The 72089-nt window shown below is 34.9% G+C and overlaps 1 protein-coding gene across 1 annotated transcript; it reads right to left on the minus strand.

The window, feature by feature from the left end:
• Positions 1–34851: 34851 nt before the first annotated feature.
• On the minus strand, positions 34852–52104 carry LOC108456877 (protein CASP). Its single transcript, XM_017755607.2, has 19 exons — positions 51617–52104; positions 50776–50886; positions 50084–50262; positions 49138–49287; positions 47363–47451; positions 47048–47157; positions 46794–46888; positions 46307–46362; positions 45361–45523; positions 39880–39972; positions 38676–38804; positions 38314–38433; positions 37966–38046; positions 37105–37212; positions 36834–36977; positions 36640–36741; positions 35924–36003; positions 35156–35248; positions 34852–35070 (listed from the first exon to the last, which is right to left on the minus strand). The coding sequence occupies exons 1-19, from the start codon at positions 51699–51701 to the stop codon at positions 35010–35012; spliced, it is 2049 nt and encodes a 682-aa protein (XP_017611096.1). The 5' UTR covers positions 51702–52104; the 3' UTR covers positions 34852–35009.
• Between the last annotated feature and the right edge of the window lie 19985 nt (positions 52105–72089).

A 72089-nucleotide genomic window follows, 5' to 3' on the forward strand; every position in this document is an offset into this window, starting at 1 on the left:
GGGCAATCTTTAATGAAGTGGTCAACTGATCCGCACTTGTAACAGGAGCGGTCACGGAATCTACAACTTCCAGAATGCCATTTGCCACAATGCAGACACTCCGTTCTGTCTCGACGTTCATTCCCAACACTGGCGACCGAAGTGCCTCGTGTACCCACAGGGGGTCGATCATGATCTCATCTAAAAAGGCCCGGAGTGCCTCTAGACCGGCCCACATCATCACGAAATTTCTTCGATGCCTGTTGAAGAGACTTTCCCGAGGATCTTTTACGAAACTCTCCAGTTCCCACATCCACTTTTTGTTTTTCTTTTCTAAGCTCTTCGGCTTTACAAGCTCGCTCGACAAGTACTACGAACTCTCGTATTTCAAGAATGCCAACAAACATTTTTATATCTTCATTCAGCCCATCCTCGAAGCGTTTACACATGATAGCCTCGGACGAAATACATTCTGGCGTATCTACTAAGTCTAACAAATTTTCGCTCAGAATCGAATCGACATAGAACCTTGCTTAAGCTCAAGAAATTCCTTCCGCTTTTGATCAACAAATCTCGATCGATATACTTTTTCCGAAACTCAGTTTGGAAAAACTCCCAAGTTACTTACTCTCGGGGCATAACAGAAGTCAGAGTACTCCACCAATAGTAGGCAGAATCACGTAGCAAGGAGATAGTACACTTTAGGCATTCATCGGGTGTACAAGATAGCTCATCGAGTATCCGGATAGTGTTGTCCAACCAAAATTCAGCTTGCTCGGCATCGTCGCTATCCGTAGCTTTAAATTCAGTAGCCCCATGTTTTGGATTTCATCAACTGGGGCTTATTTGACCTTATTTGGTCATTACGGAGGTATTGTAGGTCTTGGGTGGTATTTGTCGGAATGGAGGTTGTGGAACAACAGATTGGTTCGAATGTATTGGTTGAACCAATCATTCATCACGCTATAAAAGCTTCCTAGCCTCATCATTCGGATTACTAGCATTAGGTTGAAAGTCCCGGCGCTATCCCTTTAAAGGGAGCAGGTGCCACACTCTCCACATCATCACTATCGCTCGGTTGGGATCGGGATCCATTACTATAAATAAACACAAATTCAAATGTCAGAAATCACCACACTATCAATTAATCACATAAAATGGCATGTATAGCTAGACCCAAACGCATTACGGTAGTCCTAGAATCGACTAAACCGTAGCTCTGATACCAATAAAATTGTAACACCCGTGCCGAGTCCGTTATCGAGTCGAACACAAGGTGCACACAGACTTAACTTAATTGTTTTCACAGTCCATTTAAAAAATTTTCCAGACTAGCTGGTTACTGCGTCACTGTCGACTTAAAACTCATATCTTGAGTTTTAAAGCTCGAAAATCAGTTTTGTAATTTTTCCCTGAAACTAGACTCATATGTCCATCAACATATTTTTTTCTAGAATTTTTGGTTAGGCCAATTAGTACAGTTTATTAGTTAAATTCTCCCCTAATCCAGGGTTCGACTACACTGACCTTCACGCATTACAAATTGGATATCTCCCTGAACAGGGCTTCAATACTGATGCCGTTTGTTTCTATAGAAACTAGACTCAAGGAGGAATCTATACATATATGGCATGACTCCTAATTATCTCTGGTTAATTTAAAATGAATTTCCAAAGTCGGAACAGGGAATCCAGAAACCGTTCTGGCCCTGTTTCACAAAAACCTAAATATCTCTTAACATACAACTCATATGACTGTTTCGTTTCTTCCATATGAAAGTAGATTCATCAAGGTTCATTTACATAATTTATTCACTATTTAATTCCATTTCTGCTATTTTTAGTGATTTTTCACATCCACACCACTGCTGCTGTCAGCATCTGTTTTCAGGTAAACTTTACCTATTTCGTGGTTTCCATGGACCAACTAGAGTTTTGTCATACATAGGTCCACCTATGATCATATTTAGCCATTCCAAGGGCTGATCATTGCCCAACACTTCCATTCCAGTCCATAGTCACATCATGAAACCATATATACATACATAAACACAAATGGTCTAATGCCATACTCCACTTCTACGAGCCATTTTCGCATGGCTGTACACACATACATCACAACAAATACTTGAAAAACAACAAAGGGTAGTCCTATACATGCCATTTCAAAGCTCAACCAAAATTGTACCAAAAGGGGGCTTTGATAGTGTGGGAGACTTCAACTTCCAAAAATCCCGAGTCCAATAGCTGACGAGCCAAAATCTATAAAACAGAGAACAAAGAAACGGAGTAAGCAATTTATGCTTAGTAAGTTTTGAGCAAGGGATTCCAGCACAACAAAAGCATAGCATTCATATAGCTAAACGGATAATTTCAGATGCACACATTCTCAATATCATACTTACTTCACATTACCAACCCTCGTGTTCATACACAAAAGATCAACTTAGCCAAAGGCCGGTAGCTCGTTTATCAACTAATTCAAAGCACATACGAACATACCTCATTGCTGGAATTTTTGCAAGCGTATTAACTGAAATTTTTACAGCAAGATTGCTCATTCTCGAATCACGTACCTTCGGAATTTAACCGGATATAGCGACTCGCTCGATTGTCTTCGGGATATTTCCCGGTTATAGTGATTCGCACAATTGCCTTCGGGAATTAGCCCGGATTTAGTAACTCGCACGAATGCCTTCGGGACTTAACCCGGTTTTGGTAACTCGCACAAATGCCTTCGGGAATTGACCCGGATTTAGTCACTTAGCACAAAAGCCTTCGGGACTTAGCCCGGACACCATTCGAATAAACATGCACATTTAACACAATCATGACACATTCGTATTTCATTTTCATTAGCAAAACTCAAATACAATACACTTATCACTCTTGCACATTTCGGTTCAATATCCACCCACAAAGAGCATGATTTCGATTTACTTGAGACATGATCTAATCAAATCATAATTTAAGCTCTATTACTCAAGAACTTACCTCGGATGTTGTCGAACGATTTCGATGGCTATTCGACCATTTTTTCCTTCCCTTTATCGGATTTGGATCCCCTTTGCTCTTGAGCTTAATTAAATAAATAAATCGATTTAATCATTTGAGCATCGAAAGAGGAACACAAGGCACTTAGCCCACACTTATACATTAGACATTAAAGTCACATACATGTGAAATCATGCATCAAACTCAACACATTAGTTAGTACTCTCCTTAGCCGAATTTTCTAGGTCGAGATAAAGCCTTCAACATGCTTACTTATGGCCGAACAACACATCAACCTATGTACTCATTCATGTGGCCGATTATGCATGTTGATGTTGAGGCCAATTACATGTTTAATACCACACATGAACGTCATACATTTTACTAACTAATGCATTACATATTGTAGTTCAATACACATCTATCATTTCCTTCATAACCGAAACATCATCATAAGTAAATATATACCTTGAGATAGTATATATGTCATACCAATACATCATGTGCAAACATATATACATGTAGGTGCAAGGGCCAAATCTCAAGTTGATTATAACCAAATATAAACATATATCCCAAGCTCAAATCTTACCTACCATGCAATATGCATAAATTATGCTTATGGATATACCATGGCTGAATACACCACAACACCATACCGTTTCAATTTTGGTCATGGTTAAACAAAGAACTTAATGTCTCACTCAAAAATGCTAAAAGAAAATCCAAGAGTCCTCAACCCACCATCACATATATCATCAACAAGCTTCATATTTAGCATGCAATGGCATTAACACAAAATCCACCTTGGCCGAATATCATCCCCATGACATAGCAAGGATTTGAACCATGGGCTAATAAGAACATCAAGCTAGCAACTAAAAACATGCATGAATTTCATGGCACAACCTCAAACATACCTTAATAGTGACCTAGAGTAGCCGAATGCTTCACTCCCTTCTTCCCTTTTCCCTTCAATTTTTCAGCCAAAGATGTTCAAAGATGAACACTTTTTTTTTTGTTTTCTTTCTTACATTCACGGCAATGGGGAGGGGGAGAAGCCTTCACACACATTTGTTTCATTTTTTTATTACCCATACACCTTATTTTATTTATTCCAACATAAAACACTTAAACAACATGTTTCATGACATGTTTTGCCCATAATTCCTTGTCATGGCCGGCCACTTGCTATTAGGGGGGGAAATTTGACATGCAAGTCCTCCCTTTTGATTACATGCACTATTAGGTCCTTATAGATTAGCCTATCACATTTCAAAAGTGTCACACAAGTCCTAATAACTGAATTCACATGCAATCGACTAAATCGAAGCTTGAAATTTTCACACATTCATAAATGCATATTCTAGACAATAAATATTACGTTCAAACATTTCGGTGACTCGGTTTAGCGGTCCCGAAACCACTTCCCGACTAGGGTCAATTTTGGGCTGTCACATAATGACCATCAACAATCGATGCTTATACCTCTTATACAACCAAGTGTCGTCAACTTGTACTAAAGGTTTGCAGTGCCAGAAAACTTCCCTGTATTGATCAAATGTCCAAAAGAATCTATGGAATACTATTTTTCCAGGGACCAAATGATCGCCAAAGCAAACTAGGTGCGTTTCTAGATCAGTTACAGAACTTGGTATGTATTGATCCGATACCTTACACCATTACCACAAAATGTTATACGACCTGTCCCAGCCACGATACAACTTATCCATAGCCTTTTGTTTTACGACCCATTCCTTGTAGAACGATGGCGTGTAATCGTACTAGCTACAGATGTTGACAATCAACACCGAGACGGGAACCTTAGGACTCGCTTTCAACATAGGTAGAATTATTTCAGATATCATGTCGGAGTTTAGCCTTGGATGATTCTAACTTACACCTGCAAAGTATGAGTTAAAGTTACGTTATTGGCAAAAACGAAGAACCTAGTTAGGTCACATTATGTTAGATATCAGGTGATCACATTGTGCACCATCTGTAACACAAGTATGTGGACCAGTATACTTCTTTATCATCGAAAAGCCCGTTTTCTTCTGAAAAGATACCATGATTTTCCATTTGCACATCTCAGTGTGTATTGTGAGTTTCCCTCAAATTTCTCCAAACAGGACTTTGAATGTAATAGTTCACACCATTCTTGAAGTTGTGCCGCTTCAGTGCAGCAAGAAAAACATTTTTGTTGGTATATTCCATGCCAACTTCCAATACCCGAACATTTGACAATGAACCTAAATGGCTAGGTGTTTTGTACGGGAACTGCCAGAATTCTAAACCACTTCCGACAGAGAGGTAGATCTTGGTAATGTGGGGCGAAGGTTCATCTAACCTGAATCAAGGATTTAGATCCGCAGCATATTTCAAATCGTCATTGTCAAAACCACAAGGTTCTAGTTCAGTTGGAATCCACTCTAGTTTAGAAAGAGTGTTACTTTCGAGCCATCTGGACCAGACTACCGAATTGGATTGGGCTTTGATTTTGATCTGTCAACAGCATCCACTGCCTCTTCTTCTTTGGTAGCATCTTCTTCCTTAGCTACTTCTTCATTTTCATCTTCAACCAAAAGGTTCGATGTGCCTTCGTTAAACCCTATCATACAGAGTAAGTCATTAGTTCTTCTATACCTCATGTTACGGTCCACATCTACATTGGATTACCAACTAGTGTAGGTTGATGTCCCCCTGTATAAGTTCTTCTACCCCAGGACATCAAACCACCAAAGTTGAAATCAAACACACTTGTAACACCCCTTATCCATACCCGAGATAGGAGAAGGTACGAGGTATTACAGAACATAAACAGGGTATTTTCAGAAAATACAGGTCATAAAATTTCATTCCAAATTAAAATCGACCAAACAAAATCATTTTGTCCTTATCATGGACCTATAAGGTCCAAAACATACATTAGAAGTAACCCGGAACTAAACCGAGAACTTAAGAAAATTCTAAGAAAGTTTCTAGGATAGAGCCTCACACGCCCGTGTGGAGGCAATGCACACGCCCGTGTGCTTTGGGACACGCCCGTGTCCCTTACCCGTGTGAAATTTTTAGAATTTATTTTTCATTTCAAACCTACAGGGATTTTCACACGACCAAGCACACGCCCTTGTCCCTGGCCCGTGTCCCGCACACGGCCTAGACACGCCCGTGCCATCGCCCATGTCCAAAAACCTAGACATTCTGTTTATGACATCATCATTCATTTAGGGCACACGGCCAAGGCACAAGCCCGTGCGCTAGGCCATGTCCTTTACACGGCTAAGACACACGGCCGTGTCTCTGCCCGTGTGTTTACTACCATGCATACTGACTTGGAAATTTTCAGTGCAGGGGACACGCGGCCATTCAACACGCCCATGGGGCAAACTGTGTGTCACACACGGCCTAGAAACATGGCCGTGTGTCTACCCGTGTGGACCTTTTTGGAGGTTATTTTCCAAGCCAATGGTCACCCTCAATCACTTATACATTCAAACGCACTATATAACAACATGACATATTTGTGCACTCAAACATTCTACACCATGGCATTCTCACATCTTCATAATGTTATTTTATTGCACACTCATTTGATACACCATGTAGAGGCATTCCACACCAATTTCATGCATTATTAAACTCGTTACCATAACTTCAATTTGTGTATTCATGCACATAGTCATTTTAAGATATTAGGTCATCCCTTATCCTTTAGCACCAGATTTATACTTTACCATACATTCATCGATCAACCACACATCACGTCATTATCATGCATTCACCAAGCAGTAACATGTCCTACCATCAAAACACTATCACATGCATGCATGGGTAATTAGATTACAACCCAATGATCAAGTATGAGCCATATCACATGGCCATTACAAAATGAATCATCATTATTATAGGCCTTCACAATTTGGCCAAGTAGCACGACACATATCACAAAATGACCAAGTTTTCTGTACATGCCATACTCAAAATAATAATTTCACTATACCCAATAGTCTTTTGATATAGTGATCGAGTACTCCGACAACTTCCGATCCCCGAGCTAGCTTGGTGGAACTACGAAAGATGGAAAAAGAGAGGGGAGTAAGAATTAAAGCTTAGTAAGTCCACATGCAAATAATATGCAATAGTGGTAAACAATTAACATGCAAAAACATGATAATATATACATAAAGATTATTCTTTCATTCAAACCTCTTTGCTTACTCATTATATGCACATATATATACTTGCTCATCGTAAACCGATCTTTATTAAAGCATTACTCATAGGTCTAACATACATCCCTGTACTCATCATAAGTATCCATAACCATACCTCTTTCATATGTCCTTCTCGGGACTCTTATTACATTTTTTTACAATACCCGTTGAACATTTGGAATACTATTGGATACACGAAAACCTTACACATAAGTACCTTATATACAAACGTAGCCGAAGCTACCACATAACATGTAACACATCCATAATGAACTCGGACCTCTCAATGAGCTTGGATGTTACATGAATCACATCAACCATGAACTCGGACCTCTCAACGAGCTCAGATGCTTGCATCCATAATGAACTCAGACCTCGTAACGAGCTCAGATGCCACATATCTCACGAACCGGGACCACTCAACGAGTTCGGACTTCTTAGTTCCTAGTGACATGTCACTTGTATCCTAAACTATTCCTAAGGTTCAAACGGGATTTTTTCTCACTTGCATATAGTATCTCCATTGTACTTGCTCTTAACATCGTAAATCACGACCATAATATCATTCATGCTTTCATAACAATCAATAGGCATATAACTCATAATTACAATAAAACATTTATCACATTATATTAAAGCATTTAAAATATACTACTATACCACATTATTTGCATATGTACTTACCTCGGTACAAAATGGTGGTAATCGAGCCTAGTCATCGTATACTTTATTCTTTCCTCGATCAAGTCCCGATTCACGTTTTTCTTGATCTATAATGCCAAATTTAACTTATTTATTATTCGTATTATTCAAACAGGTCCATAAGTCGTACTTTTTCAAATTTACATTTTGACCCTAGGCTCGTAAAATGAAATGCATGCATTTTCTTGATTACCCAAGCTTAGCCGATCATTTTCTATGCTCATATCAGCCCATATTTTTTTTATTTCACATTATTATTACTCACTTTTTCACTTTTACAAACAAGTCTTTCATTTAGGTGTTTTTACTAAAAATCACAATAAAAGATGTTCATCATGCATCAAACATTCATATTCCTCTATTAATCATCAAAATACAAGCATGTCATGCATAGGTAAATTTTCATACATGAAACCTAGCTCAAAATATAGCTAGAAATGGGTAGACCATGTGACTGGGACTTCAAAAATATAAAGAACATTAAAAACGGGGCTAGGGAGCACTTACTATTGAGCTTGGAAATGTTGAACAAAACCCTAGCTATGGTGTTTTGTGATTTTCGGTGGCCAAGGAGGAAGATGGACACATTTTTGGTTTGATTTTCCCTTTTTATTCTTTTAATTACCTAATGACCAAAATGCCCTTAGGGTTTCTCTTTCCAATTTTTCCTATGCATGTCCATTTTTGTCCAAAATTATAAAAATTGGTAAAATTCCTAATTAGGACCCCCTAATTCATAATCTAAAGCAATTTCATGCTAAAAGCTTCTAGAATGCAAGTTTTGCACTTTATTCAATTTGGTCCCTAAAATGCAATTGAACATTTTATGCTTAGAATTTCTTCATGAAACTTTCACACAAGCATGCATTCATAACATAAACCTCGTAAGAATCATATAAAATTATTTCTATCTCAAATTTTTGGTCTCAAACTACTGTTCTGACTAGGCCCTAATTCAGGATGTTACAGCATTGACTGAATATCGTGCCCAGGTGTCGAGGCTCGAGTTATGCTCAAACCCTAATTGATAATAACCATAAAAGTTGAAATTGATGCCTAAAATTGAAGAATGTCTACCCATTGATACTTTGGGGACATCATAATAGGAGCATTGTAACAAATCAGTGAACTCATCGCACAACCGTGTTGTAGGACTTTCTACTTTTACTTCAATTACCACATTAGCCGAAACAATGGTTGAATATGGACCAACTCCATCAACCTCGATAAACTTGACATATAATTCTATTATAACATTTCCATTTAAGCAGTGCAATGATATGGCTGCCTTTAGCTCAAGCTCGCTTTTCACATCAAATAGCTTATACTTAAAAGGGTAGACCAATGCCAGATATCTACATTGTAAGCTTGAAATTTTTCCTCAACTCAAACCCTTAAATTTCCTCCTGATTCTAGTTTGTAGCTCACGTAATTGAATGGTATGATTGAAAGCCAATTCCACGGACTGGGCTCCTACAAATACGACCCCGATGTCTGTATTACAAAATTGACCATTGTAATAAATTACAAATTTCACTCGTCAATTTATCTCAATTTAAAACGAATTAGATATTTAGAACAAAAAAAAATTATATGGTTACCCAAAGAAATGTAGACGACATTTGAAGTGCAAATCTTCAAAAAAGAATGAATTTGTTTCGTGTCTAAGTTCTGAAAACTTTTGTAGTTTAATACAAAAAAAGAACGAGGAGAACTGGAAGGCGTGCTTCAAAATATGTTTCAGAAGACGTGCTTCGTTGAATAATAATAATGAAAGGCTCTTCTTTGCTCAATAACGTGTTTTAGAGGTCAACTAATTTCATCAGATGCATGCTTCAAAGGGTCTTCAATGCTTCAAAACGTACCCAGGATTCCCGGGGGTAATGCACTTTTGGCATGCTTTTAGTGGAAATGGTAAGAAAGCCCATCCAGGTGGGCAAGCTTTCCTACTGAGATGGCAAGAAAGCGCACCTAGTTGTGCGTGCTTTCCTTGTATTTAATGGAAACTGCATCCAACTAGGCGTGTTTTCCTGCCATGTCAGCAAGAAAGGTCACCCAGCTAGACGAGCTTTCTTACCACCACCACTCAAAGCTTGCAAAAAGTGCCATAATCCCGGGAATCTTGGGTAAGAATTCAAGCTCATTCTTTAGATATTCAATGAAAACGCCTCTCTTGCGATGTATTTTCAACCACGAGGTTTTTATCTTTCCAATTTCACTATTCCCTTACGTCTATAAAAAAGGGGCTCTCCCACCATACTCCATCATCCTTAAACACATCATCTCTCCCAGCCTTCATCCCTCTACTTAATAATATTTCTCTCTCGGTTCTTTTTCCCCACTTCAATGTTAAAAAATTTTGTCGCTAATAAAATTTCCTATTTGAGGTATTCTTGAGTTGCCAATGATTCGGTATCACTCTGAGACACACATGTCATATATCCTGTCAAGATGGGACCATTATCTTGGAAACCTATCCTATAAAAGCTGGGTTCCGGGGTAATTTTTCTTTATACGGTCACAGGCGAAAGTCTACGTAGAGCTCTCGATTGACTACCATTATGAGGTCATGGATTGGAGTATAACAAGGGAGCCAGTTGACGGTTATTATACGGACACCAGCTCAAACTTTTCAAATACCCAGAGATATTGCCTTATAAATACCACACAGAAGTTTGAGGGCATAATCATAGGAAAAAACTATAGAGCTTTCTGTTATAATCAACGTAACTTTTTTCTCCATTTCAAAGTAGCTAGTATATTTAACCTTAGTTCTTATTCGAAGGTTGGCACTGCCGTGGACGTAAGAGGACTCTTAAGTAGGCAACAATGATTGCAGTATAGTAAAGGTGATGCCCTTTTCAGGGTGACAATGGTTGTTGTTATTAAACAACCCATTAATAACTACAACCGTTGTTGCACTGACTCTAGTTTAACCTCTACTGTGCCAGAACATCCGCTCTCTTCCTAAGAGTCCTCTTGTGTTCACCTCGTTGTCAGCCTTCGGATAAAAATGAAAGGTTAAAGATAATGGCTGCCTAGAAATAGAAAAAAAAATTATGTTGATTACACTAAAAATACATTTATTTTTCCCTATGATTATGGCTTCAATCTTATGCATGGTATTGTAAGGCATCATTTACGGGTATCCAAAAAGCTTGAACTTGTGACCGCATAATGACCGTCAATTGGCCCCTAGATATACTCAAACCCGTGATCGCATCACAGCCACCAACTGGGACCTCCACTTAGACTTCGACCCATGATCGTATCAAGCACTGTCACCCCAAAACCTGACTTCAATAGGATGAGTTTCTGAGGTAATGGTTCTATCCCAGCACGACATATGAAATGTATGTGTTATGAAACGCATTATCGCATCACTAGCCTCTCAAATTTATATATAAACTTTCACGGTTTCACCTTTAAAACCCTAAACCCTAATTCCTAACAAAAAACCCTACTCTAACCCTAAAAAAACTTAAAATTTTGAACAACTTAATTCAAATAACTCGAAATTTGAATTTCTTTCGATTTTTTTGACTTGATTCGAGTTTTGCACACCCCTAGTTTAAATCAATACCAAGTAGTTTATGTTCTTCTTCAATCAAAATTTTAATGTCTCAACTATTTCAATGTGTTTCGGTCCATTTTAGTCAATATTAGCTTGTATCGGTGCATACAGGCTCCTATTGATTTGTGCAAAATTTTAAATTTTTATTTTAACCACTTTAAATTTAATATAATTATATTTAAAATTAAAAGTTATTAAATTAAATTATTGAACTTAATCAATAATTTTAAACTTATATTCACATATAAATATATTTATATGAATGTACTTGAGATGTTTTTGTATCTATATGTAATATATAATTTTAACCAAAATAGTATATAATTTATTAAGAAACTAAAAATTATACTATAAATATATGTGAAAAGTATTTAAATGCATATATAATTTATCAAAAACTAAAAATGAGTATATATGTAAAAAATATAAAAAAAAACGATAAATCCAAAACGGTACATTAAAACATATCAATACGGGTACGTACTAGTGTCACGGGGCTAGACCTTTCGTCTCGCACTCCGTGCGGCCTTAGGCAATTTGTTCGTCCAAACTCAACGTCGAATTAAGAGACATCTTTACATAGTCTCTGGCCTGTTCCTTCCAGTTGTCTACGTGACCCTCGAACCCATCGAGTGCCTCATTTACGTCTTCCATGGATCCCTTGAGTTTACCTACACGATCCTCTACTGCCGACAGCATCTCCCTCAAACCTTTTCTTGCCCTCCTTTGTTCGTACTCTTCTTTCAACATCCCAACAGTGCCTTCGAACCAACAGCTCGGATACCACTTGTCACGGGGCTAGACCTTTCGTCTCGCACTCTGTGCGGCCTTAGCGATTTGCTCGTCCAAACTCGCCCAAGCCAGCATTTACTCGAATGAGGATGTAACGCCCCCACGCCCGAAACCGTCACCGGAGTCGAGCTTGAGGGGTTACCGAACATAATTTATCAAATTAAGAACTTCAAATCATTTGTTTCTACATTCATAGCTTTCTAGCTACCCGCGTCACAGTTACAAGAAAAATCATATCTAGAGTTACGAAACTCAAAATCAAGATCCATAAATTTTACCTAAATCTAGACTCATATATCTATTTAATAATTGTTTTCTAGAATTTTTGGTTGGGCCAATTAGTACAGTTTATTATTTAAAATCTCCCCTGTTTCAGGGTTCGATTGCTCTGACCTCTGTGTATTACGAATCAGATATCTCTCTATACAGAATTTCAATGACTATGAGGTTTCTTTCTATTAAAACTAGACTCAACAACTAATCTGTACATATAAATAATGACTTCTAATTATTTTTGTAAAATTTATTATGAATTTTTAAATCAGAATAGAGGATCCAGAAATCACTCTGGCCCTGTTTCACAAGGTTTCAAATATCTCATAAAGTATAATTTATATGCCTGTGTTTTTTATCCATATAAAAATAGACTCATTAAGCTTAAATTTCATAACTTGCTCATCATTTAGTTCCATTGATACTATTTTTAGTGATTTTTCAAATTCATGTCATTGCTGCAGCAATATTCTGTTTTAAGGCAAATTTCATCTTTTCATGAGTTGTTATGAACTAGATAACCTATTAAACTTCCATGATATCAAACATGATCTAAATTTAACCATCACCATGACTTATCAATATAAAACATTTTCTCAACCAATCATGGCCATATCATAAAATTATTTACACAAAATAAGTATATTGCTATACATGCCATACTTAAGTTTTACAAGCCATTTACCCAGATGAAAGTCCTTTGGATAGTGTGATTGAACCTTCGACCCGTCCCGATTCTCGAGCTGGCTTGTTCAAAACTACAGTAAATAAAGAGGGGGGAGTAAGCATAAATGCTTAGTAAGTTCATATGTAAATAACAAGTAACATAACAATACAAATATACCAAACAACTTTAGCATGGTATCACCAAAACATATATCACATTTCTAAACATCATTCATCATCTTACCACCTTATCGTTGTTGTATCTATTTTCAACCCGAGGGTTAAGAATATACCTGTCCAAAGTGTCCATTTCACAACACTTACCAAAACGTCGCTTGTATCTTAAGTGTTCTTCCATTTCACTAGAAATTTCACCCGTTGAACACATCGGAATACAACTCGGATACACGGATAATTTGCACATAAGTACCTCATATGTAATCAAGAAATCATGTAACCCGCCCCTAAGTGAACTCAGACTCAACTCAACAAGCTCGGGCGTTCGCATCCATAAGTGAACTCGGACTCAACTCAACGAGTTCGGATGCCTAGTTACATTTCACGAACTCGGGCTCAACTCAACGAGTTCGGACATTCGCATCCATAAGTGAACTCGGACTCAACTCAACGAGTTCGGATGCTCAACCATCCTAGTGACATGTCACTTGTATCCTAATCTATTCCTAAGGTTCAAACAGGCTTTTTCCCTCGATCTCACATTTGCCGTCTTCCATGGAATATCGGAACCGATACACGGTAGCAATTCAAATTTATCAAGTAGTAAACATAATTTGCATATTACTCAATATTAACCACAAAGCATAATATTTCACGATTAAAATCAGCATATCATATAATTAACATTAATAACTTAAAAATAACATTTATGCTACATTATTTACACATGAACTTACCTTGGTACCAAAATATAAAGATTTTGCAATTTAGTCCACAATCTTTTCTTTTCCTCGATCGCGACTTGAATCTCGTTTCTCTTGATCTATAATGCCAAATTAATCTTATTCAATACATACATTCATCAAAACAGCATTTAATACGAAATTTGGAAAAATTACACTTTTGCCCCTAAACTTTTGCATAATTACACTTTTGCCCCTAGGCTCGGGAATTAAACTTTATTCCTTATTCTTATGTTTTATAACATGCTGATCATTTTTCCTTCTATGGCAACATCAAATTCTTACTCTAACATATACTTGTTACTATTAGGTATTTTTGCCGATTAAGCCCTTTTACTTGTTTTCACTCAAAACCGAGTAGCACAAGTTGTCTAACATAATTTAAAACCCCATATTCTATCATAAAACATCAAAATACACAAATTTCACCTATGGGTATTTTTCCAAATATAAACCCTAGGTTGAATTATTGCTAACATAAGCTTAATCGAGCTACCGGGATTCCAAAAACGTAAAGAACATTAAAAGCGGGCTTGGAATCACTTACTATAGAGCTTGGAAGCTTGAAACAAACCCTAACTATGGAGAACCCTTGAAATTTCGGCCTAATGAAGAAGATGGACAAAATTGGTTTTAATTTTGTTTTAATTCATTTTAATAACTAAATGACCAAAATGCCCTTACTACTAAACTTTCTAAAAATTCCTTCCATGTCCTAATTTTTTCCATGAACTTAAAATTGGTCAAATTCCTATTTAAGATCTCCTAATTAATATTTCAATGCAACTTCATACTAAAAACTTCTAGAATGCAAATTTTGCAACTTATTCGATTTAGTCCCTACTTTCAATTTAAGCACTTTAGGCATAGAATTTCATCACGAAATTTTCACACAATCATGCAATCATATCATAATCATCAAAATAATTATAAAATAATTATTTCTATCTCAAATTTGTGGTCACGAAACCACTATTCCGATTAAGCCCTAATTCATGATATTACAACTCTCCCCCCCCCCTTTTAAGGATTTTCGTCCTCGAAAATCTTACCGGTAAACAGGTGTGGGTATTGGTTTTTCATAGTTTCTTCAGGTTCCTATGTAGTCTCTTCTACCCCATGCTTTTGCCACAACACTTTCACAAGTGCAACACTTTTATTTCTTAGTTGTTTGACTTCTCGAGCTAAAATCTTAATCGGTTCTTCTTCATAAGTCATATCTGGTCGTAGTTCAACTTCTATCGGTGAAATTATATGTGAAGGATCCGAACGATACTGACATAACATAGATACGTGAAACACATCATGAATCTTCTCTAATTCAGGTGGTAGCGCTAGCCGATATGCTACCGGTCCAACTTTTTTAATTATTTCATACGGTCCAATAAAACGCGGACTTAACTTGCCCTTTCGTCCAAATCTAAGGACTTTCTTCCATGGAGACACTTTCAAAAATACCTTATCACCAACTTGAAACTCCATTTCTTTTCGTTTCAAATCCGCATAAGATTTCTGTCTATCTGAAGCAGCTTTCAAACAATCTCGAATCACTTCACCTTTTCTTCAGTTTCTTTTATTAAATCAACTCCATAAATCTGATTTTCCTTGAGTTCAGTCCAATACAATGGCGTCCGACATTTACGACCATATAATGCTTCATAAGGTGCCATCTTCAAACTCGTCTGATAACTATTATTATAAGCAAATTCTACCAATGGTAAGTACCTTTCCCAACTATCTTGAAATTCCAATACGCAACATCCGAGCATGTCTTCAAGAATCAATTACTCTCTCGATTGTCCATCGGTTTGTGGATGAAAGGCGTCTTTGAAATTTAACTTTGTACCTAATGCCTCTTGCAACTTTTGCCAAAACCGTGAGGTAAACCTCGGATCTCTATCCGAAATGATTGACAAAGGTATCCCATGAAGTCTAACAATCTCTCGGATATACAATTCAGCCAACTTATTAAGAGAATAATTTGTATGCGTCTAGGAATAAAATGAGCCGATTTAGTCATTTCATCAACTATTGCCCGGATGGCATTTTTCTTCCCGAGTTAACGGCAACCCCGATATAAAATCCATAGTAATCCGATCCCATTTCCATTCAGAACCATAATAGGTGAAGTAATCCCAAGGTACTTGGTGTTCACTTTCACTTGTAGACAAACTAAGCACTTTGATACAAACTCGAAAATATCTCTTTTCATTCCACTCCACCAAGACATTTTCTTTAAGTCATTATACATTTTCAGATCGCCGGATGAACCGCCAAACAACCATTATGTGCTTCATGCAAAATCTTTTGAATCAACTCATCATTTTTGGTACACAAATCTGATTTTTAAACATCAAACAACCATCGAACCGATTCAAATCGATCCCGTGATCGACTTCACTGCTTTTCTCTTTGCTAGTAAATCTTGATCATTTTTTTGAGCTTCAAAAATCTCTTGTAAAAACATCGGTCTTGCTCTTAACTCTGCTAGAATCGAACCGTCATCTGACATTTTCAACTGAGTGTTCATAACTCTCAAAGCAAACAACAACTTTCTGCTTAAAGCATCGGCAACCACATTCACTTTTCCCGAATGATAATCAATAACAAGCTCGTAATCTTTCAATAACTCTAACCATCTTCGCTGTCTCAAATTCAAGTCTTTTTGTGACATCAAGTATTTAAGACTTTTGTGATCGGTATATACTAGGCACTTTTCACCATACAAATAATGTCGCCAAATCTTCATAGCAAACACCACTGCAGCCAATTCCAAATCGTGAGTAGGATAATTCCTCTCATGAGGTTTTAACTGCCTCGAAGCATAAGCCACCACTTTTCCTTCTTGCATGAGTACACACCCCAAACCATTTAGAGAAGTGTAACACCCCGTACCCGAGTCCGCTGCCGGAATCGGATGCGAGGGGTTAACGGCTTAAACCATTCACTTTCACAGTCCATTTTAAAAATTTTCCAGGCAGTTGGCTAACCGCGTCACTTTCACTTTAAAAATCATATCTTGAGTTCCAAAACTCGAAAACCAGTTTCGTAATTTTTCCCTAAAACTAGACTCATATATGCATCTACAAATTTTTTTCTAGAATTATTGGTCAGGCCAATTAGTACAGTTTATTGGTTAAAGTCTAACCTATTACAGGGATTGACTACACTGACCTTCGTGCGTTACGAATTGGATATCTCCCTGTGCAGCGATTCAATACTGATTCGTTTGTTTCCATATAAACTAGACTCAAAGAGGAATCTATACATATATGGCATGACTCCTAATTATCTCTGGTTAATTTACAATGAATTTCCAAATTCGGAACAGGGAATCCAGAAACCGTTCTGGCCCTGTCTCACGAAAACTTAAATATCTCTTAACATACTGTTCATATGATCGTTTCGTTACTCTCCTATGAAAATAGATTCATCAAGGTTCGACTACATAATTTATTCACTATTTAATTCCCTTTCTACTATTTTTAGTGATTTTTCACATTCACATCACTGCTACTACCAGCATCTATTTTTAAGGTAAACTTTACCTATTTCATGATCCTCCATGGATCAACTAGAGTTTGTCATACATATACCAAAAGTGATCATGAATGACCATTCCCATGTCTAACCGTTACCAAAATTTCCATACCTCTTGACAAACAACATACAACGATTATAATGCTATGATCAAAGTATATCTAAGCCATTTTCGCATGGCTATCCAAATTTACACAAAAACCGAAGGGTACATGACCTACACCAAAAGGGTAGTCCTATACATTAACCAAGATATCCTCTCACTACTATTCTAATCTATACATGCCATAAGATATTCCAAAACATAGCAGTACCAAACAGTGGATAGTGATAGTGTGACTAGTTGCTGACGATCCCCGAGCCTGTAGCTTCCAAATGAGATCTATAAAACAGAGGAAACAAAGTACACGGAGTAAGCATTACAATGCTTAGTAAGTTTCAAGCAGTGTCAACAGATAACAATCAAGTTATAACATAGTTGTTCGTATTTTTATTTCACTCTTCCTTCGGGCATACCACCCCCTTTATCCAAATATGCACATCTCATCATAATCATAGGAATAGTCTCATAGATTGCTCTCAGATACATCACATAACTACCTTACGGTTTAGTTTAAATCAAGCTCACATATAAACTTGGAGTACATACTGTTTAACCTTTCGCATTGCGTATTTTTATAAGCAATTCTTATAAAAGAAGTCTTACCCAGACATAATCTCCATATGTAGTCATCGGGTGTTACCCGGTCATAATCTCCACACGTAGTCATCGGGTCTTACCCGGTCATAATCTCCACACGTAGTCATCGGGTCTCACCCGGAACATATTCCAAGTTTCATGTACATTTAATCACATGTTACAACATTCACATTAGCCATTCGGCTTTACCACATATGCATATCACACATATATTTTACATTAGCCATTAGGCCTTATCACATATACATACACTTTCACATCCACCACATCGGCCATTAGGCCTTATCACATATACATACACTTTCACATTCACCACATCATACATACACTTTCACATTCACCACATCGGCCATTAGGCCTTATCACATATATGTATATCATACATATTTCATATTTTTCTTGTACATCAATTTCAGCAATAGCTTATGAGCAACTCAAATAGTTTCATCAAAGTTTACAACAAAATCACATATTCACTACAAGCGCTTTTTCGACCAACAGTCACTAAGTTGTTTATAACTGGAGCTACAAAACTCAAAATCAATTGCCGTTAATTTTCCCCGAATGTAGACTCATGTATCTTTCACCCATAAAATTTCAGAATTTTAGGTTTGGCCAATCAGTACCAGATTTTTCTTAAAGTTTCCCCTGTTTCACTGTTTGACTAATCTGACCACTCTTCGCTATGAATCGAATTTTTTCATTGTACAGAATTCATAATGTGTTCTATTTGGTTCCATTTGAAACTAGACTCATTAAGGAGTCTAAGCATATAAATCTTATCTTATAACCACTTTTGTACAAATTATAATGATTTTTCAAAAACAGAACAGGGGATTTCGGAGTCATTCCAACACTGTCCCGCACAACTTTAAATATACCTTCATAGGAAATTCCTTTGCTTACATAGTTTCTTTTATAAGACACTAGATTAAATAAGCTTCATTTTCATATTTTATTCAACTTTGAACTCGCCTTCTACAATTTTTGGTGTATTTTCAAAGTTACAACACTGCATAACTCAAATGTCAAGACTAGTTCGGCACTTAAACTATATAAATTCATCCTTCTCGCTACTAAGTTTATACAATCTTCAAGTATACTAAAGCAAAGTTCAAACACTTGAGAACTTACCTCGGATACTGTTGAACAATTTCAAAACGGCTATTCAATTATATTCGCCTTCCCGCTAAGCAAGATTGATTCCTTGAGCTCGTGAACTAAATCAACCAATTCAACAACTCAATTTACATTCAAGAATGTCATCACATACATAACAAAATTAGATTCATTTCTTAAACCATCCCGCAATTCACCTTCCAAGAACCTTGATTCACTTTAAGCTAAACCACTTCATGGTATACATTTGCACATTCGCTAATATAAACAAGGTTAGCACTTAGTCGAAATAATTTCTTTAACATTTTAAATTTCATTCGGTCTAATCTCCATATCAACTACTAATTCACAATGAGAATCAAATCCAAAATCAGCTACTATAATATATATCTAAATGCCATGTAGCTACTTAGTTGATTATCAATTATCACTTAATTCACATATTAACACATAACTTCTCACATTAGCAATTCATTTGTATTATTCAATACAAGCTCAACATGCAACCTCATCCCTTTAGTTTTCCATTCAATAATCGAACACAAAGATCACATGCCTAACTCACTATTCAATCTTGATTTCTAACACAAATACTCTCCCTTAACCGAATGTCCATAACCAATTTGCAAAACATTTTCACTTCAACATAGCCGATTGTCATTAAGCAATTAAGCCACATCTATTCAATTTTACCAAGCTCAACTTATCTATAATCAACCTTCAATACTCTAAAGCATCAAAACAACATCAAAAAATACAACCATCCATGACCGAATGTCATCTTCATAAATTTACAAAAACATTTGCCATGAGCTAGCTTCTATACTTGATGACCACTCCAAATATACAAAGATTTTCAATGAAAGAGCATTAACATACCTTAATCCCAAGAACCACCTTGGCCGAACTTCCCCTCTTCTTCCTCCTTCAATTCATGGCCAAGAAGAACCAACTTCTTCTTTTCTTTCTTTTTCAAGTCACAGCTAAAGGGGGGGAAAAGAACATGGATGAGACAACCTTTTTTTTTCTCATCACCCTTCCCATTCATTTCTTTATTACAAACCCTTTATTCTTTTTTTTTTCTCCCATAACCCACTAACACAACATGTTTCCAACATGTTTCACCCCATAACATTTTGTCCATCCTCATGCTCATGGCCGGCCACTACTAGTTAGGGGAGGAAAATTGACATGCAAGTCCTCCCTTTTGACTACATGCACTATTAGATCCTTGTAGATTAGCCTATCACATTTCAAAAGTGTCACACAAGTCCTTTTGACTAAATTCACATGCAATTTACTAAATCGAAGCTTAAAATTTTTGCACATTCATATTCACATATTTTAGACCATAAATATCACATCCAAATAATTTGGTGACTCGGTTTAACGGTCCCGAAACCGCTTTCCGACTAGGGTCACTTTAGGGCTGTCACAAGAAGCATCACTATACACCACAAATTCTTTACCTGATTCAGGTTGTATCAACACTGGTGTTTCAGTTAATAACTTTTTCAATTCTTCGAAACTCTGTTGACATTCTTCCGTCCATTCAAATTTAACATCCTTTCAGAGTAGTCTAGTCATAGGAGCCGCAATTATAGAAAATCCATTTACAAACCGCTGATAATACCCAGCTAGCCCCAAGAAACTCCTAACTTCAGTTACATTTTTCGGTGGTTTCCAATCAACAATGGCTGAAATTTTACTAGGATCAACCCGTATACCATCACCTGAAACAATATGATCCCAAAATCCAACTTCCCAGAGCCAAAATTCACTTTTAGTAAACTTAGCATACAGCTGCTTATCTCTCAAAGTTTGCAAAACTATCCTCAAATGCTCAGCATGCTCTGTCTCATCTTTTGAATAAATTAAAATATCATCTATAAACACCACAACAAATCTGTCCAGGTATGGCTGAAATATGCGATTCATTAAGTCCATAAACACAGCAGGAGCATTTGTCAACCCGAATGGCATAACTAAAAATTCATAATGACCATACCTTGTTCTAAAAGCAGTTTTAGGCACATCTGACTCTTTCACTCGCAGCTGATAATACCCAGATCTCAAGTCAATCTTTGAAAACCATGTCGCTCCTTTTAGCTGATCAAACAAATCATCAATTCTCGGCAATGGATACTTGTTTTTGATTGTCACCTTGTTTAACTGCCGATAATCAACACATAATCTCATAAAACCATCCTTCTTTTTCACAAATACCACGGAGCACCCCAAGGTGAAAAACGGGTCTCACAAAGCCTTTATCACCAACTCTTGCAATCGCGACTTTAATTCTTTCAACTCTGTTGGTGCCATTCTATATGGAGCAATCAAGATCGAGCTGTTCTCGGTATCAAATCTATACCAAATTCTACTTCCCCGACCGAGGCAAACCCGCAATTCTTCCGAAATACATCGCAAATTCACACACAACCCAAGACCGATTCAACTTTCTTTTCAACTTCTTTTGTATTAATTACATACGCCAAATAAGCTTCATAACCCTTTCTCAAATATCTCTGAGCCGACATCGAAGAAATCATACTAAATATTGCCTCTGATTTGTCTGGTTCAACCCGCAAGATTTCACCACTTTCACATTTTAATTCTATAGCCTTTTCTTTGCAATTTATTATAGCATCATGCAATGTCAACCAATCCATACCCAAAATAACATCAAATTCATCAAACGGCAACAACATCAAGTCGGCCAAAAAGTAATGACCCCGAATCATTAAAGGGCATTTCTTGCATACTTTATAAACTATCACACATTTGCCTAGTGGATTCGACACTCTAATCATAAATTCTGTGTTCTCAACAGGTATATTCATACTAGACACCAGTTTCATGCATACATATGAATGAGTAGAACCGGGATCAATCAAAGCAATAACATTAGTATCATAAAGAGAAAATGTACCGGTAATCACATCGGGTGAGGAAGCATCTTCACGTGCTTTAATAGCATAAGTTCTAGCCGGAGCTCTTCCTTCAAATCTAACTGCTGCATCTATGGCTACATTCTTACTGCTTGTTTCACTTCCAGCTTTTCTCGGATACCTTCCCCTCGAGTCTGCACCACTAGCTTTTAGATTCTGAAATTTTTCTTTCTCAACTCTCTCTGTGCAGTCTCTAATAAGATGATCCGGAGAACCACATAGAAAACATTCATTTGCTCTGCACGGACCAAAATGATTTCTACCACACCGCTGGCACTCGGGTTTAACAAATCTCGTATTTCCCACACTAGCCGCAGAAGTAGTCTGAGATTTAAGACCCACATTTTGCTTCTTAAAATTTCCATATGATTGCCCAGCTGAAACTTGGGAACGAGGGTTCATATTTCTTGACTTTCCGGTTTGTTGTGAGGGTGCATTACTCATTGGTCTTTTCTTCCAATTTCATGTTTCAGATTCTACCCTTTTCTTTTCCTTCAGTAATTCTTCAGCCTTGCAAGCTCGATCGACAAGTACCACCATTTCTTTTAGTTCAAGGATCCCAACAAATACCTTAATGTCTTCGTTAAGCTTCGTCTTCAAATCGTCGGACATCTTGGATTCTCAGAGGAACATATTCCCCGCATACTTACTCAATTGAACAAACTCTCTTTCATATTCGAGATGTCATATTACCTTGCTTCACTCAAGAAACTCTTTACATTTCGATCAATAAATCTTTCACTAATATATTTCTTCCAAACTCTTCTTGAAAGAATTCTAGGTTACCCTCTCTTTCGGTACCACCAAATCAAAGTCTTCCACCAATTATAGGTGAATCTCTCAACAAAGATGTAGCACATTTCAAACATTCTTCGTGTACAAGATAATTCATCAAATACCCGGATAGAATTTTCAAGCCGTAACTCGCTTTCTCGCATCATCATCAATATTTGCTCTAAATTCTTCAACCCCTTATTTACTTAATTTCATCAACGGGGTTCTGCGAAATTTTATCATATCCACTCCCCGAGGCATCGGAGGCATAGGTTGAGGAATTGGGGAGGTAGGGAGGTCGACATTTGAGTTCGCACGAACGAACTCGGTGTACCATGCACTCATCATTTGGAGAAAGGCTTCGATCCCTTTCTCCTCCTTCCCGACCAACAAGAGGGGTGGGTTTTCATCACACGCCCCTTCAGCCAGAGTGGCGATTATTCTCTACTTCATCTACCACACTGGATCGGGATCCATTTACTATATAAAAATCATTTAAAAAGGTCAGAAGTCGTCACACTATCACAATTCATACATATGGCATGTATAGCAAAATCCGTACATACAACACGTAGTCCGAGAACCGACTAAACCTGCTCTGATACCACCAAATGTAACGCCCCCATGCCCGAAACCATCGCTGGATTCGAGCTTGAGGGATTACCGAACATAATTTATCAAATTAAGAACTTCAAATCATTTGTTTCTACATTCACAGCTTCCTAGCTACCCGCGTCACAGTTACAAGAAAAATCATATATCGAGTTACAAAACTCAAAATCAAGATCCGTAAATTTTCTATAAATCTATACTCATATATATATTTAATAATTTTTTTCTAGAATTTTTGGTTGCGCCAATTAGTACAGTTTATTAGCTAAAGTCTCCCCTGTTTCAGGGTTCGACTGCTCTGACCTCTGTGTATTACGAATCAGATATCTCTCTATACAGAATTTAAATGACTATGAGGTTTCTTTCTATTAAAACTAGACTCAACAAGGAATCTGTACATAAAAAGAATGACTTCTAATTATTTTTTTAAAATTTATTATGAATTTTTAAAGTTAGAATAGAGGATCCAGAAATCACTCTGGCCCTGTTTCACAAGGTTTCAAATATCTCATAAAGTATAATTTATATGCCTGTTTTTTTTATCCATATGAAAATATACTCATTAAGATTCAATTTCATAACTTGCTCATCATTTATTTCCATTTATACTATTTTTAGTGATTTTTCAAATTCATGTCATTGCTGCAGCAATATTCTATTTTAAGGCAAATTTCATCTTTTCATGAGTTGTTATGAACTAGATAACCTATTAAACTTCCATGATATCAAACATGATCTAAATTTAACCATCACCATGACTTATCAATATCAAACATTTTCTCAACCAATCATGGCCTCATAAAATTATTTACACAAAATAAGTATATTGCTATACATGCCATACTTAAGTTTTACAAGCCATTTACCCAGATGAAAGTCCTTTGGATAGTGTGATCGAACCTTCGACCCGTCCCGATTCCCGAGCTGGCTTGTTCAAAACTACAGTAAATAAAGATGAGGGAGTAAGCATAAATGCTTAGTAAGTTCATATGTAAATAACAAGTATCATAACAATACAAATAACCAAACAACTTTAGCATGGTATCACCAAAACATATATCACATTTCTAAACATCATTCATCATCTTACCACCTTATCGTTGTTCTATCTATTTTCAACCCGAGGGTTGAGAACATACCTGTCCAAAGTGTCCATTTCACAACACTTACCAAAACGTCGCTTGCATCTTAAGTGTTCTTCCATTTCACTAGAAATTTCACCCGTTGAACACATCGGAATACAACTTGGATACACGGATAATTTGCACATAAGTGCCTCATATGTAATCAAGAAATCATGTAACCCGCCCCTAAGTGAACTCGGACTCAACTCAACGAGCTCGGGCGTTCGCATCCATAAGTGAACTCGGACTCAACTCAACGAGTTCGGATGCCTAGTTACATTTCAGGAACTCGGGCTCAACTCAACGAGTTCGGACATTCGCATCCATAAGTGAACTCGGACTCAACTCAACGAGTTCGAATGCTCAACCATCCTAGTGACATGTCACTTGTATCCTAATCTATTCCTAAGGTTCAAACGGGCTTTTTCCCTCGATCTCACATTTGCCGTCTTCCATGGAATATTGGAACCGATACTCGGTAGCAATTCATATTTATCAAGTAGTAAACATAATTTGCATATTACTCAATATTAACCACAAAGCATAATATTTCACGACTAAAAATCAGCATATCATATAATTAACATTAATAACTTAAAAATAACATTTATGTTACATTATTTACACATGAACTTACCTTGGTACCAAAATATAAAGATTTTGCAATTTAGTCCACAATCTTTTCTTTTCCTCGATCGCGACTTGAATCTCGTTTCTCTTGATCTATAATGCCAAATTAATCTTATTCAATACATACATTCATCAAAACAGCATTTAATACGAACTTTGGAAGAATTACACTTTTGCCCCTAAACTTTTGCATAATTACACTTTTGCCCCTAGGCTCGGGAATTAAACTTTATTCCTTATTCTTATGTTTTATAACATGCTGATCATTTTTCCCTTCTATGGCAACATCAAATTCTTACTCTAACATATACTTGTGACTATTAGGTATTTTTACCGATTAAGCGCTTTTACTCGTTTTCACTCAAAACCGAGTAGCACAAGTTGTCTAACATAATTTAAAACCCCATATTCTATCATAAAACATCAAAATACACAAATTTCACCTATGGGTATTTTTCCAAATATAAACCCTAGGTTGAATTATTGCTAACATAAGCTTAATCGAACTACCGGGATTCCAAAAACGTAAAGAACATTAAAAACGGGGCTTGGAATCACTTACTATGGAGCTTGGAAGCTTGAAACAAACCCTAACTATAGAGAACCCTTAAAATTTCGGCCTAATGAAGAAGATGGACAAAAATTGGTTTTTAATTTTGTTTTTAATTCATTTTAATAACTAAATGACCAAAATGCCCTTACTACTAAACTTTCTAAAAATTCCTTCCCTGTCCTAATTTTGTCCATGAACTTAAAATTGGTAAAATTCCTATTTAAGATCTCCTAATTAATATTTCAATGCAATTTTCATACTAAAAACTTCTAGAATGCAAATTTTGCAACTTATTCGATTTAGTCCCTACTTTCAATTTAAGCACTTTAGGCATAGAATTTCATCACGAAATTTTCACACAATCATGCAATCATATCATAATCATCAAAATAATTATAAAATAATTATTTCTATCTCGTATTTGTGGTCACGAAACCACTATTCCGATTAAGCCTTAATTTAGGATATTACAGAGGATTCCTTAAGAACTCCTCCAAGGCACCAACTCGTACATCGGAAGCAAACTTGTGCCAAAAGAAGCTTAAAAAGAACAACAGAAAAGGACGCTCGCAAAGTGTTTGAGTAAATGCTCTCTATTCTCTTATTCACAAAGAATAATGAAACAATGAATGGAGTGAGTACAAATGAGGGGGAGGCTCTCTATTTATACTTGAGCTCCCCCAAAACCGACGGTCAAGATACAATTATGTCGACGGAAGAGATTAACCAATCCCCTAATTTAAGGGATTTTACAAGATATTGCCATATCAAATCCTATCTAATCTTTACAAGATATGATTCCCTCTATCTTTAAAGATTAGTTACCATAGTTGCCTAAGTTGCCATATCTTCTCTATCGGGCCAACCAGGCTTCAATCTGACAGGCTTCTCCAACAATTCCTTGAATCGGGCCAGCTCTCGTGGGCCAAATGATCCCCATCTAAGTAATAGACCTCCATCGAATGCATTTAGTTCGATTGTCACGGGCTTTGAACTCTGGCCCGTGACATTCTCCCCCACCCATTCTCACAACGTCCTCGTTGCGACTCCCGAATGGCACTGACTTGATTCGCCTTATATCCCACTCGTTGCCTTAGCTCTTCCCTTCCTTCGGGACTTTTTCCTCGGCTTCCATCGCTTTTTAACTCGAGCCGTCCTACTCATTTGTACATCTCGACGACAAGGAGTTATGTCACTCCCTTGCCCACATTCTAACTTCCCTCGAATAGAATCCTCGTGATTCACAACACTTGGCTTCGCTTTGCCCACAGTCTTTCGACCTCCTTGCTCAAGAACTTCAAAAGAGCCCCTACGTTCTCGCCAAGTACACAAGTTAGAATGCAAAACACTATCAGAGTGTTCGAATGTACCTTTGCATTTACTCGGGTCAACTGTCCCACATGCATCACTTCTTTTTCCTTAAAGTCCGATGCACCACCCACCTCTCCCATAGGTGGAAGCCTTGTCGATAACTCGGCCAACTCCGATGCTTCACTCGATTCGAGCCTCATTGGTCCCAGCTTCACTGTTTTCATCAAAACTTCTTCCTCTAAGTCCGTTGACAAACTCAACTCTTCCTTGGGTGGAAGCCCCTACGACGACTCACCATGCTCGGGCGTTGCCATTCCTTTGACTACGGCTTGCTTTAGGCAGTTCCGCAACTCATGCAGACCACGGCACAAGAAGCACTTTACTCGCTTCTTTTTGCTCCTCTTAGCCCTCTTGACTTCAGCTTTACCCTTGCTCGAACCAAGCTTCTTGGGCTCCTTGTCTACTCCATCGTTCCCTTCGATTACAGACTTGCTCCTCTTTGCCCTCTTGGCTTTGGCTTTTCCCTTGCTCGAACCAAGCTTCCTGGGCTCCGTATCTGCTCGATTATTCCCATCGATAACAGACTTCCTCAGACACTTCCGTAACCTATGCGGACCATGACATAAGAAGCACTTGACTGGCTTCTTCTCGCTTTCGGCCTCCTTGGCTTCGACACCCCTTACGCTCGAACCAAGTCCCAAGGCCTTACCCACCGGCTTCTTCCTAAGCGCGGTTTTCATCAGACATTTCTTTAACATGTGTGGACCGTCGCAGAGAAAGCATTTCAGCTTGTCCCTTTTTTCTCTTGGGTTTCTTCTTCCCAACTCGTAGTTTCCCATTACCACTATTGTTGCCGTTGCCATTGTCATACTCATCCGTATCTTCCTTGTGATTCCCTTCACATACGCCCCTTTCCTCGGACTTGGAAGATCCAAGCTTGTCTTTCCCTAGACCAAGCTTAACCACGGATACTGCTACCGTCATGGCTTCCGATAGCTTTTGGGCACCTCTTTGTTCCACCTCCTATCTGACCCACGGCTTCAATCCCTATTGAAAAGCAAGCATTGCTTCTCTCTCGATCACATCCGAAACTTGGAGCATGAGTTCCTTGAACTCATGAACATACTCCCCCACTGTGCCCCGTTGCGTTATCCCTTGCAACTTTGCCCGAGCTTCTTCCTCGGCAAACTCCGGTTAAAACTGTAATAGCCCTAATTTGACCCTAATCGGGAAGTGGTTTCGGAACCACAAAACCGAGTCATGAAAATAATTAAATGTTAAATTCCATGTCTATTATATGAGATAATTCATGTGTGAAAAATTGATGCAATGATTTTTATCATTTGAATGTGAAATCATTAAATAGGACTTAAGTTGGAAACTTAGAAAATGTGCTTGGTTAAATTTTTTTAAATGGCCAAACATTATATGATTTAATAGATGAGGATTTGCATGTCAATTTTGCCATTTCCAAATTAGTGGCCGACCATGTTGATTGCTTGAGTTAAATATATGTATTTTATATATATACATTATTAAATAAAAGGAAAAAGGGTGACAAAAAAAAACAATGTTTTCCATATTCCTTCTTCCATTGCTGTAAGTGAAAGAAAGGTTAAAGCTAAGCATTCAGTCCTTTAGATATCTTGAATTAAGGTATGTTCCATGAGTTTGCTTTTAAAATTTTAGTGAATTTGAGATAGTTGCTAAGTCTTTTACTTAGCCCATGTGTAAATTTTAAGTTTGGTGTTGTCATGTATATTCGGCCATGGAAGTTTTCTACTTCATGGATAGTGTGTTAATGTTTTGAAATAGATATGGTAGAAGGATAAGGTTTGAGCTTGTTAATTCTTGAATTGGTTGAGTTTGATAAAATTTAATATTTGTGGCTTAATTGTTTAATGACAATCGGCTATGTTGAAATGCTAAATTAGTGCTAAATTGTAAGTATTTAATTGAGTGTTAATTAAATTGAGCTTATGATAGTAGTTAGAATTTGTGAAATTTATGCATTTTGTGGTCCAAGTGTGATAAGAACCATACGATTATGGCATGTAAGCATGAAGATTAGATGATGGATAATTTTAAATGTGAGATGGTTAGAAGTTGATTTAAAGGCTTAATAAGTTAGTTTAAGGTGAAGTCATTAGCTTATGATATTCGGTTTTGGCTACTATGTGTTGGATCTTGAATATTTTAATGTTCTGAATTAGTAATGGATGAAAGATAATGTTTGAGTTTGCTAAATATTGAAATTAAAAGTTAATTATTTATTTGTTGTGTAAGAGCCGAAAGTGAACTTAGGAGATGAATTGAGGAAAATTGTTGTTATATGTTAAATGGTTGAGGTTTTGTTGTCATGTAGTGAAGGAGGGTTAAAATATTTAATATGTCAATTGAGTGAAATGTTAATGTACGAAATCTCATATTAGTTGATAGAAGAGGATGCTTAAATTGTTAAAAATTTATTTTGACATAGCCGAATGTGTTCATGACTGAAAGAATTATATTGGTTTTGAAATGTATATGCTGCCGAATGCATTTTTAAGTAATAGTTGAAATTCTTGTTATGAGTGAATTATAATATAACCGAATAAAAGGCATGATTAATGAATTAGTGACAAGTGAATTTGTTTAATCTAGCTCAAGAGCTTAAGGAGCCTAATTCGGATAAGGGAAAAAGCTAAACTAACCGAATAGCATATACGTAGTCATTCGATGACAGTCAAGGTAAGTCTTTGAGTAATGAAACTTAGCTTATGATTTGATAAAATCATGGTATATAAGCATAATAAATAAATTGTGACCTATTGGTTCTACTTAAATTATGTAGTGGGATAAATAATTTGTGCATATGACTTGTAGCCGAATGGTTATAGAAATCATGTTGGATAGCGAAACAAAATCGTGTTCTTTGTATGTGGCTATTGAGCCGAAAGTGGAATGGTTGATAAGCATGTTGTGCTTGTGTTCAAGTAATGTAAATGAAATGCTAATGTGTTATGATATATATATATATATATATATATGTGTGTGTGTGTGTGTGCATGATAATGGAGAATTATATCCGGGCTAAGTCCCGAAGGCATTCGTGCTGGTGTTATATCCGGGCTAAGTCCCGAAGGCATTCGTGCTGGTGTTATATCCGAGCTAGGTCCCGAAGGCATTCGTGCTGGTGTTATATCCGGGCTAAAGTCCCGCAGGCTTTGTACTGTTATTATATCCGGGCTTAAAGTCCCGCATGCTTTGTGGTGTTGATTGGATTTGGGTTTTAAACCTAGCAGACTTAATGCCGATGATTGGAGTAAGATTATGATTTCGAATGTTCGTAGTAAACTACCATTGAATATGTTCAATACATTAAGTTGGTCAGGTATGTATTATATACTTTTATATGTTAGATTGATCGGAATTGAATCATGAATGCGAAATGAGAAGTATATGTGAAAATCTCATATGTGTATGTGTGTATTCGGTTATGGTGAAAGGTTATATGAGATTGATTTGGTGATATACATGTTAAATAATATGAATGCAAAGAATGGGTAATAAATCTGCTTGGGACAGCAGCAGTAATGTGATTTCGGAAAATCACCATAAATTGTGAGAGTTGAGTTAGAGGCTGAATAAATTATGTCATTAAATCTTAATGAGTCTAGTTTCTTATAAAAGAAACCGTGTAAGAAAAATAATTGCCAATAATGAGATATTTGAAGTGGCGTGGAACAGAGTCAAAATGACTTCGAGGTCCCCTATTCTGTTTTCAGAAAATCATTATAAATGGTAAAAAAATGGTTATAAGATAAAATTTATATCCTTAGACTCCTTAATGAGTCTAGTTTCAAATAAAATAAACGATAACATATTTCGAATTCTGTATAATGAGAAATTTTATTCGTAGTGAAGAGTGGTCAGAATAGTCAAATAGTGAAACAGGGGAAACTTCAATAAAAATCTGGTATTGATTGGTCAAACCAAAAATTCTTAAAATTTGATGGATGGAATATATATGAGTCTATTTTCAGGGAAAATTAACGGCACTTGATTTGGAGTTTCTTAGCTCCAGTTATAAATAATTTAGTGACTATTGCTCAGGAAGACAGCTTATAGTGAATTTGTGATTTTGTTGCAAACATGGTTAAAACTTGTTAATGAGATGCTTTTCGAGTTCTTATGATCTTATTTGTGATTTCAATATTTGGTTTTAATTGAGTTCAGATTCAAGTGAGATGAATTTGCTAAATATGCATTATGTTCATGGATACTTGGCCAAAATAGCAATTATCTAGGAATGATTTCTTGAAAATTTGAATAATCGATCTATAAGTAAATTAATTGTTTGCATTGCTTAAAACTTACTAAGCATTGAAGCTTACTCCGTGTTCTCTTTTCCATTTCTTATAGGTTTATACTTTAGCTCGAGTTGGAAGGGCCGGAGATATTCATCACACTATCGAGTCATTATGTGAGTTGAGAAGATTGTATAGCATCATGGTTTAAGGCATGTATAAGATAGACTATAGGTAGAATGATATTTCGACTTTGTATACATTATAGCCATGGGAAGATGGCTTGCTCATTTTGTTTAGAGAAGCCTTATAATTGAACTAATGTGGTGAAATGTTTTAGTTATAACTTGATAGTAGTTAATTTGTTATTAGATATTCGGTTATGTTTTGATAGTGAGTCATTTTGGAAATTTATAAGAGCTCTTATGGAAAATCAATGAGACATGTTTGCATTGTTGATAATTTATGTCTGGTAAGTATCTTTGACCTTATAGAAGTTTTGTTCAGTCAAGTAATACCTCATAACCTTATTCCGGCAACGGATACGGGTTAGGAGTGTTACAAAAACTGTCCCTTCAACTCGCATTGGAACTTCTCCCATGTTCCAATCTCACCTTGCCTTTTATCTGTGGTCCTACCTCGCCACCATAAAAGCGCAATATCAGTAAGAAATAATGAAGCAGTTTGTACCTTACCCGCATCATCCACGATGCCTTTGGCACGGAAGTAGTTTTCCATTCTCCACAAGAAATTGTCCACATCACATGCAGACCTTGTCCCCACAAACTCTTTCGGCTTCGGGACATACTCGCATCGAGTCTGACTTGACACTCCTTCCCCATCGCTGCCGACACAAGGCCAGCTCTCCCTCGAGCTCCTCTATTCTTGTGCTTAAAGCTAGCATCGTGGCCATTGTTTCCTCCTTCAAAGCCATCAACGTGGCCTCAAGAGCATCGTTCCTATCCGACAGTTTATCTTTATTTGAATCAAATAACTCATTTACCTTATCCATGGTCGAATTAAGAGACATCTTTACATAGTCTCTGGTCTGTTCCTTCCAGTTGTCTATGTGACCCTCGAACCCATCGAGTGCCTCATTTACGCCCTCCATGGATCCTCGAGTTTATCCACACGTTCCTTCATCGCCGACAAAGATCTCCTCAAACCTTTTCTTGCCCTCCTTTGTCCGCACTCTTCTTTCGACATCCCAACAAAGGCCTTGAACCAACATTTCGGATACCACTTGTCACGGGCTAGACCTTTCGTCTCAGACCATGCGGCCTTAGCGATTTGTTTCGTCCAAACTCGCCCAAGTCACTTTTTACTCGAATGAGGATTCCTTAAGAACTCCTCCAAAGCACCAACTCAGACAAATGAAGCAAACTTGTGCCAAAAGAAGCTTAAAAAGAACAACAGAAAGGAACGCTCGCAAAGTGTTTGAGTAAATGCTCTCTATTCTCTTATTCACAAAGAATAATGAAACAATGAATGGAGTGAGTACAAATGAGGGGGAGGCTCTCTATTTATACTTGAGCTCCCCCAAAACCGACGGTCAAGATACAATTATATCGACGGACGAGATTAACCAATCCCCTAATTTAAGGGATTTTACAAGATACTTCCATATCAAATCCTATCTAATCTTTACAAGATATGATTCCCTCTATCTTTAAAGATTAGTTACCATAGTTGCCTAAGTTGCCATATCTTCGCTATCGGGCCAACCAGGCTTCAATCTGACAGGCTTCTCCAAGTCGTGGGCCAAATGATCTCCATCTAAGTAATAGACCTCCATCGGATGCATTCGGTTCGATGGTCACGGGCTTTGAACTCTGGCCCGTGACATTAGTACCCAAACAAAAAGTGATTAATCTACTGGTATAGTACTGGCTATCTTGCTTGTGACACTAATTTAGTCAATAATTTAATTATAGTAAAGATGTTTATTAAATAATAACTTTTAAATATTCACAAATTTAATTTATAATTAACTTATTACACCAACTCAAATAAAAATATTATAATAATATAGAAACAACATCTATCATATTTGAAAGTTGAGAACTTCTAATTAGGATCAAACCAATTCATAAATATGAAAATATAAACGCTTAATGTTGCTCTCTTAGCAAAACAAGCTTGGCGATTGTTAGCTAATCTGAACTCGTTTGTTGCATGTTTGTTAAAGGCTAAATACTAATATTGTGAAAACCAAACCAGACCGGCCGGTCGAACAAAAAACCGGAAAAGTACCGGTCCGTTCAACAGAAAAAATCCTTTTGAACCGAGTATCAGGAAAAACAGGTCGAACTGGCTTTTGGAAATTTTGAACTCCCTGGGTTAGGTCAAGCTGGAAAAACGACCCAATAATAAAAAAAGTCTGGTTCTTTTCAACTATGAGACCAAAGCAGAAAAAACTAAATGAAAATAAATTTAAAATTTCGAAAACTAAAAGCTAATGTCCTAAATCTACCCGTGACCCTCACGCCCCACAGTCCCACACCCATCAGGCCGTCAGATTCTTCAGCCCCAGAATAGCAGCGTCTGCTCTGCCTCACCCACCCTCAATCTAGAAGGGTTTAAAGTTTAAATAGTAGAGTAATGAAGAAGAAACGTTAAGGAAAAAGAAAAAAATATGAAGAATTGAAAAAAAGAAAAGAAGCTAGAGTGAAGAAGCCAAAGTAATCTCATCAGAAAAGAAAAGAAAAGAAAGAACAGTGAAGGTCACCCACTTATAGTATTCACGAATAAGAAGAAAAAAATAAATCCAATATTAAAATAAGTAAAAAGTATGGTGTTACACGCCTTGAACTAGCTAATGGTTGGATTCAATGTCTACTCAGTGAAGAACGGAAATGTTTGGCTGAAGCTTTGCGACTTTGATTACCCAGACTTTTCATTTCTTCGATAGTTTTGTTTTTTCAACCTGCTGTTTTGCGTTCTCTCTTCCGAGTTTCAAGACTTTGTATTTCCCCCTAATTTATTATTATTATCAGCTGGCATTTTCCTCAAAAAGAAAAATTTTGAAATCGAATTTCCTCACCTCCATTTTTAAGACAACAATCTCAATTTTTTTAAAAGAAAAATACGTGCACTAGAATTAGAATGGCGTAAAAAATCAAGTTGAGCAAAAACTTAAGATCGAAAGACAGGGATGTATAGTATTAGCTATTTTGAACATAACATGATTGTGTTACATGTACAGTTTATTAAGTTTGTAAATTTAATTTCAATGCCATATTCTTCTCACAAGAACAAACCATAAATGAAGAAATGGCTAAGGGTAGATGTCACTAATATCCACGCGGGCGGTACAAGTTTTTCTCAACGACGGCAGTTTCCTCAGAGCCATGGCTGCATTAACAAAAAATACTTGGAGTCAGATTAATCTGAAAGGAAATCTGGCTTAGTTATATTAATGATTAGGGCACATTATCACCTGAGGTAGCTTAGAGCGGACATTCGGTATAGACAAGTAAACACTAGGATATGCAAACCAATTGTGTAGAAAAATGCAAACGTTCGAGCATACCTGCACTTACAAACCAAGTATTTCATTAGCAAATCAACAAATTTTCTAAGCAAGCAGGTATTATTGCGTCCACACGTCACGGAGAGAATTGCTCCAGACTCCCTTATACAATGGTGACCACATTAATTTAACCACGGCCCAACAAAAATGTGCTACTACTATTCTTATTTGATATATACAAGGGCTATAACACCCAAAAGAATGTAAAGGTACATGCACATAGAAATTCTGCTCATTTACAAATGCACATTTGTAGACAGGGAACGACACTCGGACCAAAGTTGACCTATAATAAGCATTTGAATGAAGTCAACGACCTTACACAATCATCCTGCCTTAAATGATACAAACCCCAGATCCAATTACCATTCGGTTTGCTGTTTGCAAAGTAAAACGAGAAAAAAAGTTGAGCCTACTAAAGACATACCCAACCTACGTGAAACCTATATTCACCCGCTTAAGAGTGACTATCCTCAAGAAAAAAAATGAAGTGGAAAGAAGACAGAGACCTAAACTCCTCACAATGCTAGACACCCCAAATCTACCAGCGTGATTGCCACCTTTACAAATGTGTATACACTCGAAAAGAAAAATGCAAGAAATGGGACAAGAGATCCTGCCAAATAAAGAATACTATACACTGTATATGCAATAGATGATGAAACAAAACCATACTTGTTTCCCAGAAGAAAACGTCCGCTGCTGAGTGTGATTCTGTCTCTGAAGCCCAGCTCCTTGTATCTTTGATCCCTCTCCTATGTAATAAATGAAACTGATTATTCTATTATGCCCAACAAACAGCATGAATAAAAATGTGACCTGAACTCGAAGATTCCATGAATGTAAATGTTAACTGGATTATTTTGATGTTCTCATATGAGTTGGCATGGATGGTAAAAAGCTGAGAGTTTGCATTTCTTGGCTGTTCAACTTTGTTCCCAACTAAAATAAGCTTTACAAGGACAATTCTTCTTCATTTATATTTGCCTGATAAAAAAATGTCTCATAGCAACGTACAAGGGTGTGTATCGACATCTTATTTTGAATCAGTCTTGATACTTGCAAAGAGAGAATATTTGAGCATTGTTCCAAAAGAAACCAGAATTATCAGATCATTCATTGCATGTATGATGGAATGTATGGCACAAATATAAAATCTGATTTATGCTTGAAGATATGTAACTAAGAAAATTAAGCTGATTTAGTTCATATAATAAAAAAAAGCCTGTGAACACCCACAGTTTCTTCTCTTCTAAAATATTGTAAATTTGTGATGAATCAAACAACAAAGGGAACTCTACATGCCTAAGTTCAAAACCAAACTAGATCGCATGATATATGTGAACCTGACAGAGCTACATATTTCATGAATGGAGCTCAAGTTTACCAACCTTTTTTGAGAATGCTGCAAAGGGATTAATATCATCCTCATATATCTTCTTGTACTTGGATTCAACATCTGAGGTGAAACCACTTTCAAGATCCTCGGCATACTGAAAGGTGATCAGATACAAGAAGACAGCTTCAAGATATGATACTATAGGCACTAACGAGAATCATGAAATGCACTAAAAGCAACAAGTACCTTCTTTGATCCTCTAGAAATTACTTTCTCCTGGTTATAATCCTGGACATAACGAATCTTTCCATAAAGTTTAACATTATCAGCTTTTGTTTTCTCCAGTTCTGTTGTTAGCTCCCCTATCTTCTCCTTTAATTGCCTTATTTCCTACAAGATATGGAACACTCAACAACGTTATTTTGCAGAAACCATAAAATTAATGCATATAATAAGAATTCCATTAAATAAAAATTGAAACAAAATGCAAGTATGTGCAGAAAGGTGGACGGCATACTTCTTCAGTTTCCCGCAAACGTGCCCTAAATCGATCACGCTGATTGCAGATCACCTTCAGCATTGAGCTTTGGTCTTGATCTGCGGAAACTTGTTTCTGATCTGTGTTCTGCTCCATAATAGGAAATGAAATAATAAATCAGAGTTCATTGTGAAAATTGAGTTACTTCACTTGCAAAACATTTCCTGTCAATAAATATTTACTATGATCCATGATATCAAGAATTTCAATGCAAAACTGAACGTTCCTAGTCAGAAACATGATTCTTTCAACAATACCTCCATATGTGGCCTAACAGTCTCAAAAGGTAATGCTGCACTCAATGAATACATAGGACATATGACACTAAATACTTTCCTAACCTAACATTTAAAATGAAGAAACTCTGTAAGTGTTGTTGACACAGATTCTGTACACGCATCTAATTTTTCAGTTTAAGTTGGACAATCTGACTTCTTGACAGAGGACCCTTTATCTGAGTAATTATCCCCTTGTTCCCACGCATGCGCACAAAAAATGGAAAAGGGAAAGGGAAAGAAAAGGAAAAGATAAAGATAATAAATGAATAATTTATTAGATTAAGAAAGAATCTAATAAATTTCCCAGAACCGCACACTTTGAGGTATCAAGTTCCCAGGTAATTATACTTCATGCTGGCAAGAATAGCTAAAAATTACATGAAGCAAGACAGGATTAAGCAGTGAAGCTTAAATAGAAAATATGACCGAGTACAATGTGCAAGTATAAAAGTACAAACACCATGTTAATTAAATTCCTATTTTCTTTGATACAAAAATTCTATCTTAAAGGATATATTTTCTGGTAATATACATGTAGACTAACAAACAGAAGCAAAAATACCTCGGAAAGTTCATTCCCTCCACTCTCTGAAAGATCCCAATCATCAAAAAGAGTTCCTTTCTTTTCTTTGGAACTATAACCCTGCATTTAAGATAAAAAGATGCGGATGAAAAAGAAAGGCTGCAGTATGCAGATCTTGCATAATCAAAGAATTGTTTCAGATAGTCCAATATCATTATATCCATGGATGGAACAAAATAGAGAGGCTGATAGTTTCAGTCTTTCACTATGAAAGAGAATTCACATATATGCAGCAGCCAGGAAGTCATTTAAGGAAAATGCTGTAAGAACATAATGCAGCTGATTAAAATTGCCATTTTCAGAATCTTGGAAGAAATTAATCCAAACCTTCAATATATCATCTTCTAATTTCTGTATCAGCTTTTGTTGTTCATTAACCTTTTCCGCGAGTTCTACTATTTTGCCTTCAGCTGTTTCCAGCAAAGATGTTCTCTCGGAAAGTTTGACCTGAAAACCAGTAAAAGATACATGACCACAACTAGTACATGATAATTAAAACAGATCAAAAGCATCAAAATCTAACTAATATCCAAATTTCTCCATATATGTAAATGAAATATGATAACTGCAGATATCCACAAGATATCTACTTCTGTATAGTTTCCTCTGGACAAGATCTAATTTATATTTATCTTTGTTGGAGAAAATTGGGAAAAAGAAAAACTAGGAAGCAAAGCACCAAAACATACCTTCAGCTGTGTAAGTTCATGTTCCATTTTCTTATTTTTGTCGAGAAGAAGAGATTCCATTTTACTCATCTCTTCCCCACTGGTAGCTGCTTCCCAATCTTCAGCCTCAATTGAATTATAACCCACTGCCTATACAGCCAATAATGAGAAATACATTAAACTGCAACAACCAGAGCAAGACAGACAACAATTTTTTCTTTTTTCGTTTTAAATATAAAAATGTAAAGCAACATAAACAGACTTTTGATGTAAAGTATACAAGTTTGAGTACAAATTAAACACCAATTCATCCTCAACATACTTATTATCCTTAATTGGCAATTATATACCCTCTTCAACAAAAAGATACTAAAATGGCTACAAGTCACCGGCACCGGTAAAAAGATGCTCAAGTGAAACATCAACTATTCCCACATGCTAAAAAACATATACTCCTCAAGAGTCGAGCAACTATGGGGATTAATGAAAGCCACTTGCTTCTTGCTTCTTGCTTCCTAAAGTTACTAAAAGCTATGTTACTCGGACTTGGGTGTGTGTGTGATGCGGGTAAGTGTCTGACATGGCTATGGTCAGATCTTTCTAAGTTTTTCCATGTATTTGGAGGATTATTGGAGATCATATCCATCATACCCATTTATTGACGTAAGTGTTGCACATGAGCACTTAAAAAAAAAAAAATTGAAGAGTCAAGAAACATAGACTAAAAGGTAAAAGTGAAGAGTAAAAGGCAATATCATATCTAACAGAAAAGAGAGATAGAGGGAGAGGGAGGGAGGGAAAAAAAGAGCCAATGGCTACACTTTAGAGGAAAGTTATTTATATAAAAGTAGAACAGTACATTATGCTATTAAGAAGATTTAAGATTTTAACTTCAAATCTTTAAAAATTTCATTTCTTTTTGTCTAAAAAATTAAAGCACATCTACTTTTGCTTCAAAAGTAAAATGCGAGCCAGTAAAAGCAACAGTCAAAGGGAGTTTCTTCTAATTCTTGAATGATTGGAAGTTAGCATCACTAGGTACAGTACAAGCAAAACAACTAAGAGAATTAGTTACCTAAATGAATTGGTAAAAACTTGAGAACTTAGAACCATCTTTATTTCAGAAACTTGATTACGCAAAATTCTTAAAAATTGGTACCTACTGAAAATTAATTAGCCCAAGGAGATCAACGTAAACAAGAAACCCTTAAAAGGATGGTTTTACCTGCAAAATTTTCACTTTCTTACGCAAATCATCAACCAACTTTTCTGTTGGCCTTGCTTTAAGTTCTTTCTTCATCTCCTCAAGAGCAACATCCTGATTTGCATAGAAGAGAAAAAGGGAAATATAAGGGGAAAAAGTCCTTTCTTACAAACAAAAGAACATTCATTTCAACAAATATAAAACCAATGCGGAAATAAAAATAAGAAACACAATAACATCAACTCTAATCAGAGCCCTATTTCCAACACATTGAATAAAGCACCATAGATGAATATTCTCCAAGCTCAGTAAAAGTTTATATAAACTAATAATTATATTTTGGTTACCATAAGAATAAGTAAAATATGTTAAGTAGCAAATTATAAAAATTATTTGTAAATGTAAAATTCCAAAGTTAATCCCAACACTTCAAGGATTAGTTTCTCTAGTTTCCTTGCTTGAATAAAGAGATTAAGAAAGTTTTTCCTAGAATCTCTCTTGTTTTATTATTTATTTTTTGTTTCTGGATTTAATTTGATTGCATCTCCTTTAGGGATTTGATTGCATCTCCTTTAGGGATTTGATTACTACTAGAATTGAGGAGTAAGTAGTGACAAACATGTTATTTTTTCTCCTATAAATTCCACCAGCTTCATCTTTATGAAATAAGGATAAATAATAAAATTTTCCTCTCTGAAAATATTCATTTCAATTCTATTTTCATCTCTGAAATTCTATAATTTATTACTCTCTCAATTGTAATTTCATCTCTAAAATTCAACATGGTATCAGCGATTGAACATTGATTCTTTTATGACAAAAAAAGGCCCAGCCTTCGTAATAGCTACCGACAATATCATTGGAAGATGCTCCATTGCTAAAATAGGTAATTTCCCTATGGCTTTGAGCACACCAAAAAAACAGGTGCATTACATCATATAATTAGTAAAGCTACATTATTTACTACTAACAGACCAAACTCTGAAAGGTTTGTACTGCTGATGGTACATTGTCCAAAGTGGCAAGGATAGGATCAATAGTTATCACTGACAGAATGATTTTAAAATTTGTGCTATCAGTTCCCAATTTGACTTGTAATTTGCTGTCCATTAGCAGACTCGCCAAATATATGAATTGTGTTACTAACTCTTTGTGAATTTGAGGACTAGGAATCAAGGAGAATGATTGGGAATGCTAAGGAACCTTCGGGGCTCTATATTCTTATTAGTCCTAATACTCCTGGAGAACAAACTCAAACTACAAGTAGTGTGTCATTCCCAATTTATTCAATTCTTCCAATAACGATAGTGCAATCATGTTGTGGCACTATAGGTTAGGTCACGCCAATTTCCGGTATTTAAAAACATTATTCCTGACACTTTTCAATGAAAACAATCTTGAGACTTTCCAATGTGAAGCTTGTCAATTATCCAAACATGTGAGAAACAACTATTCAATCCAAGGGTATAAAACATCCCATCCTTTTGCAATGATCCAAAGTGCTACATACAGGGACCCTTTAGAGTCAACAACACCTCAGGAGATTGGTGGTTTGTTTCATTTGTTGATTATCACGGACAAATAACTTGGGTATACTCAACGAAAGAAAAAACAAAGGCAGGCAACATCTTTAAAATTTTCAATAACATGATCCAGACACAATTCCAAACAAAAATAAAGGTATTTCTATTTGATAATACCAAATACTATTTCAATTCCATACTTGGAGAATATCTTATAGATCAAATGAATTGTGCATCAAAGTTTGTGTGTTGACACAACCCAACAAAATGGGACAACAAAAAGAAAGAACACACACTTCCCAAAAGTAGCCAGATCCATTATGTTCAACATGAGAGCTCCCAAGCATTTTTGGGGTGAGGCAATTCTTACAGCCACTCATTAATAGGAGACTTTCAAGAGTTCTAAAATTTCAAACGCCTTGCCAATCTCTTCTTCTCTCCTGCCCAAATATTTGACTCATCTCATCCTTACCATTAGAAGTGTTTGGGTACATAGTGTTTGTTCATATACATCAACAACATCGAAGCAAACTATATCCAAAGGCCATAAAATGTCTTTTTCTTGGTTACTCTCCCACCCAAAAGGTTACAAGTGTTACATGTAACTAGGAAATTCTATACTTTTACAAATATTAAGTTTTTGAAAATCAACTATATTGTCCAAAAACTTCCATTTAGGGAGAGAACAATTCTACAATACAAGAATGTAGTTTTTAGCCTTCCACATCTATCCCACCTAAAATCAAGTCAACCATTCCTCCCACAACCTCCATTCCCCAACAACCATCCTCAATCCAACAACCATGAATCCTCCAAAAGCTAAGCCAGACACTAACACACATATTCCCATCCCGCAGACAATCTGCAGTTGACAAAGAACTAATTGTTTATTCCATGTAGAAAAAGGCTCAAGAGGAAACAAAATTACACACTTCCTGAGCAAAACCATGAATCCAATTCAAGTCCAAATGTTCTAGGTAAAACATCTCAGACTAATATTTTTTATGATCTTAATATTCCTATTGGTTTGAGAAAAGGTGTAAGACGATGTACCAATCATCTAACCTAAAACTTTATTTCCTATTATATAATCTTTCATCAAAATATTGACCATTTGCTACTAATTTATCCAATGTAGAAATTCCAAAGAATATTCATGATGCTTTAAAAAAAACAAAATGGAGGGCTGCCATCCAAGAAGAAATGAATGCTCCTATAAAGAATGGTACTTGGGAACTCTTAGACTTGGCAAAAAGGAAGCAACCAGTGGGATAACAGATTTTCACTGTCAAACATAATCTAGATGGGAGTGTAAGTCGCTACAAAGCAAGGGTTTTCCCCAAGGATTTACTTAAACCTGTGGTATTGACTATCAAGAAACCTTTGCTCCTACTGCAAAGCTTAATATTGTTTGTGTTTAGCTATCTCTAGCAATTTATCCCAATGGTCCTCTTCACTAGTTAAACATAAAAATTGCTTTTCTCGAAGGTGATTGTAAGAAGTTTACATAGAATTCCACCATGCTTTGAGACAGGAGCCAAAACAAACTAAGTCTATAAGCTTCAAAAGTCTCTCTATAGTCTCAAGCCTTTCTCGAAAAACACCATGCTTTTCTCAAAGGTAACTTAGAGCATGGTTTGACAGGTTTACAAAGGTAACCAAGAATTATGGGTATTCCCATGGTCAAGCTAATATATCCTATTTACAAAATTCTCTCATAATTGAGAAGTTTCTATTCTCATTATTTATGTTGACAATATCATGGGATAAAAATGAAGAAATGGGCTACTTGAAAGAAGTACTTGCTAAGAAGTTTGAGATAAAAGACCTAGGACCATTAAAATATTTCCAAGGCATGGAGGTTGTCGGTTCAAAAAATAAGTATTGTAGTCTCACAACGAAAGTACAACTTACTAAAAGAAATTGGAATGTCAAATTGCAAACTTGCTGACACTCCAATGGAATCAAATTATAAAAAAGGTTTCAAAGAAGGTGCTCCACCATTTGACGTAGGAAGATATTTTTTAGGAATGCTTATAAACATGTCCCACACAAGGCCAGACATAAGCTTCCCTATTAGTGTTGTAAGTCAATTTATGAACAAACCAAATGAAGAACATCTTGAAGCAATTTATCAGATTCTTAGATACTTGAAAATGACTCATGGTAAAAGAACATTCTTTTAGAAAGGAACAACTAAAGGAGTTGAAGTCCACTTGGATGCTAATTGGCTAGATCCATTATAGATCAAAGATCAATTACAAGCTACTGCACCTTTGTATGGGGAAACTTGGTAACTTGCTGTAGCAAGAAACAGTCTGTTGTCTCTAGGATTAGTGCCAAGGTAGAGTGTAAAGCTTTAGCTCAAAGTATATGTGACGGATTATAGTTGAAAAGGTTACTTGAAGAGTTAAGGATCTCAACAAGAGAGCTGACAAAGGTGTTTTTTGATAATTTTGCAGCAAGAGGTATTGCTAGAAATCCTATTCATAATGATAGAACCAAAACTAGATCACCATTTTATAAAAGAAAAGGTTGAAGCTGGAATATTGAACCTGATTTACACACCTACTCATCACCAAGGGACAAATGTTCTAACAAAAGCGCTTTCAAGAATAAAGTTTGAGGAATTGAATTCCAAGCTTGGAATGATCAACATATATTCTCTAACTTGAAGGGAGGTTAGAATTCCATGGTTAATCCCTACACTTTAGGAATCAATTTCTCTAGTTTCATCGTTTGAAAAAAGAGATTATGAAGGATTTTCCTAGAATCCCTCTTGTTTTATTTTATTTTATTTCAAGATTTAATTTGATTGTATCTCAATTTAAGGGATTTGATTAATACTAGAATTATCGAAAAACTAGTGGTAAACATGTCATTTTTCTCCTATAAATTCTAGCAGCTTCATGTTTATGAAAGAAGAGAAAATAACAGTGTTCCTCTCTAAAATTATTCATCTGAATTATGTTTTCATCTTTGAAATTCAACGGTAAAGGAACAGACTATAGACTTTGAAAGGGTAAATTGTGCTTATACTCTACGTGATTTTGTTCTTAACATTTAACACCCATGGTTTCACTCTGTTATCAAAGGTAGTGTGTTGAGTGTGAAGGAAAATATTAATTACCAAAACACTTAGAAAAGGAAAAAATTGAATACCATAACACAATATGTTAAGTACCAAATCATGGAATTTTTTGTGAATGAATAACTACTGAATTTTAAAGGCCAAATTGCACTTACACCCCCTTTGGTTTTGTTTTTAACATTAACACCTATGATTTCATTCTGTTATCATGAGGACAATTCTAAAAAAGCTCCTTTATATGAGCCTTCCATCAGCTTCAATGTTAATCAGCTTCAATGTTGCATTAAACATTACAAAAGTTGTAATAGTTCATGCAATTGGATAATGTTTTGTGCAATTTGTGTTACACAAAACTTTATTAGATTTGTAATAATTTGTGTAATAAGGCAATGTTGTGTAATTACACAAAACTTTATGAGATCTGTAATAATTTGTGTAATTAGGCAATGTTTTGTGTAATTACACAATACATTACGAATATTTGTAACAATTTGTGCAATTAGGTAATGTTTTGTGTAATTATACAAAACATTACCATAGTTGTAATAATTTGTATAATTGAGTATGTTTTGTTTAATAGTGCAATTATATAAAACATTACAAAAGTTATACTAATTTGTGTAATTGGGTAATGTTTTGTGTAGTTGAAGTTGATGGAATGCTAATTCTAGAAGGCTCAACCTAGAACTTCTAGTTATCATAGGTAGTTACAATGTATAGGTGAAGGCAAAAATGATGTTTCACATGATGAGAAGTATTACATGGTGTTTCATAACTAAAGTGAAACATAAATGGCATAATTACCCAATTTTTTAAGACTAGAAAAAAGTACAGTTAGTACACATTGCACTAATTGGGTGAGGAAAAAATAGCAATAAGGTTTTCTACCTTTTCATTGAGCAACGAATTCAACTTCTTGATTTCGTTGACATGTTGCACTCGTTCATTGGATAAGGTAGTTTCAATATTGTGAAGTTCCATGTTCAGCTCAGAGATTATCTTTTCTTTGGAACTTAGGGAGTTTTCAAGTATGGCATTTGAATCTACATCACTGTGTCGAAGAAATGATCAATTGAGAAAAACACATTGCAAATATAACATGGGAACTGTAGAAAAATGGATATAAACACGAATGAACAAAAGAGCTACTATAATTGTTCACATACCACATATAGAACAATATTTGACCAGCATAGAAGGCAATGATATGATGTAGAGACAAGAAAACAATTGCTAAGAAGTTATACCTCATTAAACATGCAACATATTTACTTCACATCAAATGATGTTTTTAAAAGGAAACTTGACATTTCAAATTCCATTAACAATGTCTATATGGCCTTTACTTCAAATAAAATGATGTTTTTAACAGGAAACTTGACATTTCAAATTTCACAAACAATGTTTATACAGCCAACTGTCAAAGATAAACCCAAGAGATTCAAGCATGCGTAGCTATATATGAACCGAAGAAAGGAAGAAATTTAAGGACGTGAAGGAACATGTGATTAGAGAAGAGCCAAAATAAAAGCTTATCAGCAACAAATTATATATACCTAGAAATTAAAGAGTGGGCGTCCTAGACCAAAAAGGTTTTTGTATTTATGACCTTCTGCAAATGCACAGAAAATTGACCCCAATGACAATCAAAACTACACACTTTCACATGACATGTAAAAACCTTGTAAAATAAAACATGAAAACAGTTATCAAGTATCAGATATTCAAGCCTATAATAATAGACACAAGTACCTTTTTCACTCATTTCGTTCGGAAAATATAATAGCTAGAAAGGATAGCACTTTTCACAGTTAATGGTACTGGAGAACTTTACCTTCTCTTGTTTTCTGACTCTTCATTTGTTGACTGCAATTGTGAGCGTAGAAGCCCCTGCAAAGCATCCAATTACCAACATGGAACATCAAACTTATATATACCAACTAAACAAATAAAAATAATAATGCTTGCAAAATCTTAATATGCTGCAATCACTATGTCAGCAGAACCCACTACAGTGCATATCAGAATAAAAATTGCAAGCATGATCTGCTTAACTAAACTAACTAGGTTCAAGGATTTATTTATAAGTAGCACAATGCAGAAATTGAAGCCTTTAATTAAATAATTATTACAGAGATTAATAGGCAACCAAATAGTTCCAAGTTGAAGAAAGGCCGCAGCAGTCCTTTTTATTAACTAGGTCAGTATCAATTGCCATATGCAACTATACTCCATCTGCTCTCGTATTGGTAAATCAAGATCTTAAATGGATGACATGTTTATTGTGTCAGAATAAGCTAAAAATTATATTTTTAATCTACCTTCTCTCTCTCCAGACTAAAAAGCCGAGTTTGGGCTCGCTCTACTTCATCCATCAAAAGGTTGACCTCAGATTGCTTTGCTGCCCTATCTTCCTCTGCATGGTTAAAGACAGTGTAAGACACTAGAAGCAAGGGCACATAATCCCAGAGAGTGGAAATCATAACAAAACAAATGAAAAAAAAAAGCTTCTTTTGACGATTAATGGAGTCAAATAACAGATTTGTAGAACAGAACAGTCAGGTCAGCCTTTCACCTGACTGAGCACGAAGTTCAAACAGCTGGCTCTGTGCAAGTTCATGCAGTTTTTGCATGTTTGATACACTTTCTTTAGCTTGCCGTAATTGATCTTGCAAAGATTGCTCCCTGCATGAAGTATATAATTTATATACATCAGGGAACATAATACTAGAAGTTAAAGAATCATTAAGAGAGCTATTTACACACCAACTATTATAATGGAATTCTGGTGCAATTTGAGTTACATTCTAATACTTTTGCATGAAGAAAGGAATATGTCTGACAACAGACAGGAATATCTAACACCTAAACCACTAGGAGCAAAAGATACCTGTCTTTTAAGACTTCTAGAGTTTTCTGGTTTTCTTCTGCTAAACTGCGCTGCTTCATCTCCACAATTTCTTTCACTTTTTCCTCCATCTGAATGCAAGGCCAAGATTAACCATTCAGCTGTATACTTCAAAACTAAAATAATTTAACTGAAGGGGTGAAAACATAAAGATAAGGAAAATGGCAAGGGAAAACTTGAAGGCAATGATGCTTAACTTGCCAGAACTGTGTAGATAAGAATTATGGAACATTGCCAAAACATTTCGCTAGATTTTCATCACAACAAATTTCTAACATGAACCCAATCATTGAACCAGCAAGAAAAAGTAAGCATTAGGTTCTTTGACATGCATCTTAAATCGAAAAAAAGAATTAAGCATTAGATTCTTTGACATGCATCTTAAACCACATTTATAACAAAATAAAAAAAGTTAATTGTCCTATAATTATGATTAACATAATCATAATTCTCCTGTGTAAGATTATATCTCAAGGCAAATTAACTAAATCAATGGTTGAACCTAGATGTAGATAATAAAAGGCAACATCCTAAGTCAGCCCTCTATTTTTCTTCTTTTAAAAGCAAGGCAAGCCAAAATGCAATAAACATGACATGCCACTATTGTATTTCAAAAAGAAATTAGAGAGAACTTCAATCAGGTGGGCTATTTCTATGTCTATTGCCTTGCAGACAAGCATGCCTAGGCACATCAGGTGTGCACCTGATCAAATTAGCTTCAACCAGAACGGTCCAAGGCACTTTTGTTGCCTAACACTAAGGAACAAGGCATAGGCACGCCTAGGAACACGCCCTGACGATCCTGCCTTGAAGAAGATTTTCTTATTCATATGTCTGGATTCCTTCCTAGTATTCAAAAAGGTATGGGTTATTTGAAAACTCAAGATCACTACATCTTGGAGTTAAGGAATGACTCTTGATCTCATGCGTGTTATATGCTTAGCACATTAAAGTTGACAAATATGAACTTCGGAGATTTGGCTGCTTCTTTACTTCCTTTATGTTTTATGTTCCGTATAGTTCATGTGCTTTAATTTGTTTTAGATTCAGCATGAGGCCAAATCTTGCAACATCGACAGATAGACTGTAGAACACAGAATACATACACCTAGAAATGAATATCAACTGGAATAACAAAAGCCACTCTCTTAGCTTCATTGTCCATAGAAAAACAAACAAAATGTAAAAAGAAGTGAAAAAACATAAGAAGATAGAGATTCAACTAGATAAAGGAAAGACTAATCCATGACATGCATCACTTATCAATTTTATGTTGCAAGTCTCTAACATTAGTTTCAAAGTGATGACAAGTAATTTCTTGATGCCAAAAACTGAAACAAAGATGCCTACTTCTAGAATGAAGAAAAGAAGTAAATATAAAAGAAAATAACCAGAGATTGGGTATTGGGCTAAAATTCAGATTTTATAACAAATTCTATGGAAAAGGTCAGGTTTAAGACAACAAGCCAACGCTTTCTATGAATACAAAAATAGATTCAACCAAGCATTATTTTTAATTACTTGAGGAATTGATGTTATATGTTTGTTTATTAATATATACTATAATAACATTTGTTTACTAATATATACTACAAGTCTTTCCTTTATTTATTTTTTGAATTTCTGGCCATGTTCTTGGAGTCACTTTATCATCATGGTCACTTTATCACCAGTTCAAAAGACCAGTTTAAGTAAGATCACAAAACATAAAAACACAACACTGCATTACTGAAAGTACATTTATTAGCACTGCTAACCTGCTGCTCTAATTGTCTATTCCGCTCTTCAAGTCTTCTTATCGTTGCCTGCTGATTTTTTAAGTGCATTGATTCTGTTCTGAACTCTTCAAGCTCAACTTTCACCTTCCGGTTCTCAGATTCCAATTCAGAGATTTTTAGATCTTGCTCCTGAAGAAGTATGTGAATCCAATGAAACAAACTCGCATGTAGTACATTAAAAAGTACATAAAAAGAGAGAATTTTGCTTGGAAGACCTGGAGCTACATACATAGAGGGGAGTAAAGGATAGAAAATGTAATGATAATTTTTTTCTGTCAACATTTTTACAGTTTTCAACTACAACATGGTATATGCATGCATACTTTTATTTTAGGAATGATAACATTCTCCCCAGTTAAATTTTAAAAAATGTCAAAAAGAAATAACATGTTAATTTTTTTTTATTTTTTTGTGCTATGTTCCATAAAGATTGTTGTTTGATGTAACCCAAGTGAAATTGCTTCTATGCATTTCAAAGCTAGAATTAGATACACTAGCGTAAGATTTTGCATAAAAAAGTTATGTTGTTTGATGTAACCCAAGTGAAATTGCTTCTATGCATTTCAAAGCTAGAATTAGATACACTAGCGTAAAATTTTGCATAAAAAAGTTATTATAGAAATTCATTTGGTAGTTTTACTCTTTCCCCTCTAATGGAAAAAAAAAATGGTAATATTTGAGACCATTTGCACACAGTTAAATAATTAGTGTCACCAAAATACTACCCCTAAGCATTGTTTAATTTGAATCCAAAAATGTATGTCTGAACCTTAGTGTTACCTAACATCTCAAACAAATAATTCATTGGTCGACATTAAAGAATTCCAGTCAATTAGAAACTGAATTTAGGGAGGCATTCAACTAATAGAATGCAAATTTTAGTGGGATCTCATTATAAGTACCATATATCAGAGATAACACTTACAGAAATTGAAGCAAGAGCAGGATAAGGATCAGGAGCCTCATAAAGCTTTTGATAGATGTTCAGAAAAGCATTCTCGCCAAATTTTGCCCTCTTGGTAAGATTATCAACTTCTTCTTGGTAGCCCTTAAGTAATGAATTAAATAAACTTAATTTTTCCTCTGGCGCAGCTTTCTTGAAATCTGTTATGATGAGAAACAATGAATTTGACTAAGGCATTTCTCTATACAGAGTAAACCTATAGCAAAAGGAAATCAATGAGCATGGATGCTAAGAAAAAGGGAAAATTTTCAACTCGTCTAACTTTCACAGTAATAAGTAACTGATATTAAGTTTTTCTCTATAAATAGCATTCTCTCAACCTTCTGTTCTTACTTTGCTTCCCAGTAACTGAACCAAAAAATGGAATTAGCAGTTTTGCATTTGATAGAGTTCTTTGATTTGAAGAATAATAATAATAATAATAATAATAATAATAATAATAATAATAATAATGATCATGATCATGATAATGACAATATTAATATTTTTAAAGAAAAATAAAAAGGATGAGACACTTGAGGATTTGGCACTCATGTCTACTTTTGATCAACATGCACCTAGAAAATAGTATGTTAACTCAACAGTAAAGAATGCTGCAGAGTCTTTTTATGATTACAGCACAAACATGCCATACATATAGGAGAAAACAATACCTCTTGTACTCTCAGCAAGCTTCCGCCTATTTTTCTGGCTGTTTTCCTGATTTTCAGCTATTCTGAGTCCTTGTTCATCAAGCACACTTTTCTCTTTTTCCAGATCAAATTCTGCAAAAGAGAAAAAAAGACATAAAGGAAATTAATACTCATCCCAAGAACAATTAGTTTCCTATTTGATTATACCAGCACATAGTCATGCATATTGCAGAAGAATAAATGTTATTACTAATATATTTTTACATTATACTTCTGAAGTATAAATACATATTTTTTTTATAAATGATTTAATATAAAAAGGAAATAAACATAAGGTGAAACTAAAAATACCATATATTGTAGAATTCACTAAGAATTCAAATCTCATCAATCACTAATTAGATGTTACTGATTCTATTTATAATTCTATCATAAATAAGAATTATATGAGCGCAATTTAATAATACAAAACAGTCTAAACCGATAAAAATTCTTTTCCTAATTATTTTTGTTGGAACCATCGCAGATGCAGACGGAAAAAATTGGAGAATATTGAAAATTTGCAGTACTTGACTCATCTTTCACACTTTCTCCTTCCAAAACTATCCAATTTTCTGGAAGATTGATTTTTTTTTTTTTGAACATGGATAGAAATGGCAACCTCTTCTGATTTCGTGTCTCATTTTTCTCTCCCACCCTCAGAAAAAGAGTAAAAAATCAAACTAAAAGCAGTTAAGATTTTCAACAAAAAATGCAGCCTGATTAGTTAACATCTAAATATAACTCCAATGGAAATGGTTGAACAAAACAAAATTAACACTTAAAGAAGAATAATTCCGAATGAAGCTAAACTTGATGATACCTTTCCAGAAATTGGAGACAACGGAGACAGGAGAAGAGGAAGGATTGGTTTTGTCGCCGTCGGATCCGCCTTGCGGAGCATCCATTTTTTGGGAATTCGGATCTCGCCAAATGCTAGGGTTTTAGGTTGGTTGAAAATGGATTGTAAGGATTTGAATTAATTCCAATATTTCAAGTAGCGGTAAGGAGAGTAATAAGATCGAGAATGAGTTAGGATATATTTGGATGATTCGTAGATCTGTAAAAGCCTTGAACCGAATTGGTGGATCTTTAAAGTTTCTTTCAGAACTAAACTTAAATAAAATAAAAATAAATAGCTTTCTCCTTTCAGTTTTCGGTTGAGTTGTTGCGGTTTCAAGCTTACTAGATTTGGTTAAACGCTTAGGGTTAATTTGATCGGTTCCGGTAAAATTGAAAATAGTAATGGTGATGAGATCGCTTAATTTATAAGATCACTTAATTTGCTAGTGATGGGATTGAATATTTTAAGGATAAAATTAAATTTTATGTTTCAATGTGTGTTTATATTTAAGGATTTAGGGCGTAAATGAGATTTGGTATTTGGTAGATATTTGAATTTGATTTATAACTATTGAGTTGAATTTGAGCTATTAATTGAGTCGAATTTGAGATTAGTAATCCTTAAACTCGAACGGTTTGCAAGTTTCATCGAGTTTTTTTTATATTTTTATATTATTAAATTACATTACTATCATTAATATATATTATTAACCGTAAACTTAATTATTGAGTCGGGCTTGAGTTTGAGCTTGAATACAAAAATTAATAAACAAGTTTAATCAATTATATCTCTAAGCTTAACTCAAGCCCAAAAGTAGATGTTCAATCAAGCTCGAGCCAATTATCGAGCTCTGAATTTCGAGTCGAACTCAAGCTCAAGCTTGACAGTATTTGTGCTTAGCTCAGGTCAATTACACCCTTATAGAGTACAAAATGACTTTTATAAGGTGAGAATATAAAATTAGGGCTTAACTCAAAAATTGATACCTAAATTATACTTTTTTATCTTGTTATTTAAATTTCTTAAGTAAATTACATAAATGATCTTCCAACTATTAGTAAGTTTATAGCTAGACCATCTAACTTTTAAAAATTACAAAATGATCACTCAAATTATCACTTTTGTTTTTATGAGTCCAATTTGGTTAAATCACTAAGAGTTCGATGGCGTGGCTATTAATGAATGACGTGGAATTTTTATCATTAATTCTTTTACACATAATATCCATGTCATTTTAAAGGTTATATAAATCAACAAGAAAAATATTAAAACCCAAAGCTAACTGTTTTGGGTGCTTTAAAATCCTAAAAAATTGAAGCAGCAGCTTCAAATTCTTCCATTGTAAAGAAAGATGGTTTATGGTGGAAATTATAAGAAAAAAAGACCCAGAATTGAAAACGGAATGAATGAATTTTTACCCATTTTCGTAATAACTCTATTTTTAGTTGTGTCAAAAAATATGGTTTTAAAATCTCATTTCCGTAAATTGGGTCTGTAAGGGCGAAATATAAAGATTTATAAAGTTAGTATGAAAATATATTAAACTTCGGTTAACTTAGAAAACAGTTAATTAAAGCTCAGGGACTAAATTGTAATAGTCTAATCGCTATTGAATTTTATTTTCGAAAAAGGTTAAGATCCTAGATAATAATTATCCAAAGGGCAAAATGTAACACCCCTTACACATGTCCAAGGCCGGGACAGGATATAAGGCATTACCGAACTTAAACATACACAATCACATAAAATCGAGCCATAAAATTTCATTCAAATCAAAGACATCCATACATATGTATAACGTCCCTTAAACGAGCTTACGACACCCTAAACACACATTGGAGATGATTCGGGACTAAACCGGAAACTTTGAAAACTTTTGGGAAAACTTAGAAAATTTCATCATGAAACAGGGTCACACGCCCATGTGGGTAGGCCGTGTGGTCACTGACGCCCGTGTGGCTTGAGACACGCCCATGTCCTCAGCCCGTGTAACTCTCTATTTATGACGTCATCACCAAAGTAGGGGCACAGGCCAAAGTAGACGCCCATGGGGCAGGCTGTGTGTGCCTGTGTGTCTATTCGTGTGGACAAATGCTTGGCTATTTTCCAAGTCATTTTACCACCCTCACAACACATGCACACTTACATATCTCAATGGCATCCAACATGGCATAAATGAACACTTAATAATCGTAAATATGGCTTATGCTTGACATTCTCATAACAACTTACGCATACACAAGGCATCATACTTTATCAAGATTAATCATAACAACTTTCATACCGAGATTATCATTAATACATTTTCACGTTTCACACTTATGCTATAATCTATCCATATGCCAATTATGAAAAAATCATCATCAAGTACTTAATTCGTATGCACACATTCATCCATATCAAACAACATGATCACACCATAAAACATTGGCAAATACACATGAATAATCATATGATCAGCATAAGCCATTATTCATGGCTATATATAAATTAGACTATAACCATTATAGGCCAACACATTTGGCCACATTAGCATTGACATAATTACAAAGATAGAGCCCCTATACATGCCATAGACTTAAGTATTTGAATACTTATACCCCAAATGATAGCTTGATAGTGTGATTGAATCTCAGGCGATCTCCAACCCGAGCTAGCTATATAAACCTATAAGAGATGAAAAGGGAGGGGGTAAGCTATAAAGCTTAGTAAGTTCATATGAGAATAATAAGCAATTTATTAATATGCTTTTACCAAATTCTTACAGCATGTTCTCAAGGTATCACAATTATAATTGCATATTATTCCACTATTTCTTCAAATTCCAGTCAAGTTGTCTACTCGAGTCATAGTCACTAAATTATTTATTTCTAGAGCTATGGAGCTTCAAATTAAGATCCGTTAATTTTACCTGAAACTAGACTCACATATATTATTACCATACAATTTACATAAATTTTGTTTTATCTAATAAGAACAGTTTATTCTTCAAAGTTACCCATTTTTCGCTGTTTGACAGTTCCGACCCCTCTTCACTAAAAATTAATTATATCCTCATACAGCATTCGAATAATGTTCTCATTTGTTTCTTTATTAAATAGACTCAACAAAGGTTCTAAGAATATAAACTATAACCCCTAATTATTTTTGTACAATTTTTAATGATTTTCCAAAATCAGAATAGGGGATTCTGAGATCATTCTAACCCTATCTCACGAAAATTCAAATATCTCATAATCTGAAATTCTTTTACGTACACCGTTTCTTCTATGTAAAAATAGACTCAATAAGCTCTAATTTCTTATTTTATTCATCCTCTAATCAATTTCCATAATGTTTTGTGAATTTTCAAGGTTGGACTACAGCTACTGTCAAAAACAGTTTTAGTACAAAAATGATGATAACTAAGCTCATCACACCTTCACTAATCATTTCAACCATCATGGTATAAATACATATTTATACAACATAAGCATGAACCCATAATCACAGGATCATCACAAAATCATTCTCATAAACATGACTTACTTATTTACTTCGTTACAAAGATGCATCATAACTCATGTACATACATGTATCGATCCTTACCATTTCATACATACATGTAATGTCGTTGCATCTTCGATGTCTCGCACACTAAGTGGCATACTCAATATCTCGCACACCAAGTGCCATTCTTAATTTTTTGCACGCTAAGTGCCATATACATATATAGCCAAAGCTATCTCCAATCGCACACCAAGTGCCACATTTAGCCGAAGCTATTTCGAACCGCACACTAAGTGCCATTTTTTTAGCCAATATGTCATTAAACATAACAATAGTCACGTATATAAAATTTGTATAATATCAAAGTATTAAAAGCATAAATTTAACAATGCTTATTACATACAAACTTACCTCGATCGTTAAAACGACGAAACGGATCAATTAATCCGGTACTTTGTTTTTCCCCCGTTCTAGATCCAATTCTCGATTATCTCAATCTATATAATATCAAAATTTACTTATTTAATCAGCATTTCATTCAATTTAACACAATTTACACATTTTGGCAAAATTACATTTTTGCCCCTATTATTTCACATTTTTGCAATTTAGTCATTATCACTTAAAATCACCATTTCATGAAATTAAACACAAACCCAAGCTAGCCAAATTTTCCATATATTACTTCAACCCATATTTTCAATTTATTTCATATTTTAACCACTAAATTTTCACCTTATATAATTTGGTCCAAAATTGACATTTTTACTCAAAATCACTTTATAAAACTTGTTAATCTAACACCAATGATTTATTTTCCATTATCAACACTCAAAAACATCAAGCTATCATCAATGGCAACTCACAAATTCATCAGCAAATTCAGAAATTAGGGTACGGGCTAGCTAGAACACGAAGCAACGATCACAAAAACATAAAAATAATAAAAAACCGAGCTCAAAACACTTACAAATTGAGCCATGAAGATGCCGAACCCTAAAACACAACCATGGTTATTTATTTTCTCTATATTCAGTGGAAGATGAAGAAATATAACATGGTTTTGGCTTTTATTTTATTTATTATTAACTTTAATTACCTATTTACCTCTTTACCCTTTAAAAATATTACTAAATACACCGAATACCACCCCACTAACCTCCACTATCTCATAAATGGGCTATTTACCACATAAGGACCTTCTTTATTTAATTCCATAGCCATCTAATACTTTTAACTTATAGAATTTAACTTTTACACTTTACGCGACTTAGTCCTTTTTACCGAATTAACTACTCAAACGGTAAAATTTCTTTACAAAGTTTTCACACGAACATTATATCATACTATAAACCTTATCAAAATAATAAAATAAATATTTTTTACTTCAAATTTGTGGTCCCAAAACCACTGTTCCGATCTGACCTAAAAACGGGTTGTTACAACTCTCCCTTCCTTTAGGGATTTTGTCCCCGAAAATCTTACCAGAAGAAGTTGCGTCCAAATCTTATGAACCACTTTCACTAATTTCTCAGGGTTACAAATCGATTTCAGCCTCGTATACCTTTTTCCCGTAGCCTTTGAACTTTAACCCACAGTGCCGGAGCATATTGTTAAAATTTTGAATTACTCACTCAGAACACATAGCTCAGCTAATCTGTCAAATAGGAACTCTGTATATACTATATCAATCATGCGGATTTTTGGCCAAACGATCATCCACAATACAAATAACATCTCTTTTATTGGTGATAATGACAACCCCAATACGAAGTCTATAGTGACTCTATCTCTTTATCACACCTTTACCATCACTGACTGTATTAGACCTGAATACACTTGATCTTCAGATTAAACCTGTTGACAATTCAACATCTGAGCATAGAATTAGAAATATCGGGTTTCATACCCGTACACCAAAACATTTACTTCATATAACTGTACATTTTGTTACTCTCAGATGAATAGACGAGCTACTATTGAGCCTCATACAAAAACTTTTGAAATTTGGAATCGAAAGTCATTTCACATTGTACCGGTTTAGCTTGCAATTCACTGACATGTTTCTGAGTTTTTCAAACTCGCAAGGAAAACATCACTTTATCATTTTATTTAGCTAACATCAGACCATCATCAAATAAGATCAATCGAGTAATCACTCGCACAAAATAAGTAAAGATCTTTCCATTCGGCATCTGTAAATATTTGTTTTCTCAGAGATTAATCAACAACTATTTAGAGTCTTTCAATATCTCAAATCATTGATACTATTTTAATTTTAGATATTTTTCAGTAACATTAGATACTTTAATCCATTAAGATTCAGGAAGCATATGACATTTTCGGTCGAACACATGATATCATCGAATTCACAACACAGACATAAAAGTGGTCGTCTTTAAATTGCTAATTGAACAATTCTCTTTTATTGTGACTTTAACCATCTGGAAGTACAAATTGCTTCTTTACATTCTCATAATGAAACATATTCCAATCAGTTCAATAGTACATTACTAAAAATCATAAATTCTTTACTTAATCCAAACTGAACTCAGCACTAAAGCTTTAATTAATAATACTTCAACTGTTTCCAACTTTGCTAACTTGCATCGATCATTCAACTTTCACGAACATGATAATCTCATTAACTAGAACAACTTTAACTCATAACAACATCATTCTGTTAGAACAATCCAATAAGCATAGTTCTGTATCATACTCTCGAGAATATAATTTCTTTATTCAGATTATCCGTCTATTTATATACTCATGATTACACAAAAATTCATTACCATACCAGAGAATCCTTTAAATACACATAACTCAATTCACATCTCAACAAATCAGCTCACGTCAATATAAACAACTGAATTGATTTCTACTATCAAATAATAACATATCAAGGTACTTTTTTTTTTTCATTCTGCTACTACAACCCAAGTACATGCACTCGTTCATAATTCCCTTATCATGCAAATCAAAGATCTCACAACCATATTAGCTCAAGGAAACGAAAATATTTTGATTAAACTCACTAACCTTAGTCAAGCTTACCCGAGAAAAGAAAACCACTACACATTTCAAGCTTGGGTTTCCATCATTTATGCCTTTGCCAATGATAATTCTTTACATTGAAAATCAGAGAAATCCAGATACTAGAATTTTCCACATCCCTAATATCGAATCCAAAAATACCATCACAATAAACATAATCATCACAGATAAAAAATGTAACACCGCAGTATTCTAGTCATTAATGAAAACCAATTCGGAGGAAAATTCAGCAAACATATCTTTAGACCCCATACCTGATTGAGTCAAATAGCCGAGACTAATTTTCTTTTTTAACCATAACATTACATAATCCGTATAATCCTTAAAACATTCCGATATTTCACCCAAACTATTTTTACTTTCCAAATTATTCTCATCTCTATATGCATTACTAATTATTTCACCACCGAACTTTTTAGTTTTCACACTTATGAACTTATTCGACATAATTCTCGTAAATTTTTCGTCACAAAAGCAACACTGGTAATGGGGATTTGTAAAGCCTCTAACTTGACTCTCATAAATACACATATATGACTCAACATTCTTCTCAATATATTATCATCATAATCACATAATTCACTCCAAGCAAATTAACAGACTTATTTATTTTACAAATGTTTTTGTCATCCACAATTTCAAACAACAAATTTACTTACTTGACTATCTAATTAAATTTCAACATTTAACTTCAATTTTACTTACCAACATTTGTCAAATTAAAGAATGTCTTACGGGTCTGAGTACATCGTTTACTTGATGCCATAGTCCAACTATAGTCTTACACAAAGTCTCACATCGATGCCATGTCCCAGACATGGTCTTATAGAAATTACATATCGATGCCGCATCCCAAACACGGTCTTACATGAAATCTCATACCGAAGCCTTATCCCAGATATGGTCTTACATATAATCTCATACCGATGCCGATGCCATATCCCAGATATGGTCTTACACAAGATCTCATATCGATGCTGATGCCATATCCCAAATATGGTCTTACACAGGATCTCATATCGATGCCATGTCCCAGGCATGGTCTTACATGTATCACAATGCCATAGCCCAGCTATGGTCTTACATGTCATTACGATGCCATAGCCCAGCTATGGTCTTACACGTATCACAATGCCATAGCCCAGCTATGGTCTTACATGTCATCACGATGCCATAGTCCAACTATGGTATTACACATATCACAATGCCATAGCCCAGCTATGGTTTTACATGTCATCACGATACCAAAGCCCAGCTATGGTCTTACACGCTATTACGATGCCATAGCCCAGCAATGGTCTTACACATACCACATGTATTACCATGGTCCAACCATAGTCTTATCCGTCAATTCATCATCGAACGATCGTACTCATTTCCTGCGTTCTACTCAATTTGATCTTCCAACTCAATTTCATATTATCATATTATTTATGATTCCATATCAAAACCATAAAACATAATATTATAATACCTTTAATTTAGCAATTTAAACATAAGAGTCAACCATATGAACATACTGATTATACATTATTCGATAAGTGTAAATAAACACACATTCTGTCAACTTGAGTAAATTAGCTTATCATATTCACTTAATCAGATAGGTTGGGCACATAACATCATACGAATACCAACACACATAGATAAGCTTATCATAACATAAACTTCCACTTCATTCCACGTTTCCACATTTCTCAACTTATAGTTATCTCATTTCGTATATTAACACATACATATCATGAACTTATATGCATACCTTTCTAAATTTCGACACATCATAGGCACATTTCAATCATCTCAATATCATTTTCAGCATTATAGAAAAATAGCTCGGTTGGAGGTCATCTCTATCTTACAAAACAATTTTGTTAGAGCCTGGAGATGTCACACTATCAATAGTAGTAATATGACATGTATAGCAAGACTCACATATGCTAGGTTATTCCGAGAATCGACTAAACCATACCTTTAATACCACTAAATGTAACACCCCTTACCCATGTCCGAGACCAAGACAGGATACGAGGCATTACTGGACTTAAACATACACAATCACATAAAATCGGGCCATAAAATTTCATTCAAATAAAAAACATCCATACATATGTATAACGTTCCTCAAACGGGCTTACGAGGCCCTAAACAGGCATTGAAGATGATTCGGGACTAAACCAAAAACTTTGAAAACTTTTGGGAAAACTTAGAAAATTTCATCATGAAATAGGGTCACACGCCCGTGTGGGTAGGCCGTGTGGTCACAGACGCCCATGTGGCTTGAGACACGCCCATGTCCTCAGCCCGTGTAACTCTTTATTTATGACGTCATCACCAAAGTAGGGGCACAGGCCAAAGTACACGCCTATGGGGCAGGCCGTGTGTGCCCGTGTGTCTACTCGTGTGGACAAACGCTAGGCTATTTTCCAAGCTATTTTGCCACCCTCACAACACATGCACACTCACAAATCTCAATGGCATCTAACATGGCATAAATGAACACTTAATAATCATAAATATCGCTTATGCCTGACATTCTCATAACAACTTACGCATACACAAGGCATCATACTTTATCAAGATTAATCATAACAACTTTCATACCGAGATTATCATTAATACATTTTCATATTTTACACTTATGCTATAATCTATCCATATGCCAATTATGCCAAAATCATCATCGAGTACTTAAGTTGTATGCACACATTCATCCATATCAAACAACATGATCACACCATAAAACATTGGCAAATACACATGAATAATCATATGATCAGCATAAGCCATCATTCATGGCTATATATAAATTAGACTATAACCATTATAGGCCAACACATTTGGACACATTAGCATTGACATAATTACAAAGATATAGCCCCTATACATGCCATAGACTTAAGTATTTGAATACTTATACCCCAAATGATAGCTTGATAGTGTGATTGAATCTCAGGCGATCTCCAACCAGAGCTAGCTATATAAACCTATAAGAGATGAAAAGGGAGGGGGTATGCTATAAAGCTTAGTAAGCTCATATTAAAATAATAAGCAATTTATTAATATGATTTTACCAAATTCTTACAACATGTTCTCAAGGTATCACAATTATAATTGCATATTATTCCACTATTTGTTCAAATTCTAGTCAAGCTGTCTACTCGAGTCATAGTCACTAAATTATTTATTTCTAGAGAAATTGAGCTCCAAATTAAGATCCGTTAATTTTAGCTAAAACTAGACTCATATATCTTCTTACCATAAAATTTATATAATTTTTGGTTAAGCTAATAACTACAGTTTATTCTTCAAAGTTACCCCTTTTTCGCTGTTTGACAGTTCTGACCCCTCTTCACTAAAAATTAATTATATCCTCATATAGAATTTTAATGATGTTATAATTTATTTCTTTAGAAAATAGACTCATCAAAAGTTCTAATAATATAAACTATAACCCCTAATTATTTTTGTACAATTTTTAATGATTTTCCAAAATCAAAACAGGGGATTTCGAGATCATTCTGACCCTAGCTCACGAAAATTCAAATATCTCATAATCTGAATTTCTTTTACGTACACCGTTTCTTCTATGTAAAAATAAACTCAATAAGATCTAATTTCATATTTATTCATCCTCTAAATCAATTTCCACAATTTTTTGTCAATTTTCAAAGTTGGACTACAGCTACTGTTAAAAACAATTTTAGTACAAAAATGATGATAACTAAGCTCATCACACCTTCACTAATCATTTCAACCATCATGGTATAAATATATATTTATACAACATAAGCATGAACCCATAATCACAAGGTCATCACAAAATCATTCTCATAAATGTGACTTACTTATTTACTTCGTTACAAAGATGCATCATAACTCATATACATACCTGTATCGATCCTTACCATTTCATACATACATGTAATGCCGTTGCATCTTTGATGTCTCGCACACTAAGTGTCATACTCAATATCTCGCACACCAAGTGCCATTCTTAATGTTTTGCACACTAAGTGCCATATAAATATATAGCTGAAGCTATCTCCAATCGCACACCAAGTGCCACATTTAGCCGAAGCTATTTCGTACCGCACACTAAGTACCATTTTTTTTAGCCGATATGTCATTAAACATAACAATAGTCACGTATATACAATTTGTATAATATCAAAGTATTAAAGGCATAAATTTAACAACACTTATTACATACAAACTTACCTCGATCGATTAAATGACGGAACGGATCAATTAGTCCGGTACTTTGTTTTTCCCCCGTTCTAGATCCAATTCTCGATTATCTCAATCTATATAATATAAAAATTTATATAATATCAAAATTTATTTATTTAATCAACATTTCATTCAATTTAACACAATTTACACATTTTGGCAAAATTATATTTCTGCCCCTATTATTTCACATTTTTGCAATTTAGTCATTATCACTTGAAATCATAATTTCATGAAATTAAACACAAACCTAAGCTAGTCAAATTTTCCATATATTACTATCAGCCCATATTTTCAATTTATTTCTTATTTTAACCACTAAATTTCCACCTTATATAATTTGGTCCAAAATTGACATTTTTACTCAAAATCACTTTATAAAACTTGTTAATCTAACAACAATGATTTATTTTCCATCATCAACACTCAAAAACATCAAGCTATCATCAATGGCAACTCACAAATTCATTAACAAATTCAGAAATTAGGGTACGGGCTAGCTAGAACACGAAGCAACGATCACAAAAACACAAAAATCATCAAAAACCGAGCTCAAAACACTTTCAAATTGAGCCATGAAGATGCCGAATCCTAAAACACAACCATGGCTATTTCTTTTCTCTATATTCGGTGGAAGATGAAGAAATATAACATGGTTTTGGCTTTTATTTTATTTATTATTAACTTTAATTACCTATTTACCTTTTTACCCTTTAAAAATATTACTAAATACACCAAATGCCACCCCACTAACCTCCACTATCTCATAAATGGGCTATTTACCACATAAGGACCTTCTCTATTTACTTTCATAGCCATTTAATACTTTTAACTTATAGAATTCAACTTTTACACTTTACGCGATTTTGTCCTTTTTACCGAATTAACAACTCAAATGGTAAAATTTCTTTACAAAATTTTCACACGAACATGATATCATACTGTAAACCTTATCAAAATAATAAAATAAATATTTTTGACTTTGGATTTGTGGTCCCGAAACCACTGTTCCGATTTGACTCAAAAACGGGCTGTTATACAAAATGATTATTTAATCTTTATTCAACATAGGTGAGTGGATGATGATGCTTGTTTTCACTTAATTAATCTTATAATTAAATTAGTATAATAAAACCTTAATTACGTTAACCGAACAAACTTAATTATTAACTAAGCATGATATATATATTAGCTTAGTAGAATTCGACCGAACTTTGAGGAATGAAGAAAGAAAAAAGAAAAAAGAAAAAAGCCTTAAGCTTTCAACAACTTTCAGCCACAAATTTGCAAAGGTAACCAAGCCTTTTTGCTTATAATTTTTATATATTTATGATCATTGGAGGTTGATTTAGCTAGCCTTTGTATCAATTTGTTCAATTGCTAAGTTTTTAGCAAGTTGACATTATAGAGAAATTGATGAATTAGGCTTGAATTTGATAGTTATTAAGCTTAGATCATGATAGGATCAAATTGTAAGGTTAATTAAGTTTGTTAACTTTGTAACATTAGAGACTAAATTGAATAAATTGAAACACATGTCATAAGATTATGCGATAAATAAAAAATATAGAGTTCCTAATGAAAGAATATGAAATCAGATTTTGATCTAATGTTAGATATTGAAAAATATGCATATTTCGAGTATAGGGACTATATTGAATAAGATGAAAAATATGAGTGGCTATGTATTTGAATGTGAATTGAGTATAAACTTGTAACAACATGGTCTCTAGTAGTGTTAGAAATGGCAGTTTTGAGACCCTATTTCTATAAACTGAGCTCGTAAATATTTAATGAATATATTTAGGAACTTATTATATAGATGAACTGAATCTTGGATAAATAATTTAGTTGAAATTGTGTTTAATTAGGGCTCAGGGACTAAATTGTAAAGTTTAATTGGTATAGAATTTTAATTAGAAAATCAATTGAGGACTTAAGTTGCAATTAACCAAAAGATTAAAATAGCAATTAGACCATGATAATTATATGCTAATGGATGGTTGGATTAAAAGGACCATTAGTTTAGTTAAATTAACATTTGTTAAACTAAACCATGTTTAATTAATCTGAATTGTATATATAAGTTAGTGGAAGAAAGATGAATAGCTTCATCTTCTTCCTCGTTTGCACAAAACAAAAGAAAGAAAAACACCTAAGGGAGTTGAAGCTTTCGACCAAAAATTTATAAGTGCAATTTAGTTATTTTCTTATAATTTTTATGTTTTTGAAGTCATGGGAGCTTGATTTAGCTAGCCCATGTACCAATTTGTAAAATTGTTAAAGTTTTAAGAAGTTTCTATTATTTATTTCTTAAAGTTTTAGGTGTTAAATTGATAGATTTTAAGCTTAGTTTGAGAAAATGACTAAATTGTAAAGCTTTATTGATAGTTTCGTACATTAGGGACCAAACTGACTAAATTGAAAAATTGACTATATAAATAAGAAATAGGGGCTCGCTAATGAGTAATAGTGAAATCAAAATTCAATTTGAAGCTTTAAATTGGAAGTTAGGTTAGTCCCGGTTATAGAGACTAAATTGAATAAATTGTAAAATTTGCATAAATTTATAATTGATTGTGAATTGGCTTAATATTGATAGTGTTGTATGCTTATGTTAATCTATAGTTAACATCGACCTGGATTCGTCAAAAGGGAAAGGAAAATCCAAAGCTGTCGACGAATAGCTCGAAATTTTTGGTTTGTAATTCTATGATTCGGGAACCATTTATTTTCTGCATATTTATACATTCTGCATTATGTGGAGTTAGAGGTGATTTCTTGATGATTGCTTGAGCTGAATTGATATGATTTAGATTGAATATCAAAGCAGGGACTAATTTGTATAAAATAAAAAACTTTATGACTTACTTGATATGTGGAATTGGTATGAATTTGAGTTGAAATATGTTATATTATGTGTTGAATTGATGATTTGATGATGAAATTAGTATGATAAAGCATGAATCGAATAATATAATGAAGTTGAACTTGGTTACCTTGTTAGTTGTTCGAACTGAGTCAGATATAGTTGGCATGCCATAAGGTCAAAGTACTGAGTAAAACCATCATTTCCGGGCAATCTACGATGGTAAATATTATGCATTGAGTCATCGTTGTTAGGCAATACGGGGTGACAGGTTGATCGAGTTGAGAAAACCATTATTGTTGGATAATCGGGGATGGTATTATATATCATTATAACATCATCATTACGAAGCAACCAGGGATGACAGATCCGTGTATCCGTACGGAGTCCGTGTTTGGTTAATAGGGTTAAAAATACAAGAATTGGTTAAATGGTAATGAAATGTAATGGAAATATGAGTTGTGATACTATTTGATTTGAGTTGAAAACAAGTCTTGAGGGCCAAATATGTATGAAAGAGCTATTAGGCTCCAAAATTATTAAAATATTTAAGTGAAATGGGACTTATAAACTTAAAATTGATCCTAATGTATGAATAAGTGTCATTATACATGAACAAATGTAGAAATGAACTAAATGCTAATAATTTGAGTATTATATGAGAAGTTAATATGTAGGTACAAAGAATTGGTATAATGTTATGAATAAAAGCATAAATATATGAAGTGAAAGTATTTTTCATGTGTTGGCATAAGTTAGACTATAAATTGAACATATGCATTTGCATGAATTTTTAGACTATAAATTGAACATATGCATTTGCATGAATTTGTTTATATTGATTTGAATTGTAGAAATTACCACTAAATGATTTGTTAAATGTACGGTTTGTTTTTCATGCGTAGGATAGGTTCAGTTCAAGTTTCTTGAGCATCAACTTTAACATTCAATTAACAATCCTGGACTCAACAACGTTTGTTCGACTATGGCTTTTGTTATTAGCTGGCATGCACCTAATAGGTTAAGTCATGTTGGTTTGGTACTTTAAGAATGATATATGCTTACTTTGAATGTATATATATACTCTTTTGATTTCAAATGTTGATGTATGTATTGGTTTACCTTATTAGTAGTTGCAAATGGTTAATAATTTTAGTTGAAATGATATAATGCTAGATATGTTAATGATTCTAATGATATTGGTGTGAATGCTTGAGTTAGATTGAATTGCACTAGGGATTAGTTTTATTGAAATGGAACATTTGCATATTGAGAGTAGAGTGTATATATATAATTACGTCATGAAGTGATGTTAAAAAAGTGCATATGATAGTTGAATGTCATTTGAATATGTTTTGTTTTGGTCTGGAATAGATTGCAGGTCAAGACCCTTAGAAATTGCAGAAACAGTATGTGACGTCACAACGTCAAATCTACCACATCACGACGAGAAATGACCTATAATGTCACAACGAGACGAGGAATCCTATTGTCTCGATAAGGCCAAAGTAGTAAGTGGCGTTGTAACGTCAAGTGGCCTGACGTTATGACTTGACAAACTGTTTGACGACGCCACGACGTCGAAGTGACGACGTCATGATGTGAACCTTAAATTTTGATTTTTTTATGATTCAGTCCTAATTCGATCTTGAGTTAACTATAAAGCTTTTGTAAGCTTATATAAGACCCGCGAATGATTATTTATTGTATTTTTTGCGTATAATTCTTATGGTTGTATGCTTTATGATGTGAGTTCTTGTAACACCCTTACCCAACCCGAATGCCTAGTCTGAATGTGGAGTGCTAAAAATGAACCGATTTGGTCCTAACCACTAATTTAAAATTTAACTATTTTAAAGTTCAAAAGCTTGTCAAAAGATTTTGTTGGTTTTCAGGCCGCGTATAACCTTAGCAACAAAAACCTGAAGCTTACACAACTTATGAAGGAATTCCAATCCTATGAGTTGATGTCGAACAACGGTCAGCAGGTCCGAAGAGCAGAAGCGAATATAGTCATTGCTTCTTCCTTAAAAGGGAAGGGAAAATGCATTAAGAAAGGTAAGGCTAAGGTCTCTGGGCCACCACAAGTGGAAAGGAAGAGAAGCAAAAAGCCTAAAGATTGTGTTTATTATTTAACTGTCAAATTAAATTAATTCAATAATTAATATAATTCTCATGACAGTTAAATTTAATACCAACTGTGTTTAGACTCTGTTCGTTTCAATCATAAGGTGTGACCTGTAGGCTCATGTAACATTGGAAGTAATACTAGAACACTTCTAACATTACAAGAAATGAGTGAAATCTAGCAATGCATCATCGCTACCCAAGTTACAAGAAGTTGTGGTTCGACATAACCTTTCTGTGATAAATTTTCATGTATTATATCCGTTTGTCCTTTATATCTAGATTGGACACAAGTCATTGAATAGTCATAGTTGCAAAGTCCAATCTCATGTTTCTTGATACCTAAAGTAGACTACAATAAACAAATAAGTGTAATATCTTATATTAACTTATTTGAGCATGGTCATTGTAACAACCCATTTTTTAGTGAAATCGGAACAGTGGTTTCAGGACCACAAATTTGACCCAAAAATAAAGTTTATTTTTATTTTATTATATGGTTCGTATTATGATAGACATGTCGTGTGAAAATTTTGATACAAAAATTTTATCGATTAAGTGTTTAATTACGAGAAGGACCAAATCACATAAAATGAAAAAGTTGAATTCTAGTAGCTAGAAGGATCAAATAGCTATGGAATTTAAAACTTAAGGTCCTTATATAGTAATTAGACCATTAATAAAAAGTTAGTAGATATTTTTGGATGATTCATCCATGGAAAATTAGAAAAAGGCTAGGGACTAAATTGTAAACCAAAATTGTAACATCCCGAATTTTGGGCCAAGAAGTTTTGGGTTTTGTGGTTAGGGACAGAGAGATCGAGGTGCAATTGTGTTTGGTAGCGCTGTTAAATGACAAAATAGGCCTACTAGGCTGGTGGTTGAGTGAGTGTTAGTGAACCTCAAGGTTGTGGATTCGAGTCTTATGAGTGAATTTTAGAAACATTTTATTTTGCATGGCTTAAAGTAAGTATTCTAGCTATTCATTTATTTAATATATAGGCTTTTTATTTTATTTTATTTATTGCGAATTGCTATTTTGCTTTGCATGTTCTTTTTCTCTGCCTTTTCTAGGCTTTCCTTCTTTTGTTCGTCTCTGTTTTAGAATACAATTTTAACTGCGGATTTTGGAACTTTGCTCCCCAGTTATCTTCTTCGCCGTCGAAACAGGTGTGGGATTAGAAACCTTTTCTTCACATTATCTTTTTTACAAAATTTCTATTTTTCATATTTTTTTTATGTGTTAACCCGAAGATTTTGGGTTCTAGATATTAGAAGTGAGGAGAAACTGCCACTTTCTGATATATGTTGATAGGGCAAAGGTTAGGGACGATTCTGGTGGCTGAAATGACAATTTTGAGGTTGTGGAAGGGTGGTTTCATGATCACCCCGGCACATGCCCGTGTGGATTTGGGAACTAGGGTTTCCGAGCCAAATTGGGTGCCATACGGCCTAGCCACACTGTCGTGTGGTTGATTTAGGGATTTTGTTAGAATTCACACGGTCGTGTCCCTTGGGTACATGGACGTGTGAGTTTGGGAATTAGGGATTTGAGATTTGGAGTCACATGACCTGCCACACAACCGTGTGGCTGATTTAGAGATTTAGGGATCCCACAAAGGTAGGTGTTTCGAAACACACGGCCGTGTCAGGTTGGCACACGGGCGTGTAAGACCTTCACACGGCTGTGTCTCCCCTCCACCTTATTTTAGCGAATTTGGACAGTGAGTTACACGGCCTGTTCACATGGCCGTGTCCTTGCTTCACACGGGCGTGTGCCTCTGTCACACGGCCGTGTGCTACCCTTCACAAGGGTGTTTTGGACCCCCACACAGCCTGGATTGCTCCACACGGCTAGAGCACATGGGCATGTTGCCCTATCTCGCCAAATAATGATTTTAGATAAAAAATTTAAGTGTAATCGCAACTCTGTGTGTTCCACCCCTCGACTGAGCTTTACTGAGGTTAATTATGGCTCTGATCTGGGCTTGATGTGTGTGTTATTTGTGATTGGTTGTGTGATAAGCTTGATACTAAGCTCGAGTTATGAGTGTGTACAAGTTTAATTCTGGAACTGATTGATTGAAGGTGAGTGTCTGCTTCTGATTAACTATTTGAAACTGGTATTCTGATCATGTACATCTGACTACATACATACATATGTATATACTATTTTTGGGTGGGATTTTAAAGAGAAGGGAGATTGATGAAACTGGCAGCTGATCTGCTGGTTACTGATATCCCTTAATACCCAGAGGGTCGAGGGCAGTCCCAAATACCTAGAGGGTTGAGGACTTTACTAATAATGGAATAACAGATTACGGCATTGCACTGTACCACATGTATGTTAGCTAAGCTACGTACCATTGACTGGACTGGTAATTTTACTGCAACCTATTAGTATAGCAGATTACCATATTGCACTGTACCGCATGTACGTTAGCCACACTACATACCACTATCTGATCTGGCAGTTCATACTGCATGTCTGTATCGCAGATTACCGTATTGCACAGTACAACTTATATGCTAGCTTTGCTGCATAATATATGTGACTGGCAGTTTATCTGCATACTATTAGCCCCAATACCTAGAGGGTCGTGGGTAGTCCCAATTCCCTGAGGGTCGAGGACAATGCTGATGTCCATCATTGCCGGGCAACCCAAGATGACATCATATAGAGTGTCGGGTTGGATGGGCTTTTTGAGGTCCTATATGAGTGAGTGGTTGGATGAGCTTAAGCTATTGAGGAGTGATGGGGGACGGAGAGGTGTGTTAGCTGGATGGGTGGGTTTTCTTTAACTCATCTGCATTCATATGCATTTTCTTGACTGTTTTTGTGAGTGCAACTGTTTATTGTATGATTTGACTAAAAAGCATGTATGACACTGTGAAATTGTTAAACTTTGTTTGTACCTGACTGTCTGAATTAAAACTTGTGACTGAATGAAAGTTACTGATACTGTCACTGAATGGCACTTGCGACTGTGAGACTGAGTGTGTTCTATTATGCTTCAAATTCTGTTATCTGCTGGTACGTCCGTTTCAAACGTACCAACTGTTCTGTATAGCGCTGAAGGTAGGTTCCACTTCTAAACTACTTTCTGGCTTTCTGTATCTGTTTCGATAGATAGATGGTTTGTTCTCACACTGAGCTTGAGTAGCTCACCCACTTTTCTATTTCCCCTTTCAAATATAGTTCTGGATTCTGTTGATGGGCTTAGTACACTGAGGTTTCGGACAGCTTTGGCAAATTGGAATATCAGTTTGTGTTTTCTAGTTTTATATTTGGTTCTGAACTGTATGGTTTATAAACTGTGGTACAATTACTATTTTAAACTTTTGATTCGTACATTTGTTCTTGTTAAACTTGTAGATGGAATCTTAACGATTGAGCGTTTTGTTTGGTTTGAGATAAACATTTTCGAAAATGGAAAGTTTGAACGACTTGTTTTTGTAAAAATTTTCTCACGATCACTTTGGTGATCAATGTAGCATCCCGAATTCGGTCTAAACTTCTAGGCCGAGTTTGAGGTGTTACAAAAATTATTAAAGATGATAAATTAATTAAATAGAAATAAAAATTATTTTTATCATCTTCTTCTCCAAAATAATACATGGAAACCCTAGGAGAGAGAGAAGAAACTTTCTTGGCCAAATTGGGTAAGCTTTCTTGTCCCATTTTTAGTAATTTTGATATTTTTTAAACCGGGATAGCTTAAACTATCTATTTGAGGGATCAATTTGAGAAGTTATCAAATTATGGAAAATGGGTCATGGATGTATATGTTGAAAATTTGAAATTTATGGTAGAAAAATTAAAGGTTGTTGATAGATAAACAACTTTTACAAAATGATTTTTGATGAAAACATGATTTAGGGATTAAAATGTAAAGTTGTGAAATTTGATGAAAAATTCTAAATTTTTATGAACACATGTGCTGTAAATTTTGTAATGGGATTTTGGTTAGGCTTAGAATAGAGAGTAAATTGCACAAAATTTCATTTTCCGAGCCTAGGGACAAAATTGGAATTTATGGAAAAGTTAGGGGCAAAATGGTAATTTTCCTAGGATGTAAATTGAGCCCACATGAATGTGAAATGTGATAAATTGACGTTAAATTTACTAGTATAGATCCGAATGGACCAAATTCGGAGTTAGAATGAGGAAAAAAGGAAAATGTCGAATTAGTAGATTTATGTACACGAACATTTTTCGAGGTAAGTTCGTGTAACTAAATTGTATATGTTTTTATGCTTGAATTAAATGTTGTGTTTGTGAATTGTATAAATGCCATAAATATGTAAAATGATCAGATACTCGTTAAAGCCTGATAAATGAAAGTGCCCGATCAATTATAATGGCTGACAAATGAAAATGATAAAAATGTAAATTTTATGCATGAGTTGAATGTGAACATTTGAATTGCATAAATGCATAAATAAATGAGATTGACCACATGCTTGATAATGCTTGAAAATTGTTTAAAACTCGGTTGAATAAATGGAAAATCGATGGATTTGTGATTTCCCAAAATGAATGAGGTCCTGCATTTGTTGCTGACGGGATTTAGCTCAGACGAGTAATCCTATTAACCTCATTACAGAAAGGATTTAGCCCGGACAGGTAATCCAGATCAAGCTTATTAGAGCATATGTCATAAAAAGGATTTAGCCTGGACT

The sequence above is a fragment of the Gossypium arboreum genome, chromosome 9 (assembly GCF_025698485.1).
Source record: "Gossypium arboreum isolate Shixiya-1 chromosome 9, ASM2569848v2, whole genome shotgun sequence".
Classification (NCBI taxonomy): domain Eukaryota; kingdom Viridiplantae; phylum Streptophyta; class Magnoliopsida; order Malvales; family Malvaceae; genus Gossypium; species Gossypium arboreum.

What these genes read in the sequence shown, in the direction of transcription:
- LOC108456877 (XM_017755607.2), bottom strand. Translation starts at nt 51,701, where the DNA reads ATGGATGCTCCGCAAGGCGGATCCGACGGCGACAAAACCAATCCTTCC. An exon ending in TGTCTCCAATTTCTGGAAAG is followed by an intron (nt 50,887 to 51,616) that starts GTATCATCAAGT and finishes TCTCTTTTGCAG; the next exon opens with AATTTGATCTGGAAAAAGAG. An exon ending in ATGAACTTACACAGCTGAAG is followed by an intron (nt 38,434 to 38,675) that starts GTATGTTTTGGT and finishes ACTGGTTTTCAG; the next exon opens with GTCAAACTTTCCGAGAGAAC.